This window comes from Ixodes scapularis, unplaced genomic scaffold (assembly GCF_016920785.2).
Source record: "Ixodes scapularis isolate PalLabHiFi unplaced genomic scaffold, ASM1692078v2 PGA_scaffold13__105_contigs__length_92229423, whole genome shotgun sequence".
NCBI lineage: Eukaryota > Metazoa > Arthropoda > Arachnida > Ixodida > Ixodidae > Ixodes > Ixodes scapularis.
Window position 1 is genome coordinate 34,295,041 of NW_024609839.1, and position 72,089 is coordinate 34,367,129.

General features: G+C 48.2%; 1 protein-coding gene and 3 pseudogenes across 1 annotated transcript; 1 reads left to right on the forward strand and 3 right to left on the reverse strand.

The window, feature by feature from the left end:
- Positions 1 to 8,290: 8,290 nt before the first annotated feature.
- On the reverse strand, positions 8,291 to 9,329 carry LOC115319414 (annotated as a pseudogene).
- A 133-nt stretch (positions 9,330 to 9,462) lies between these two features.
- On the reverse strand, positions 9,463 to 21,688 carry LOC115310754 (annotated as a pseudogene).
- Positions 21,689 to 26,783: 5,095 nt separating this feature from the next.
- LOC120849849 lies at positions 26,784 to 32,017 on the reverse strand (annotated as a pseudogene).
- A 17,974-nt stretch (positions 32,018 to 49,991) lies between these two features.
- On the forward strand, positions 49,992 to 54,021 carry LOC8050629 (serine/threonine-protein phosphatase 2A regulatory subunit B'' subunit beta-like). The gene is made up of 2 exons (XM_029979390.2): positions 49,992 to 50,084; positions 53,615 to 54,021. The coding sequence occupies exons 1-2, from the start codon at positions 49,993 to 49,995 to the stop codon at positions 53,961 to 53,963; spliced, it is 441 nt and encodes a 146-aa protein (XP_029835250.2). The 5' UTR covers position 49,992; the 3' UTR covers positions 53,964 to 54,021.
- The last annotated feature ends 18,068 nt before the right edge of the window (positions 54,022 to 72,089 follow it).

A 72,089-nucleotide genomic window follows, 5' to 3' on the forward strand; every position in this document is an offset into this window, starting at 1 on the left:
AAGTCACAAAGGTCTCCGCTTCCTGCTGGTACACGTTTTGCCCGGCAGGGGGTTGCCCGACACAATTGAAAATGGCGGAGCCGAGCACAAGTGGCATAGCTACAGTAGCATAGCGATCAGGACGCGTACATTTTATGGTCGTTCTTCTGAAACTGAAGGCAGCCGGCGGACACAGCGAGCGACTTCCGGTTAGCTATTTGAGCGCCATCTCTTATCCGTTGGTATCGTTGGTATTCTATTAAATTTTCCGGTTTACGCCAGAAAGTTTATTTAATAGGATGAGATACATATTATTGTTGCTGCTTACAAATTTCAAAACTTATCCTGGTAAGATGAAACAAAAATTTTGGTTAGCTAAAGTTTCGCCCTCATACTTCGCTCTCATTGGCCGGTTGTTTTTTGTATTTTGACCGTTGAGAACAGTTGCGCGTCGGCTGCCGCGCTCGTGGATGCGTCGGCTGCTCGACGGCGCCTGTGCCAGCGGTGCGGTGGTGGTTTTCGTTTGCGGCAGCGGGCAGTGGCGTTGACCTGTTGGCTATCGGTCTATTTCTTCTACCAGTACACGGAGCAAACAAAACCTTGTCTATTGCTCGACTCAGTGGTGCTCTAATTCCAGTGGTAACAGCTCTGCCAAGTTCTTTGGGTTCCCGATCGGGTGACGAAAGGTAAAGACGGGCTGCTATACTTTTGGTTATACAGTTTCGGATTGCCGAAAGCTTGCTGGTGCATGTTTCTTTATGGTAGAGTTATTGTAGAAGGTCACAAGGGACAGCGCATGTATCTTAAAATGAGCGGTGTGAGCGGTATCGGTGTTAGAGCACCGCAGCTCGTGCGTGCAGCAGCTCGCTGCAGAAGGAACCTGCGAGAGACCGTGGCGATCGAATCACTGTCTCTAACTACCGCAAAGTTAGATATGTGATTGCAGGTCTGTGAATACTTGAATAGTAGTTTCGTGTAGATTTTGTTACTTTGTTGTGCCGTGCAGTGAACTTTTTTTTTTCTCTGTATAAAGAACGTGCCTAATAAAAAGAGAACTTGCAAAAGAAGTTTGGACTTTTGCTCAGACTGGCGATGTGCGCCCATCTTAAGCCGCTAAACAGCGGCGGCTGGGCGTACTTTGCATTCATTGATTGACGATTTTATGAGAACTGGCTGTCACTGAACATGCACTGTTGCCAAGCTGATCTCAATCGAGCGACGCAAAGTCAAGTATAATCGTTTCGGAAGCGTCGGACATTCGCAAAAAAAAGGTAAACACACTTAAAAAAAAAAAAAAAAAAAAGATTACATTGTATTGTAGAAGAGCGAGACGGCGGCAATGGGAGCAGTTCCCTCTTTTCTCAACATCAGCGATAATTAGCCCCGAGAAGTTCGCGTGGCGCCCCCTTACGGCGAACCGGGGTGACGTCACGGCGAGGAGAGAATTTTTCCCCGACTCGCCCCGCTCGCCCTGTGGAGGCTGTGAAGACGCTAGCTGTCGGCGCGCTCGTTTCTATTTAATTTTTTAAACGTGTTTCCCGTAGGAAGTGTACATTTTTATATGAGCCTCTATTTAGGTATGGCCTGTAGCTACAGGCGAAACTTCGACCAACATTTTAAGCATGTTGACAGGGCAGGCAACGCATGAATCGCAGCTGGTATATGAAAATAAAGAAATATGGCCACAATTGCAGGAGCATCATTATAGATTTACATCTCGCACAATAAATACTGTTGATGGTCTGAATAAATTGGCAGGTGATGTATACTATTTTTCTTTTGTATCTCTGTTTTTAAACAAGATCGCCGAAGCAGAAAAGCTGCATGCTCCTCGAGCAACAGGCTAAATACAGTCTGGGCCATGGGTAGTGAATCACAAGTGAGACAGCCCAAGTGCAGGAGCAAAGTAAAAAAAAAACAAGGAACATTTATTATATACATTGCTCGCATTTAACCTTTGTTGGATTTGGATAGTATTTCAAAGGAATACACGGGTGGTATTTGTGGACTTGTTTATATCAACCCTCAAGTAATGTATAACAAACGTAAGCGAAGGTTCGTTATTAATACCTTAAGCCCTAAAATTGAGATTTTACTTAAATCTAAGTGTCCTGAAGCTAAAATACCAGAAGCTTTTCTCACGCAGACTTTCGCCCTTCACAGGTTCCACATTTTCTGCTATCAGTGCTGCATCTACCGCTGGACAGACGTTCGAATGCTTGCTTTTACTACTGTTTTTCTCTGTTATCAGAGAGTCCAGCTGTAGGGAGTTTGGAGGCTGAGGAAGCTTTTGGGGACCTGTAGCAGTCTGTTTTAATTGGAAATGACAATTCAGATAAAATGTACGGAAGTACGTCAATATCGGCCTAACTCAGCGTCTTGTACACCGGGTAAACGAAGTCCAGCTCCTCGAAGAGCTTGCGGCACACAACGCCAAACCGGGAAACCGGTGCTGGGAAGCGAGCCGATGCGAGATCGCGGAGCGAAGTACTCCCCCTGACGTCACGATACACCTCACCCAATCAGGGCGCGGCGACCGCAGCGACGCTTGTGTTCGCTCTCGGGGCTAATAGAATGCAAATTCGTTTGCATCCTCGCATCCTCTTGCCGCCGAGGGTGAGAGAGAGGGAGAGGAGGAACCACACTTCTCACACCCTCTCCCATAACCAAGCGGTTGCCATGACGACGGCGCGCGTATTGTTTTGTCTATTTCTTATGGCATTTGGAGAAACCCAACGCCCGTTAGGGGAGATTTGGCGCTGCCGTCTGCAATTGGAATCCTAATGGGAGGTATAGAAAGAGTCTGCCGGTTGCTGAAGGTGAGTGCATTGCTTTTTTGTGCTATTTGTAAGTGCCATACTTGGTGATACCGCTAGACAGCTTTGATTCGAAGTCTGCTTACGTCTCACCGCTCATAGACAAGCAAATTTCTAGCGTATCAAATATACTACAGTGGGCATTCCTTGTAGTTTGCGACATCTGTATCACATGTGCTACGTATCACATTTCCACGTAAATAGATGTTATTTTAATTCGTTTTTTGCAGCCCACAAGGGGCCCGGAATATTCTCGGCTATTTGCTTACGGGGGACGACAGTGACTTCGGTGACTTAAGCGATGAAGACGAGAATGAGTACATTCCGAACAGCGCAAGCAATCGTCTTGAGTCGGCTTCGAACAGCAGTGACGATTCATCCGAGGATGAAAGCGACGATGCCAGCCATTCTCCGTGTTGTACCGGCTCTGTTGACAGGGGCCACTGGAGAAAGCGGCTTCTGGACTCGTCCCTTCCTACGTTCAGTGATGAATTTACACCGCCGCTCGGCATTGCGTCCCCACTTTCGTATTTTCGGAAGTTCGTAAGCCCGGCTATGATCGAATCTCTGGCTGTTGAGACGAACCTCTACAGTGTGCAAACTACGGGAACTTCACTAAACGTGACGGAAAATGAAGTAGAACAGTACATCGGTATGTACCTGTTGATGGGCCTCGTACAAATGCCGAGTGTGCGCTCCTATTGGGAAAATGGCACTAGGTTTTCAGCGATTGCTGATGTGATGCCAAGAAATCGCTTCGAAAATATTATGAGGCTCCTGCACTTTACAAACAATAGTCAAGCCATGGACCAAACAAAAGCTGACAAGGCATGGAAGATACGCAGCCGGCTAAGTGCACTTCAAGAAAACTTGCTATCGATTGAGCCTGAAGAGCACAACAGTGTTGATGAAATGATGGTTTCGTTTACAGGGAGGTGCCCAATAACACAGTATATGCCAGCAAACCCAAACCCATGGGGTATTAAATTGGGGGGGGGGGGGGGGGGGCGTGCAGGATCTTCAGGCTTCCTCTACCATTTTGATGTTTATCAAGGCCAGGCCACAAGACAATAACAGTTTGGGCTGGGTGGTGACGTGGCAATGGAAATGTGTGAATATTTTCCGCAGCAGAAAGGCTATAAAGTAGCCGCCGACAATTTCTTCGCTTCCATAGCTTTGGCGGCGGAATTTCACAAGAGGGGACTTGGATTTGTAGGAACGCTGAGGAATAACAGGGTGAAAGACTGCCGCCTCAAGACTGAAAGGTATCTGAAGAATCAGGGTCGTGGCGCCTTTGACTATGCTGTGGACAATACGAGAAGTGTTGCGGTAATAAGGTGGTTCGACAACAGAGTAGTAACAATGGTTTCCAACTATGTATCCACGGAACCTGTCTGCACAGTTTGACGATGGGACAAAAAAGAAAAAAATGTTCACGCAAGTAAAACAACCACGAGCTGTCGCCACCCACAACTCCTTTATGGGAGAAGTAGACCTGCTGAACTACCTGACTGAACTTTATAAGTTTCCTATAAAATCCCGAAGATTGTATATCTACTTGTTTTACCACACACTCATGGTCTCCACTGTCAACGCATGGCTTCTGTACAGACGGCACTGCGCCCAACTGGATGAGAGACACATCAACCTGAGGCGATTCCAAGCTGACGTCGCGGAGTGCCTGATTGCAGTAGCAAAAAGACCTGTTGGGAAACCACCATCGCCCATTATCCCAGCTGCTAAACAGCGCAAGCTCTCTGCCAGCAAGCCTCAATATGATGTGCGGTGTGATGGAGTCAGCCACATGCGGATTTGGGGTGCAGCAGGCTCCGATGCAAATCCTGCCCACCAGGACGAACAATTTTTCATATACATGCTGCCATAAGTGCAATGCTCACCTTTGTTACAACAAAGATTGAAATTGTTTTATCGCATACCACAGCTGAAATTTTTGGCAGTAATGCCCAGTGTATCACATATGATACGATCTGTATTATATGCAAATAATTAAAAAAATAAATAAAACTTTGTTTTCTTCGAGTTCAGGAAGTGTCTTAAGCATGAAACCATCTTCCAGTAATTTTTTGCATGTTTAGTCTTGTTGTGGGGCATTACAGGGACAAGCAGACAGTCAGTGTCGCTCAGCCGCTTCCTCGTGCCAAGGACAATATGAACGACATAGTAGGTTGCTCGCTATTCGCCTGCCTTGACCTGAGGTTTGCCTACTGGCAAATAGGAGTGTGCCCGGAAGACTAGCTCAAGAGGTCTTTCATTACGCGTTGTGGCACGTTCCAGTGGACAAGAATGCCATATAGACTCAAAAAAGCCCCCGCCATATTTCAAAAAGCAATGCAAGCAGTCTTCAAGCAGCTTCGATTCCGACACCCCAAGTGTGAAGTTCGAGTGTATCTGGACGATGTCCTGCTCTTTGCTATCGATTTTCACGAGTTATCGACTTCCTTGAAGAAGTCCTCGCACTGCTACAGACGAGTGGTTTTACAATTTCGCTAACAAAGTGCCGGTTCGCTGTACCATCATTGAAGTTCCTAGGCTACGTCCTCTCCAAGGAAGGGAAACGGCACAACCCAGCAAAAGTAGAAGCCATTCTGAAGATACCCACACCGACAAGCACCAAGTCTCTCCTGTCCTGGTTGCAGACTGCAAACGTTTACCGACGTTTTATTCCCAAGTTTTTCAAAGATTCGGCTCTTCTCCAGACCATCCTCAGTAGTGGAGTCTTTAAGTGGACCCCTGCTTGCGAATCTTAATTTCAAGCTCTCCGCGCAGGGCTCACTTCTGCTCCTGTTCTTGAGCATTTTGGTCCATCAGCACTGACTACTGTGACCATGGATGCATCAGCTGTGGCACGTGTTGCTGTCCTTTCACAACTCCAAAATGGCAGTGAGGTGGTCATTGAGTATGCTAGCAGAGCTTCGTCAGCCCCCGAAAAGAACTTGCACAGCAACATTTGGGAATGCTTGGCTGCTCGTTGGGCTATCTCCCAGAAGTTTCGCCACTACCTCCTTAACCGGAAGTTTGGCTTCCTGACCGATAATTGGTCAGTCACCTGCCTGACGGCAAATTTCAGGCCGTCGCGTCGCTTTACGGGAATGCTCATGGACCTTGTGGAGTTTGATTTGACTGTGCATCAGAAAGCAGGCAAACAAAATGTTGGTGATTCATGGTAATAAAAAACCGAGACTCAGGAACACAGAAGGGGACATCTTCGTCCCCTTCTGTGTTCCTGAGTCTCGGGTTTTTGTTGCCATGAAACAAAATGTTGTTCCAGACATACTGTCACGTCTTGCCTGTGCCACCGTGGAGCCCATGGTGACCTTGCACCAACTTCAGCAAGAAGACGCCCTACACCAGAGTCTAATGACCGATGATGAAGCAAAGCAAAACTTCCTCGTCATAAATGACATCCTGTGCCGTCGCACGCATTTGAACGTGAACACATTTGGTGTGCCCCACAAGTTGCGTCAGTCTGTGCTTGAGCTGACTCACGATAACAGCGACCACAGGGATGCAAAGCGCACTCTGAAGAAACTGCAGGACCGCTTATGGTGGCCACGAATGTCCTCAACGGTGACCCAGTATAGACGCTTTACACACGCGCCAAATTACAGCCGCCATTGCTGACCTTCTTTTGTCTTTCCCAGATGCCGAGCCACTAAAGCGGTCGTTGACAAGCCTCCAGAAAGGTTAATGCTGTGGAGAAGGGCACAGTAGAACCTAAAGTGGCAATAACCTGCCCCGCTGTGGTAACGATGAAGCGAAGTAAATGTAATAGGAGGAAACAAGAACTGAAGGGCGGTAATGGCGGCGCCCATGCACAGCTGCTGTAAACCGTCTATATTGACGGATGTCGAACATTTCAGGTCAACAACCGCCAAACCACACGCAACGTTGGAAGGATGAGCTTTGTGCCGACAACCTAAGTCCCCTCCAACACTATTGCGCTGGACCACGTTACAATGCCTCTAAGCGACGGTGGCAAGTAGAACCCTATAGACTTCTCCACGCGTTTCATTGTGCCAGGTGCCGTGTCAAGAATTGCACCGAAGAAGTAATTCAACACTTGTACACCGTCTTTACCACTACGGTGTGCCCGAGGACGGCCTGTTTGACCAGGGTCATGCGTTTCAGTCCTGCAAATTCACACGATTTTTGGCTCTTCACGGTATTCGACAGCACTTCTCGGTAGCGTACCGCGCGACAAGCAATGGGCTCATCGAAAGAAATAACGCGACGCTTGCCTCGGTGCTGAGAAAAATGTGCAATGCTGAGCCATCACGTTGGGAAGAGAAACTAACCGCCGCAGCCTCCGCTGTGAACACATTCATTGATACAACTTTACAGTTCTCTCCCTTTGAGTTGATGCACGGATATGTGCCCAAGCTACCCATGAAGAAGTTCCGGCGCCTTGGAACCACCACCCTAGAAGCAAGCCTTCCAGACCTTTTAGAGCGCCGCAGCGAAGCGCATCATAATTCGGAACAAGCTCAGCGACAGCGGAAACGTCGCTATGACAAGAGCCATTGCCACGTCATATTTCAACCAGTCCAGCGCGTATGGCTTCGACGTCAGGAACCAATCACAGGTACCACTACAAAACTTGCTTTAACAAACAAGAGACCTTATCAAGTAATCACACAGAAGACCCCAGTCACCTATGAGATCCGCCATATAACTAATCCAACCGACGATTCATCAAGAGACGAGCGAGTTGCGCACTCCAGCCAGCTCAAAGTATTCCGTCCTCTATAAGTAGACCCTACCCTCCTTGCCCATCTGCGACCCGGACGGACAGCCAGTGCCGAAGCAGAACCTGTAACAATTGGACCGACAACAAGTGCCGAAGCAGAACCTGTAAGAACTGGAACAACACCCAGTGTCAACACAAAACTTACAACCCCCGGTCCAAGCTCGAGGCCCCAACGAGCGCGACGCCCACCCAAGTGCTTGACAGATTACGACCTTTCTGAATTAAAGCTTTGGTACCAAAGGGCCTTAGTCCTATTAAGGGGGAGTCGAATGTGAGCAGGCTCATCACTAGCATCACCTGCTGACGTCTTTTAGTTTACAAAGGTAAGCCAAGCTCAACGTGGGGACATGGGGCGACGTTCCCTTTAGCGCTGTTGCCACCATAACCGCCGTATGAGTTCGCCATCGTTCATTAGACCCCTTTAAATAACGTTTAGCTCCGTTTGTCATCCGTACCACAGAGTTATTAGTCTAGAGGCCGAACGTTTAGGCACTAAAAAATTTACTTTTAGGCGCCTATAAAAGACACTAAAAACTTCGTATTAGGCATTTATTGGCACAATCAGTTTTTATTCACAGGGTGTTCTTGGAGGCCTCTGCCCATTCAAAGAAATACAGAATAAAGTAGTACAATAGGCATTACAATTTAATTTGTCCAACGTTCGAGAAAAAAAAGCCGACTCAAGCCCGCACCGGTACTAAGCTGTCCCAGGCTGTACATAGTCCAGCTAGAAACAACGGGAAAAATTATGAAAACAATAGCAAACAAGCGCCATCTCAAGATTCTTGGGTTCAAACTTCTGCCTCTTGTCGCTTAAAACCAGTTTGTACGCTGAAAAAGAGCGTTCCACGTCAACTGATGTGAGCGGGGCGTACTTGTACTTAGGAATATTCAATGCTTCCACACCCTCTGGTACCTGGAGTGTTCCCCGGTGAGAACCTTCGAGACTTCTTTGAGTACAGTGTGGGAACCATTGGGTTCCCTCTATCCCTATCCAGGCCTAGCTTCAAGCAGGCCGTGGGAGTCGTCGTCACCAATGGCGTCGGCCTCCCGGATACAAGGAACCACGAGGCCGAATTCCCCGAAGGGGCCGGCTCTCCCTTGCCCATTTGGGTGAACGCGCCTTCGGCACACCCTTGAGAGCTATGATGGACGCGACTGCTAGTGGCCTCCCCGGGCGCGTCCATTCTCCGAGGCTACATAAGCTGGCCCCGAAGGTGGGCCAGGGGCTCTCGTCGGCAGAGGCCCTGGCTCTACGGAGCTCGGTTTTTCTTTGTGGGCCTCCGACTTCCCTTGAATCTGTCTAATGCGGCAGCGCGGGAAACCGACCCGGTGATACTGGCAATTGAGCCAGCGCCCAGACTTTTCATTGTCTAAGAGCGAAGCGTGCTGACATTGCAGTCAATAAACACGTCTTTATGCGGACCCAAGGAACTCTTTGTGTTTCTAAGTGGTAACCCCCAAAGGGGAAATCCCACAACAGAAAACCCAGTATTTTTGCTCAAGACGGACTGAAGCTTTGAACGAGCTTGTACAGCAGCGGGGCCTGCGGGGACGGCGTCGACTCGTTCTTGAACGTTCGAAATGAGCCCGATGTTCCGAGCCAGAGTTTCGCCAGCACTTTCGAGGCTCTTGATTGTGTCCGCCAGAAACGTGAAATTGGAGCACAAATACGCCAGGTCACCTTCGAGAGTGTCCTCGCGCAGGACATCTTGAGCCTTTTTGACTGAGACACTATCGTCTGCTGGAAACCCGTTAATGACCATCTTCACACCAGCAAAGTTAGTACTGTAATACTCTACAGCTTTAAGCCACGTTCCCCATCGTGTCAATATGGGTTCTAGTGGAAGAGGCACCCCTGGTAGCTGTTCCTTAAATACCCAAACACGAGACGGTGACCTAAGGAACACAGCCTTCACAGCAGAAACGTGATCGTTTACATGCTTGAAGTGTTTTCTTAGCTCTTCGCAAACGCGGTGAATGCCGTGGGCGAGGCAGGAGACGTGCAACATCCGCGGGTAGAAAGCCTTCAGGGGGAGGGCAGCTTTGTGCATATAAGCCGCCGCATCCGTGTAAAGTAGCAACAGCCTGCTGTCTTCCACTCCAGTATAGCACCTTCAAGGACGTGTTAACAAAGTACGCCACGGTCTCCCATTTGTTCTCTCTAGCATCTTGGAGCACACAAGAAAAGGCGTTGTTCTCTCGTCTGCTACGAGCTTCCCACCTACGAGGAGCGCGACAAAGCGTCCAGTTGCATCTGTCGTTTCGATACGGTGACCCGAATGCACGAGTCCCCAAGTTCATCTCTGATTATATTCAATGTTTCCTCGTACATGGGCCGCAGGTAGTTCTTGCGCAGAGTCGACGCCGACGGTACGCTGTGACTGGAGTGTTTTTGTAAGAATTTTTTGAAAACTGGGTTTTCTATTTTCGCCCACGGAATATTTGCGGCGACTAAGGCTTCGCACAAGTCTGCGTAGAATGCGTTCTTCTTTCCATCCGTGAGGTTTTCTCTCAAAAATGACTGCCTAGACGTTGAGGGCACGTTGCGTTTTGCGTTCGCTTGATGTCCCGCTGTTTTTTCGTGTTGTGCCAGGTGGCACTTCTCGCATGGAGTCTGTGAAAAAACAACATTACGATATGTTGAAAAGCGTAGTGCGCCGTCCTGAGCGGAGATGGCTTTAAGCAATATCTTCCTAACAAATCTAAATATACCAACACTGAAAATATATAAGTGTTTTACAATGGCGAAAAGGCCTACTCATTGTGTAAGGTTGTTTAGCATCAGAGCACACAGCTGCCATACGCTCCGCTGCTAAAGCTCACTCTTGCGAGACTATCTCCCGCTTAGGTAACAGGGCGCAGGGCTGTTGGGTGAACTACGACTCGTGCCCAGATTGGGTGTGTGCTGTTTATGGGGGAATCGTGAGATCCTGCACGATTCATCTCTCTAGAGTTGGTTTGCCGATTATGTCGCGCAAGATAAGGGGTATTTCAGTTGCCTCGCCCCAGCGCGAGTTTCAACAGTACACGTTTAACCAAAGCATGACGGGAGGCAACAAGCACGTACTGGAGATCAGTAATGCGATAGAAAGACACTGCGCTTTGTCTTGTTACTGAGTATAGTTAATTTATTAATTAAAACTTCAATTAGCGTCAAGAAGTTTGTGCGACTCCTTTTGGTGGTCGTTCTCCAGGACGTCACGGAGACAAATTTTTTCCCGAGTCACCTTGCGAACGGTCCGGTAATGGCAGATATAGTAACTTCGAATATTCTTTCTGCTTGGTTTTTGAATATCGTGCGTACAGTTTAATCCGTACGATCCTAATTTCACGGGAACAATGTCGCTTTTCTCACCCTGACGTCACGGAGACAACACAGCAACCAATCAGCACGCTGCAACTACCAGCAACGGTTGTACTCGTTCTTGGGGCCAATACACTTCGAAAATCATTGTGTCTGGTATCCGTGAAATAACAAATTACTTAAAGTGTTTTTGGAGGGTCATTCCGCCAGGATTCAGGAAACTCCTGTATTACAAATGTATGTGCCTGTATCGGCCGCGGGGAGAGAGACAGTTTTGCAGAGGCTTGTGGTCTTTGCGCAGGAAATCCTTCACCAACTCACAGACGAGTATACATTTCATTAAATAAATACATCTACATCATCTCTTCAATAAAAATGCGGGTGTTTTTCTTGGTCCATATTATATGAGCGAATGACGTCTTCGCGATTTGAAAATATTTGAGCGGAGAACGTTTTTGCGGATGCCTTTTTAGCGAATAGGCTCTTTTTCGGCGGTGGCGAGCTAGGCTTTTAAACTGGCGCAGTTACCCCACGCTGTCGATCAGGGGAAACGAAGCTACCATTCGCTACAGCGTCATTCGATGAAACGTCGTGGTTTCGATTTCATTCGCTAAATCGTCGTTCGATAAAGTTTTGGTTTTCTTCGAAACAAGGTACCTAAGGGTGTCTTCTAACCTGCTTTCCGCACGGTTGACAAATACCATATCCCCGACGCTCGAGTAGCAAAGGGAATGTTGGGTCCATGGCCGAATCAGCATACTCTTTGACACCTTTTCTTTTTTTACATTGCTGAGGAGCTTTAGGCAGCGAAAACGAAGAGCAGCAAAACGCAAATCACCAGACACACGTCAGAGACCGACGCGCACGCGAAAGGAGCAAAGCGCGGCTGCCGCGGCTTCCTACTTCACCTCACATGTAGGCTGACACGCAGGCACGCGCACATTCACACGCATAAAGACGCACGCGCTCGCTCACTTAAAAAAAAAACAAAAAAAAAACGAAGCTTTTCGGTGGGCATCACGCTCCGTTTCCCGATCTTCCGATGAACGGCAGCGATTAGGACGAGCTATCCCAGCCAATCCAGTACTACGAGGATGTCAGTGGAGCTTCGATTTGGGCGGAGCGACACGCGGAGACTCCAGGTCACATGCAACTCTCCCAGCGCTGGACTGGCTGGGAGGATCCCAGCATCCACTTTGGTGCATTTAGGGTGAAACGGAGTACATCAGCCAGATCCAGACTTCCAGCCTCCAGGCAGCTCGCGGGCTCCGCACTCTCCAGACATGTTAAGACAACAAAACCGCTTCTCTCGGGGGAAGCGAGATGGGGAAAAGCAAAGGCGCTGCAAAAAACAGAAAGAAGGACGATGCGTGGGGAAGGGCGGGAAAGGCCTTCTACTAGAAAGAAGGCACAGTTTGCGCCTTGGCTTACAGGCGTGAAGAAAAAAACAACGATGTTTGTGCTGGATCTCGGGACAGAGATAGGAGCAGCCTGTTGCCATGCGTTGTAGCAGGATGTAAGATAGTTCGCTTGAAATGAAAACTAAACAGAACAAGTCATTTTGGGGTAGCGAAGCAAAAAAAATATCAGAAATAGGCATTTATAGGCGGGGAACGGTAATTTAGGCTGAAGCGCCGAAATAGGCATTTATAGGCACGATACAACTACCCTTAAAACGCTTCTTCACTCATGATTCGTGCTCATGTATAGAAAAGTCACGATAGGGACCAAACGAACAAAATAGGCATTCGCCTACAGATCTGGCCTCTAGTTATTACAATTAACGCTACAGGCTCAGCTGGCGCTAGTGTGCTGTTGCATTTTGAAGCAGACAGTAAGCAGTCAGAAATTGACTTCCGGTAATACATCTCTATGGGAAAAAGCGAGTGCATTTTCTCTCTGCGCTCGATTATAAGAGCAAATACCACTAATAATTTGTATGTACTAGGCACATTGTGACATTTCTCAGACACGCAGACGAAATAATTGGTCATTTACAGCATTTTTATTTGAAATTCGTGGTATGAAAAACGGTGTTAAAACCGCTTCGTACGTATATTTATGTGCACTCTCTGACACTGTTAGCGCGAGCACGGCGTCGACGCTTTCCAGCATGGGTGATATGCGTGCCAAACGATCGAAGGACATGTGGAAAACCAATACAGACGGCAAGAACTACGCAGAAATACTGGTTAAGTAACTCCTTGTGCACGCAGACGATCAAAATAAATTGAAAGGCACGTAATATAGTGAGATTCGCAATAAATAAGCTTTATTCTTTCTGCTCATGAATATCTGCGAAGATGCTTGTTCTGGGTTCCAATCATCACCCGCACGCTCAAACTCTTTGCAAATAAGGGGAGCCAGAGAGCAGGTACCCGATAAAAACTGCCCTACATAGGAAATAATAGTAAAACACACCTTTCGTAGCTCACTTGCTTTATTTTTTGCATTCGAATGTTTCTTTAACCGATCGTAAATATGCGCGACGGAGTTATTTTCGTAGAATGACAGGACGAGCATATTAGCAATATATAACCACTACCGAAATGCTAGTAAACCTTGAACACATTCTACATTCCTTTCGATCGTTATTTTGCTTAGAATCGTCGCTCGTTTTCACATACCTTCCTTGAAACAGAGGTCTGGCCTGAAATAGAGCGAAGTTTAACATCGTCCAGTGGTAAAGAAAAATGCTGTAACTAAAGCAATTACACATTCACAATGCCAATAAAGGTAGATACTATCCGGTACAACCGAAATGACAAAAGTTATTCATGATATATTTCGGCGAAGAGACAAAATTCACGCGCGTTTTCCCATAGGAATACACAGGGAGGCTGAAGATGAAGACTGCATGCTGTCTGCTTCAATTTGCAACCGGAAGTCCCGTATACACTAGCACCAGCTGAGCCTCTAGCGTTTCTTGTAATTACTCTATGATCCGTACCCTCACAAAACGAAGGAGTACGGGCCACCAAAAGCCAGATCGTGGAACGGAATATCGCATGATTTAGAACCTCAGAGTAACAAACGACGCTAAAACACTTAGATTCATCGGGATTCGAAGCTGTCAGCGAAAGAGAACCTGTTTTATAACCCCCTGTCTCCTCTATCGGTCATAACCTGCTCTGAAACCATAGCCTGTAGAGAAGGCTATAATTGGCCACCTTAGGCTTTCAAAATATATCGCTTCTCGGCTTTTTGGCCAAGATAAAAGTGTCGTGGCAGTTTCAGAAGTCTCATTCTTAAGTTCTCGCTACTACGGCCTCAACCTCCTTTGTGGCTTGTTTGAAACATCAAGACTGCTCCTGCTGTAAAACGGTTAGTAAACACTTTTTCTGAGAGTACTCTGAACATCGAGGCTCGACAGCCCTAACGTTGACGCACAATGAACCTTTTTCTAAAGCACATGACTCTGCTAGCGTTTGTCTTGAAAGTAGCGTCAAAGGTGCCAGTGCACCAGGTCCGTGTTTTGAGGGGCCCTTGGAAGCAATTGGCAGGGCGGCACTGAATTGAGAGGACCTTCGAAGCGAATGGTGGTGGAGCACCCGCTAGTGGCACGTGTCGCGCTTTTCCAAAACAATAAATGGCAGTAGTTGAAAGCGTGAATTTTATCTAGGGTCTTTACCTTTTTCTAAAGCTCTTCCTTTTTTCTAAAGAGCCTTGACAAGATTCAAGTTTATAAGTACCACCAATCATCGTTGTGGAAACGCGCAAGCCACGTGACACCAGCGGGTGGTTTGTCGCCATTCCCTTCCATGGGCCTCTCGTTTCTGTGCTGCGCCAACATTTGCTTTCTTGGGCCGCTTGACCCTATTGCAAAATCTCATTTGAACGAGCAATTTTTGTGCTTAATAAACACTTATGAATAATACAAGATATATAAGAGCATATAAAACCATATAAGAACAATATAAGATATATAAGAACGTATAAGAACCATATAAGACACTTGAGAAGTTTCTTATATGTTTCATATGGTTCTTACATTAAGGTGGCGATGCAAGCGAGTTGGTTCATGACTTAGGAAATTGGAAACAGCGCACAAAAAGACGAAGACAACGAGAGAAGAGCACAGGACAAGCGCTGACTATCAGCTGAAGTTGTATTAAAAACGGCTCAAACAAGAAAACACCACACAGCCAACCAACGCCGAGACAACCAATGGCGTGTCGCTTACCGTGCGTCTATAAAATCGATCTCTATTTTGTGTAGATAAACCGAAGGCTGGCTGACGCAGTGCCCCGCGCCAGCTTTTTCGATAGCATGCGCCTCCAGCACCTCTCTTTGGACTTTCGTGCGCCCCCTGCCAATGATTAAGGTATCCTGGAAGACGGGGTGACACTGGCAGTTTCTGCACTGTACGTACAACTGACCTCCTGTCATTGACCGCTGGGAATTTGCATGCTCACGCATTCTCTTGTTGACGCAGCGTCCCGATTGTCCTATATAAACCCGTCCGCATGAAAATGGAAATTTGTAGATGACACCCACAACGCAATCCTCGAACTTGTTTACATGCTTAACCAAACATGACATCTTGTTGCTGGTTGCATGGTTTACGCGCGGGCAAAGTTGTGCTAATTTTTGAGGCGCCGAAAAAACCATTGGCACATTGAACCGATTAGCCACTTTTTTTTTTAAATTATGTGAAGCCTTATGTATATATGGGACAACCTGAGGCTTTTGTTTAGGCTTTACTTTTGGTTCCTGAGGACCGCGCTTGACTTTTTTCAAGAGTGTCTGAGAGACACCAAGCAAAACGGACAGAAGAAATCCTGCTCCTAAAAGTCGCTTGACCTGAGCTTCATAGCTGTCAAGCATGGCATGGTGACAGGACCTGTACAGTAAAGCTTGGAGGCATGACTTGGCAATGTTTCGTTTCACAAGTTTAGAGTGGGCGGAATCATATGGCAGGATTTCCTTCTTGGTTCGCGGGTTGTAGCGCCAACGCACATGTTGACGTCGGGGTGTACAGCCGTACCCCCGACGTCTCGACGATCGACCTCAGTACGTCCGGCGAGAACAACGGGCGCCTAGGAAGACCGACGTGTGTCGAGCTGCCAATCGACGCCCGCTGTGCTACCACAGCAGTGAAGCAGACCACATCTACCGCCCCATTTGCCGGCACGAGCTACTGGCAAATAGGGCTGCGCGGCTTCCACCCAAACGACTCACGCCCACGCTATGGTGAGCGACCACAGAGATAGAAGAGTACCTTCGACGACCTCACTCTCACCCGCCGGCACCTCGCCGTGGGTCCCGGTCGCCGTCACCACGACGTCCAGCTTCGCCGATGCACCGACCCCGTCGTGAGAGCCCGCCGGGAAAACTAAGAGCGGCAACTCCCGGAGGTGAAGTTGCCGTGGACGGACGACGTATAGAGCCTCCACGAACGCCGGAGCGCTCTAACTCTTCCGACGCCACGCCTCGCAACGACGCTCCGCCAACGGTGCCCAACAATTTAAACGTTGTTATCGACGGCCACGACGCATCGGCACTCGTTGACACCGGAACAGACTACTCCGTCTTGAGTGGGATGGTCTCTCACCGCCTTCGAAAAGCCACGACGCCGTGGGTGGACCGCAGATACGAACCGCTGGAGGACACCTAATCACGCCTGTCGGAAGGTGCACTGCTTGCGTCGAAATTCACGGCGAGACATGTGCTCTGAAATTCTTCGTTCTACAAGCCTGTTCCTGAGACGTCATTCTCAGCATGGACTTTCTGTGTGAATACGGCGCCGTCATCGATCTTGTGGAAGCCAGATTGACGCTGCGAACACCTGTTCCGCTTTCAGAGAAACCCCAAACTGTGTCAACCGCCGTTGGAGTCGCTGCCGACCCCGTTAATCTGCCGCCGCGATCAAGTGTTCTCGTACCCGTCGTGACCGATGCACCTACCCGCGGCAAAGTTGTTCTATAAGGTAACCTTCAATTGCTCTTGGGAGGAGGAATAGGCATTGCAAGAGGAGTTAGTGAATTTCAGGATGGGCGCACTGTGGTCCTCGTGACAAATTTCCGACAAGTAACGCAACACCTCACTAAAGGTGCAGCTGTGGGCCATGTCGAGGGACTCCGAAACTTCGCCGAAGTCGCATCGACTGATAAAGAATCATCGCCGCCTCAGCAAGACTTTACATCGCCAGCGAAGCTCGACATTGACCCCAAGCTTCTGGGCCCAAACCGACAGCAGCTGAGTGACCTTCTCGCCGAACACAGTGACTGCTTTGCGACGTCATGGAAGGTGCGCCAGACCACCGCTGCGAAGTATCACATTGTTACCGAGGACGACGCGCTCCCTGGGCATCGATCGCCATACCGAGCCTCCGTAAAAGAAAGGGAGGTCATCCAGGAGCAAGTGCAAGAAATGCTGAACAACGACATGATTCAGCCTTCCAGCAGTCCATGCGCCTTTCCGGCCGTGATGGTTAAGAAGAAGGACGGAACGCTTAAATTTTGCGTGGATGACCGACAGCTGAACGCGGTGACGAAGAAAAACGTCTATCCACTCCCCCGCATAGACGACACGCTAGACCGGCTGCGTCACTCTCAATATTTTTTATCAATGGACCTGAAGAGCGGCTACTGGCAGATCGAAGTCGACGAACGGGACCGAGAAATGACAGATTTCGTCACGCCAAATGAGCTGTACGAGTTCAAGGTGATGCCGCTTGGATTATGCACGGCGCCAGCAACTTTCCAGCGTGTAGTGGACACCGTACTGGCTGGGCTGAAATAGCTGATTTGTCTCGTTTACTTTGATGACGTCGTAGTGTTTTCAAGCGACTTCGACGAGCACTTGCGACGACTCCGAGCTTCTCTCCAGGCCATACAGACCGCCGGTCTCACTCTGAAGCCATCGAAGTGTTGGTTCGCCTATGACAAACTGAAGTTCCTAGGCCACGTGGTTAGCAATGATGGCGTTCACCCAGTCCCAGAAAAGACTCGCGCCGTCGCGGCATTTCCAGCGCCGACAGACAAGAAGGGAGTGCGGAGAATCCTTGGACTATGTGCGTACTATCGGCGCTTCGTTCGCGATTTCCCAAGGATTTCTGCACCGCTCAGAAACCCCACAAAGGACGTCCAAAAGTTCGAATGGGCCGATCAGCAACAGCAGGCATTCGACGAGCTGAAACGACAACTCCAGACTCCTCCGGTTCTTGGACACTTCGATCAAGATTCGGAAACCGAGATTCATACGGACGCAAGTAACGCAGGAATTGGCGGGGTACTGGTTCAAGTGCAAGAAGGCACCTACCGAGTTATCGCCTACGCATGTTGGGCACTGTCCAAAGCGGAGATAAATTACTCTATGACAGAAAATGAATGTCTTGTGGTCGGCTGGGCAATCACGAAGTTTCGCCCGTACTTGTACGGGAGCCCGTCCCGCGTTGTCACGGACTACCACTCGGTCTGCTGGCTTGCGAACCTAAAGGACACTTCAGGACACCTCTCTCGATAAAGTCTCCGACTGCAAAAGTTCAACATGCCTGTGGTCTACAAGTCAGGCCGCAAGCACAGCGACGCCGACTGCCTGTCCAAAGCACCTGTCGAGACATCTCCCGATATCAACGACGATGATGACGACGAGTGCTATCTAGGCGCAGTGAACACCGACGACATGGCACGACGTCAAAGGGGAGATCCTGAGTTTCGCGCGGTAATCGAGCACCTCGAAAGAGGAGGGGTACTATCCCCCGTGTCTTCTCGAGAGCCCTGCCGACCTTCGCCCTCCGACAAGGTATACTTTATAAGGAGAACTTTGGAGACAGCAGCTCGACATGGCTGATGGTAATCCCTACCGACCTTAGAGAGGAGATCTTCCAAGCCTGCCACGACAACCCGACGTCTAAATACCTTGGTTACAGCCGTACGCTGGCCCGAATTCGTGAAAGAAATTACTGGCCTAACTTACCGAAGACCGTGCATCTCTACACAGGATTGTGCCACTAGTGCAAGCGACGCGACGCGAGAAACCGCCGACGAAGGCGGCAGGTCTCCTGCAGCCGATTGCTCCCCCGACCGCACTGTTCCAGCAGATTGAAACGGATCTACTTGGTCCATTCACACCATCGGCGCAAGGAAACAGATGAATAATCGTCGCCACAGATTATCTCACGTGGTACGCCGAAACGAAAGCCCTTCTTTCAGGGACTGTTGTGGAAGTCAAGAAGTTTTTCATCGAGTCCATCGTACTCCTGGCACGGCGCTCCCGAAGCCCTGATCTCTGACCGTGGATCATCGTTAATGGCCCAGCTGACGCAAAAAATCCTTCGTCTCAGCCACACCACCCATCGTCACACCACAGCGTACCACCCGCAGACCAACGGGCTGACGGGGATACTCAACAAGACCATTGCCAACATGATCTCTATGTACGTCGACGTGGAGCACAAGACATGAGACGAGGTGTTGCCGTACGCCACATTAGCCTACAACACGTCCGTACAAGAAAACACCGGGGTGACGCCCTTTCAACTGGTGCATGGTTACAAGGTAACGACAATGCTGGTCGCGATGTTACCCCAGGAATCGGCTGTCGACAGAAGCGACGACACCCAGGTGGTTGCCGAACCGACAGAAGAAGCCCGTCAGCTCGCTAGACTTCGAATTAAAGCCCAACAACGTGTCGACACTGGCCGCCACAATCTTCGTCGTCGGGACGTCCACTTCCAGCCCGGAGGCAGGGTGTGGGTGTGGACACCAATTTTCCGCCGTGGTATCAACGAGAAACTCCTGAAGCGCTACTTTGGGCCCTACAAAGTGCTTCGTCGACTCGGGGATCTGAACTACGGGTGATGCCCGACGGAACACGCAGTTCATCACGCCGGCCTTTACGACCGGAAGTCGTCCATGTTCTGCGCCTCAAGCCGTGCTACGATCAATCGGACTGTAAATTGTGTTTTAGAATACGCTTGATAGGATTCTGTTGCACAAGTCTACGTAGTTTGGCTTTTTTTTTTTTTGCTGTTTTTGGATTTTTGGCACGTCGCATCGAGTCGATGCGCTTTTAGAGGGGGGAGTAATGCCACGCGCGTCGGCGAGCGAGCGCGTGCGTGGCCGAGTGGTTACCGCGCTTGACTGTCGCGCGGAAGGTGTAGGTTTGATTCCAGTCAGCGGACTGCCTGTTTATTTATTCTTTCAACCTGACGTTCTCGTAAGTTCGAGAACATTCGCCTCTGGTCGAGTTCCGAATGTTCTATGTGCGGAATGTTCCAGGCTGAATGTTCTAGAGACACACGTGGGTGAAAAAGGTGCTCCGCGTGGCGAGCCGTGGTCACTCTCGCCCAAACGCTCGATCTTTGTGTTACGCCGCTATCGACGCCCAAGCCGCTCTATTGTTATCTTCTGATTCCTTTTTTTTATTTTTGGGCACAAGGCCGCGCCATTAAACGTTTAGTTTATTCACTTTTCGTCGCCTCATCACTTGTCATTCGAGACAATATCGCCGGCGTAGACCAATCCCGGGAATTTCCCCAGCTTCCAAGTGTTCCGGAGAATTTAAAAAAAAAACTAGTGATGACGGTTTAATTGGAGCTTCTGTACGAGTGGGAAGGATAGATGTTGCTGTTGATGAGGGTGTAGAGAGTCATACTTGCAGGTGTTTTCGCGACGGTGGTCTTCGTGGGGCCACCATGAGCTGCTGACTTGTAGCAGGCCGGTCTCCAGAGCCTGGCAAGTGCTCCCTGCATACCCGGCTTGCAGACCAACCGCCTGAATTTTCGGCGACGCAGGAAGTCCAGCACCCTAATACTGGGGCTACAGGGCTTGGTTCCGGTGTTGAACGGGTGGCGGTATTTGCGAATGCGGCCCCTGAAGCCTCCCAGTTTGCGGTCAAGCAGGTAACCGAGCAGCGTGACCACACTGTCGATTGAAGACATGATGTGTGGCACTGGCCCGGCTGGCTGTCTGACGATGGTAAAAACACGTCTCAACCCCAGCTGGCCACCTCTTCTTCCGATCTTGCATTCTGAGGTATCATGCATCGAAACAAAGCAATGACCGGCAGAGCGAATAAAACTTACGAATCAACCGAGATCGACTTACCTTTCTCTATTCTAATGATGAGAACAACGAATATGCAAGTTTCATGCAGCGGGATCCTACTTGACAGTGTGCTTTAAGGCGACTTTGTATTCGTTTCTAGTTTGGTTCTCAGCGCAGCATGAGGAAATCTAGACAACTGGCTCGGTTCGATTTTTCTTTTGGGGAGTCGTGCGTTTGGACAGGCCGAATCAGAGCGCGCGAAAAATCTCAGAGGCAATGCTGAGGGCCATGTCCTCCGACATTGTGGGGATAGGTGGCTGAGTGGGCTAGCGCACACCAACCCGGAGCACGTGGGGCGAAAGCTCGCGCTGCAGAACCTAGGATACTGGGCTCAATCCCCACCCCTGCCCGTTTCGATCTGGATGAGCGTCGTATCGGCGTGCGGTCGTGTATCACTACTGCGTGGTGCATGTCAAAGACCCTAGGCTATCGGTGTTACTTCACTGGCTAAATTGCTCTTCTACAGCTGGGAGACTCATTGCCCGTTGATTCAGACCAAGTTATAGACTGTATAAAGACACACAAAATCCAATTTTTTTTCCTGCGACGTTTTTCGAGCGCTCTGCTTCGGTGTGTCCAAATGCGCTGCTGTCCAGCAGAAAACGCGAGTCATGGCCTCCGAGATTTTGTGAAACGTCAAGCAACACTTACGTGTCGCCTTCCTGCACAAGAGAAATTTTCAAGTTCACATAGGCAACACCAAAGGACCGCTCACTCGAACCAAGGTGGGCATACCGCAGAGGGCGGTGGCTGCGCCTATCCTCATGGCAAATCTCGCATGCAAGCTTGAAAACATAGAAGTCAAATTTACTATATATGCAGACGATGTGACCCGCTAGTTGCAGAAGAAACCACGAAAGACCAGGAAACACGTTTGCCAAATGCCCTTGACTTTACTATGAAGTTCATGCAGGAGACCAGAATTAACACATCCCTTGAAAAGAATAATAATTGGGTTGTGTGTGTTTATACAGCCTAGAACTTGGTCTGCCTCACAGGGGCGACGAGTCTCCCAGCTGTAGATGAGAAATTTGGCCAGTGCGGTACAACCCGTTGAAAAGAACCACGTACGCGGTGTTAGCAAATAGGAACACAAGGACACTCGGGATAGGGATACCATAAACTTGTACGTGGATAACGCCTCAATAGAAAAAACAATTCATACTGAGTCTCAATAATGAAGAAAGATAGAGGGGCCTCAAGCTGGCTAAAGAAAGTCACAATAGAAGCCATTTAGGCTTCAACCTCATCAAGTGGGCATCTCCCAAAATTTAGCTGTTTCTCCGACCTACAGAAAGTATCCCAGATCAACTCTATAAAATACCTGACCGAAGAAACCCTTGTGCGTCAGTGACTCCGAATCTAAAAGGCACACCCAGAAAGAATAATATTCAACATCCTGGGTGAAAGAAGCTTCACCATCCCCTCCCCCGCCAGAAGAATAAATGGTGGTGGTCGTCGAACCGACGCCACAAAGCCATGGCAAGGGAAACATCAAAAGAAGAGAGCCCGTGACGAAAAGCCACAAACGCGACATAAATGTGATCCTCATGCGGGAGAATACCGAGGTCATTTATACGGACGCCGCACGAAACGAAGACGGGACTGCCGCACTGGCGTGGCACTCAGCAAGACCCGGTACTGTTCTAAGTACGTCCCCGGGTGTAGGAGCGTGAAAGCAGCAGAACTTCATGCCTGGGCACTCGATAGCCAAAGCTTGCAGGACAGACCGCAATACATATACATTTTCACCGATTCCCAGAAAAAAAGTCAAAGAATGCGAAACAATAGACAGAAGAAACAATGTTGCAAATAAAATCAAGAAGGCAGCAAAGATTCTCGAAGTCCACGGGAGTAACGTCGAAATTGCGTGGACGTCCGGAACATTAAGGCATCCTGGGCAACGAAGAATCCCACGAGACTGCGCGGAACAAGCTAGGAACATACAGCTCCAGACAATGCCTTATGATTCTCTCGACCCAAATCTCACCAACAGGACTAGACCCAGATAAAATCAATGAAGCTAAAAGAATCGAAAGAAAACCATGGTTGGCGGCTCCTCTCCCTGCGGAGGACAACCCACTCCCACTGCGGTATTCCAGATGGGGAAAGGTATCACTTTGTCGCATAGCAACGAACACGTCAATCACACCAGTGCCACTTAAAATATTCCATAAACCGGCATCCGAAAACGATCCAGGGGCCCTTCGTTACACTTTTTGGACTCCCACAACGACTAAGGAGAAGGGAGTTACGTAGGTGTGAATGAACGTATCTTAGAAACACCACGCATCGCGGAAACTCACCTTCTGACGCCGTGACAATATCGCAGAAATTTGTCGTCAGCGACTCCACCAATCAACATTCAAAGAGCGTTGTTGATGTCACATCCCTCTCTCTGGTCGCCCTGGAATCCCGAAAAGCGCAACATAGCGCCCCTGGTCTTTACCCCGACGATGATGACAGGAAGCCGTGTCGGGTGACCGAGGCGCTACGTTCTGGCCTGTACCTCAATGCATGGGGCTGGTAGCCGTCTACCTCGACTGGGCGACCCCTGGAGCCGCTGCCTTCATCGAAGTGAGTGACCGCACCGTGAGCCGCCAGGGCTTTGCTATTAAGAACGTGCATCGGACAGCCCGACGAGGTTTGGCTCGTTGGCCTGCTCACCTCGACCGTCAACGGGCCTTAAGGACTCGCGCGGTGGCTTGGAGGAGAGGGTCGCCCTCATTATGCATGTCGTCTTCATCACCACCGGGCCTCCAGGGCTTTCCCAGCACCACGCATGGTGGAGCCTGCGGACGCCACCCTGGAGAGCTTGAGAGGACACTTCTGCCAAACGGACAGAGGACGAACCCAGCGAGCAGCCCACTGGGAAGCATTGGACCCTCATCACCCTCAACATCGGGTGATAAGGCGGACTCTATTTGAACATCGTCAGCCCCTCTCTGTCATCTATACGTCGTAATCCTCCCCTTGTACATATCTTCTCATGCTCATTACCCCTTGACGTGGCACCGTGGGCCTCCATCCTACGAGCTGTCACCTTTCCGTGAAGCCACGGCTCTCCTGAGGCAATCATAAAGATAATAATAATAATAATAATAATAATAATTATTATTATTATTATTAACTGTAAAACATCTAGATTCTCCATCACCTGCAGACATCTCATCTGGGAATGCACCGCTAAAAAAGAAAAAAAAAGCTATCCCCGAACTTGCACAATATTTACGACTTCTACGGAATGAACACTGGGTAACCCTCAGGCACGTACTGCAACAAACAAAACAAATCATACACTCGCTGCTTGAATATGCCATGTCAGCGAACTTGACGCAGTACATTTAATCTCACACCACCCTCACGTCTCCCATCCCCGCCACGTAAGATAACACTAGTCAAGCTATCTTGGTTTTCCTTTCCTATTAGTAAACGTATGTGTTTACTACTACCCTCGGTGGACACCAGCGCTGAGTCAGTGTCCTCCATTCTGTCCGATGTCCTGTTGCGCTTTTTTGGGGCTAAGCTCCTTAGGGGCTAGCAATGTCTGTATGTCCGTCCGATATCCGGCGTCGGGTGCTCGAGCTCGTGCTCGTGAGCTTACGCGCTCATGTGCTCACGAGCACCTGAGCACGTGCTCCCGTGCTCGTGTAGGGCAAAAAAAAAACAAAAAAAACAACAACCGCATCTCCACGTGGTGAATGATGTTGATTGGGGCGAAGCTCTGGTGGTGCTGATACTCTGAGGCTATGTTCCAAATCTTACCCGAGTAACCTGCCTCCTACGTCAGCGGGTAATACCACGTGACATCGCGAGTAAACGATCCGCGACTCGATTTTGGAACGGCCAGGATAATCACCTGGATACTACGCGGATTGGCTTCGTCTTGGGCGACGGCAAGAAGAAAACACAGCAGCGATGACAGAAAATAGCAGACGATCCTTTTGATCATGGAGAAAGCACCCGAAGAACGGTAATGTTAATGACGACGCGGTGTATTTTGAGGTGGATCCACCAGCTCCTTTTACTCACCTTCGTTTTGAGCTGTATATTGAGATCAAAATTACTTACTCCTTGCAGCTAGACATAAAAAAAATGTTTTTATTAATCAGCGCGATCGCTGCAATTCTAGTCACGGTGCCCTAAACGCATATATTCCACGCATTGTAATTTGCACCGATTATGTTTTGCAGAAATATATTCCACACGGTGTAGCGGTCCAGCGCGAGGGTGCTTTCTCCAGAATATGAAACTCACGTTCGCTTTGACGCGAATGTGATTACAGTGAAATTTTCGAAGCCTTCACTGCTTTACAAACGTTATCCTCTCATTACACACACTCTGGAGGAAACAAAAATATTACATTATCATATACCGAGTTCAAACATTTTCGGCCTTGAACGTGAGATTACGGCATTCCCCCAACGCCGAGGACGAGGATGCGGAGAAGCTCCTGTTTACGCTCGCACTCAGATAATAACAAGCACACGTTCCCGGGGAAGGTGGACGGTCTGGATGTAATGCAGTCAATTCCTGCGTTGACAACAGCAAATCGCAATAACCACACATGCTGCACCTAATTCTTTGTCATTTCGAACGTCCGCCACCAAAACCAACGGAGCAAGCGAGCTTTGACGGCTGTCGGCGCAGAAAGCAGACGACGAACAGATCACGTGACGTATTTACTCGATTTGATCCGACTTTACCCCCCGATCGAGGAGGGTAGCGCGAGTAATTACTCCGGAGTAAACAACCCGCTTCTGGAACGCGAGTTCTGACGTCATCGAGTAAGCTCGAGTAAGTTTTGGAACGCCACGGTACGAAACTTTTACTCCAGAGTCGGATCGAGTAAATTTTGGAACACAGCCTGAGCCGCAGCATGCCGAGCTTTTCGTTCGTTTTCATCCATGTCAGAAAGAGAATGTGTGGTAGCGTGACATGGATGAAAACGAACGAAAGACTCGGCATGCTGCGGCTCAGCGTCTACGCAGACAAGCATCACAAGAGCTTCGCCCCAATCAACATCATTCACCACGTGGAGATACGGTTGTTTCAATCCAACTCGCCCGACACTCCAACGTCTCCAGCGGTCCCGATTTCAAGGGTGCGAACCATTGCATTTGCTGCGTTACTGGCGTATTAAGAAGAGATTCAGAGGAATACACCTGGTAACATTAACAGGTCCTTCGGAGCCTTGTCATCTATATATGTCCAGGCCCCGCGTCACCTTAACCAAACATCAACCCTGTAGAAGAGGAAGAAGAGGTCGGAGCACTCGCTTTCCCTTTTCAGTTAGTGACTCCCTGAAATACTCAAGTCGACCCCGAAACGTTGGCAACTGAGTGTCTCTGAGCTTTTGTTTGGTTTCGGATTTCTTTGTTTCTTAATGCGAAGCATGCGGTGCTGCAGTCAATGCTTTAGTGGCGCCCCCCCCCCCCCCCCCGTGCCGTTGACAGAAGTGCGGCCGCCGTGAGCGCTCGCAGATCTCACTTTACTCTGGTTCACTTTACCATTGCAGCGCCAGCGGTGACTTTTCGGTAGAGCGCGTACTTTCTGCACCATATATTTCCCAGCACCGAATTGGTTTTCCTCGAGGAGGAGGAATAAGCTTTATTATAACTTGAGCAGACGAAAGCTTGTGTGTCGTCCCCAGGTGGGTGGCTGCCTCAGTCCAGGATGCCATGGTCCCGCGCTGCCAGTCTGGCCCTGTTCACCAGTCGGGACTGGTTCTCAGGTTTTGAGCTGCTCAGCTGGTCCTCCCACTGCTCCGCGGTTGGTCGGGAAATGGGGGGTATGGAGGTGTTGTGCTTGCACCCCCATACCATATGGTAGAGAGTGTTAGGCACTCGACAGTTTTTACAGTCGTAGTCATATTGAGTTGGGTACATTGCGTGAAATAATGTGCCGTGCGGGAAAGTGTTAGTTTGTAGCTGTCTAAAGGCCGGTTCTCACATGCAGCGAAGCGCTGATGTAGCGCTCCTCACGTGCCGTCAGCTACTTATCGTCTGCCATAAGCAACAGTTTTGACGGTGTGATACAAAGCTGGTGAACGCTCCCATCAGCACGCGCTTAGCGCGAGGTAAGCGCTATGCTTGTAGCGCTCCGCTGCATGTGGGAACAGGCCTTAAGTGTCACGGCGTCCTCTCTGGATATTGTAGGGTGTGGGGGAGGGTAGGTTCTCCTCCCTAGTCTGTAATGCGCTAGAATGTCGGTGTATCTTTTTGGAACGCCCTCGTCTGTATCCGCTGGAGCACGGTCGCCCAGCGAGGTAGCCCGGAGAGAGTGTTCTCGGGCAGCGGCATGCGCCGCTAGATTACCCGCTAGGGTTTCATGTCCTGGGGTCCAGACTATGACTATTTCGGGGGGATCTTTGATTTTTTTTAACGTTTCGAGGGCCAATCGTGATATTCGGCCTAGTTGGTAATTTCTGCAGGCGGCTTGTGAGTCTGTTATTACCGTGAGGAGTTCCTTGCCTGTCGTCGCCGCAAGAGCGATTGCTGTCTCCTCTGCTGAGTCCGTGTCTGGGGTCCTCACGGAGGCCGCCGCGATTTCTTCTCCCTTGTTGTTTACCACGCTAATCGCGTGTGCTTTCTTTCCCTTGTATTTCGCTGCGTCTGTGTACCGCACGCGGTCATCGTCTCTCTCGTAGGTCTTTCTCAGTGCTGTCACTCTTGCCATCCGTCGTTCTTTGTTGTGTTCTGGATGCATGTTGCGAGGAATGGATGCAACTGTGATATTGTCTCTTAGTTGTAATGGAATCCTTTGCTTACTTCTTGACTCGTCTTCGATTGCGTAGCCCAGTCTTCTTAAGGTGTCCCTGCCCGTCCTGGTGAGCTTAAGTCTTTCAACCTGGCTCACCTTGTGTGCTTCTGCCAGCTCTTCCCATGTGTTATGTATACCAAATCGGAGTAGTTTCTCTGTGGAGGTTGTTAGGGAAAGCCCCAAGGCCAGTTTGTATGTCTTGCGAATGAGTGTGTTAATCTTCTCGCGCTCGCTGTTTTTGAGCCCCAGATACGGGGTCCCGTACGTTATTCTGCTGATGACGAGTGCTTGAATGATTCTCAAAGTGTCTTGCTCCTTGAGGCCGTGGTTTCTGTTTGTTACCCGTTTTACTAGGTGCGTAACTTGTGTGACTGTTTCTTGGAGTTTTTGCACTGTGGCGATCCCTGCACCATCCTTCTGAAATACTACTCCCAGGACACGGAGCACGTCGACTTGTGGGATGTTACCTTCATGTAGAGTTAGTGCGGGGTCTGGTGTTTCCGGTGGAGGACGACCTCTCGCCCTCTTTTTTAGCACCAAAAGTTGCGATTTATCCGGAGCGCACGAGAGACCACAATCTTTCAAATATCTCTCGGTCCTGTTCACCGCTTTTGCAGAGCGTCTTGCTGCATTCCTGCCGACCCCGACGTCGTCCATATGGTAAGGTCGTCCGCGTAGATTGCATGGCTGAGACCTTTAATGTCTTTTAGAAGGAGCGGTAGACCCCTCATTGCAATATTGAAAAGCAACGGCGAGATCACCGATCCCTGAGGGGTTCCCTTTTGTGGAGCCTTGATCTGTTCGGTCCTTAGGTTTCCCAGGCCTATGGTCGCTGTCGGGTCTGTGAGAAAGTCACGGACGAAATTGTAAGTCTTTTGGCCGCAGTTTGTCCTTTGTAAGCTGTCTAGCACCGCACTGTGGGAGATGTTGTCAAACGCCCCTTTGACGTCCAATGCAAGAATTGCGCTCTTGTGCTGCGTGCTGAGGTTGTCTATTACATCCTCTTTGAGTTGAAGAAGGATGTCTTGGGTCGATAGGAGAGGTCTGAATCCAAACATCGTGTTAGGGAGGAATTCGTTCTCCTCGAGATACGGGGATAGTCTGTTGTGTACCATGTGCTCGAATAGCTTTCCCACACACGATGTGAGGGATATTGGTCTCAGGTTCTGCACAGTGATCGGTTTGCCCGGTTTTGGGATCATTGTCACATCCGAGTGTTTCCAGCATGCCGGTATCTTCCCGGTCTCCCAGCTCTCATTGATGTGCTTAAGGAGACACACCGTGGCTCCGTCGTCCAGGTTACGGAGCGTCTTGTTGTTAACTCTGTCCCTTCCTGGGGTCGTGTTTCTCGTCAAGTTCCTGAGCGCCGCCACTATCTCTGCCCTGCTGAAGGGTTGATCCAACTCTGGGTTGGATTTTCCCTCGTAGTCCAGGTGAGTGATCGTCGTCGTCTGTTGTTGTTGGTTGCCAATGTATTTTTCAGTGATGGCTTCGAGCACGTCTTCTTCTGAACCCTGATAGTTGTGGAGGAGGCGTTGAATATGTTGGCACGTGACCTTCTTTGACTCGGTCTTTGCCAGCAGCAACCTAAGTATTGCCCATGTTTTGCGATTGCTCAGGGTACCCTGTAGCCGGTCGCATAGCTGATTCCAGTTTTGTATTCCGAGTTTCTCTGCGTACTCCTCAGCTTCCCTGGTCAACAGGGCAATGCGGACCTTGAGCTTGCGGTTTCTCTTTTGTTTCTTCCATCTTTTTAGGAGGCCCTGTCGGGCCTCCCAGAGGTGGAGTAAGTGCGGGTCAACTTCGGGGTTGTCCGAAGTGAGTTGTATCGTCTTGGTGTGCTTGGTTACCTCTTCCATCACTTGCCTGGTCCATTCTTCAATATCGTCCATGTCCGCTGGGTGTTCCACCTTTCGGAACGCGGTCCAGTCCGTGATCTTCGCTTGTCCCGTTCTCAATGGAGTCTTGTTGTGTCGGAGTTCGGTTTGAATTATATACGGGGCTTGTGTCCCTGGAGATGCTGTTTCCAATCCTGGTTGGACACTGAGGGTCGTTCCACAGCGTCAGTTGGTGGTGCTGAGCCGCGTTGTGCACATCCGTGCCCTTCTTGTTGGTTTTGTGGTATCCCCACGCTACATGCGGTGCGTTGAAGTCCCCAACTACAAGTATCTTCTGCCCTTTGGTAACTTTCTTTACCTCCCTCGGGAACTTGTCCAAGTCCCTTAGGTTGTCCGAGGGCGGGCTGTAAACATTCAGGATAAATAGACTCTGTAATGTCTTCTTTTGTGGTATCATCTCTATCAAAGTGTGCTCAATTCTGTGGCTGATTTGGTGTTGTTGTGTTGTGTGGTGTTTCTTGGTGAGGATGGCTGTCCGGTTTCTTCCTTCGGCTATGTGTGTCTCGTAGCCCCGTATCTTTATGGTGTCTGTTTCTGTTTCTTGTAGCGCGATGATATCCGGTTGATGAAGGCTGATAAATTGTAGTAGATTTTGTCTTTTTCGGTTAATCGATCGGCAATTCCACTGCCAGATTTTGAGGATTTGGGCCGCGTCTTTCTTTCCCGTCTCTTTACTCTCCATTGTGGGTTCTGATCGTTTCTTCTGTCAGTGCATCCCCTCCTGGCGACGTTTTCGGCTTCTTTCGGGCTTGTTCCCTTTCCTTCTCAAGGTCGGAAATACGTTGGTTGAGCTCATCATTCATCTTGCCCATCTGGGCATTGAGGGTCTCCCCCATTCGATCAATCTTGGCGTTGAGGGTCGTACTCAATTGGATGATGGTTGGATTAACGTTTTCAAAGACCTTATTCACGGTTTCCATCATTTTGCTCATTTTATGTTCAACTGCTTTTGTCATCTGGCTCATTGTCTGATCAATCTTCTGATCGATCCTCTCATTTAATTTGTTCATCTGATATTCCATTTTTTGTTCGAGGTCCTCCGGCAGAGGTGTCGGAGCTCGCGGCGGTATTTGCGGCAGTTGTTGCTGCTGTTTCTGCATCTGCTCTATCAACTGTTGCAGTTTCTGCTCTAGGGCCTGTTCCCTAGCCTTCGCTTTTTTTTCGTTGTTTTCTAAGCGCCAGATAAGCTCCGCGTTCTGTTTCTTACGTGTGTCTATGGTCTGCTCGAAATCTGCGTTACTTGAATCCTGCTGCGTGACCGGCAGTGGGGGAAATGGGTCCGGAGCATTGGGAGAGTGGGACCCCAGCTGGGGCCAGCTCACCACTCTGTCCTGCGGCAATGACGTCCGTTGCTGCTGCTCGAAAGGGCGGTCGTTTGCACCTCCCGTCCAAGCGGCTTGTTTACTTAGCGATTTGCTTCTTTCCCTTACGTGTAACGGTGGGGGACTTGGTTTGAGTCGTTTCTGGCATTCCTTGCTTGCTGTTTCGTGGGGTTGGTAGCACAGCTTGCACTTAGGCTGACACTCGTGATTGTCTTGAGGATTTTCCGCTCCGCATCGGTTGCACCTGTTTGTGTCCGGGTTGGGGCAGACGTCCTGTCTGTGGCCGACATTCCCGCAGGCTCTGCAGTACTGCACGGATCTGCGGTGGGGCCGGCATCGGGTGAACACGCTACCCGCTTTCACGTAGAATGGCACGTGCGGTCCCTCAAACGTGAGTAGCGCCGAGCTGGATTTTCCGAGCTTTCTTGCGTGCAGAATGCTGTAGCCGTTGACTGAGATAAGTTCTTTAAGTTCCTCTTCTGTTGTTCCTGCTTCTATTCCGTGCACCACTCCTCGTACGGTGCCCGGGAGCGGTTTTAGGTAAGGCATGAGTTCGTACAAGGCCGCGCCTAGCTGTATCTGGGTGATCATGCTCAGCTTCATGGCGTAGTCCTCGTCCGCAGTACTTGCGATGATCAAGTTCTGAGCCCATTGCGTCTGGATCGTCACATTCGAGTAGAAGTCTTTGAATGGAAAACCGCCTGCTGTGGCGATGCCTTGCGTGAGGCTTTTATCAGACCACGAAGAAAGCTTGAGGCCCGTTCTTGGTCTGTATACTACCTTGTATTCATCCTCTGGTAGTGGTGGCAACATGCGTTTCCTTGGTGGCGTGTTGTTGCCTCCGCGGGTTCTTCCGTCCCCGCGTCGCTGTTGCTGCAGTTGGTTGTTGGTCGGTTGCATCTTTGGGTTGGTCAGCCCACTCGTATCTTCTTTTAGATTCTGGGCGCTGTTCGCCTTGCTGCTTCCTTTTATGCGGTTCTCATCCGCTGTTTTCTGGCTTTTTCTTTCTTTGAGAACGTCGTACCACGGGCCAGGCTGGCTCAGCGTCCTGCCGCTGTTTTCATCGAACTCCATGTGCGTGCCGCTCGTTCTGGTACTCGCGCTGTTCTCCATGTCTATCTCGTTGTTCATTCCCTGCTTTGTTACTTGCGTATGTATCATGCTTGCGGGGCCCGAAGGCCCGCGCGCAAAGCAGGTTTCGGCGTTGGGTCTCGCTTATTTCTTTCTCTCGGCGGGTGCCCCGTGTTCGAGTATAGCCAAGATGGCGACCGCTTGTATTCCTGGTGAGGCTTAGCTCTCCGCATACGAGGTAGATCTTTCCAAGGTGGAAATTTGGCCAAAAAATTCACTCACTTGTACAGCTGTGGTATCCCTCGGTGCCGCTTTTCTTGATGAATTGAATGACACTGAAGATTATAAGGATATTTTGGTACTTTCGCGTTAACTGCCTAAAAAGGGCAGGAGCCCATGTGGAGCAATTCTGCTTCGCTCGGCCCCCTGGTGTCTTTTCCCCTCCTCGAGAAAAAATTATTAAGGATGACCACCGTCGTAGTGGGATGACGCACTACCAGGTAGAAGACAAGGCCTGCGCATGACGTCATCGTTAGAGGATCCCCGACCCGCCCCAAGCGGTAAATACGCCGAAGCTCGACGATGGATTCTTCAAAGCGGCAGACGCGTGCGTCTTGGCACGACCGCGTGCTAGCGTCGCGCTCGTAGTGAGACGGTGCGAGGGAAGCTGCCGGTTTCGATGACGCGAGCTGGGCGGCGTCTTGATGATCACCTAGTGATGACGTTTGGGGGGGGGGGGGAGGGAGGGGGGAAGAGGCCTTGTCTTCTAACTGGTATGGAATGACGTCCTGACCGGTTTCATATTCATTGTTCGTGCGTATGGCGCGTGATGTGCTCGCTTTCTGAAACGACGAACATGCGCGTGCATGGCTGAGTGGATCCTACGCTGGGCTGAGGATTTTCTAAATATTAGAATGGAGTATATAGGTCACACTAATCCGGCCGGCTTCTCCGCATGCACCGTGTCCGCATGAGGTGTACAAGATCGATGCTCCACCTTACAACATGCGCGAGCTAAAGACCCTCGATAAATGCATTTTTTTACAAGTACCGCCAACCATTGTTGTCGAAACGCGCAAAACACGAGTAACACGAGCCATGAGCGGGTGCTCGGCCGCCATTCACTTCGAAGGGCCGCTGTAGTTGTGGTAGCTATAAACGATTGCACGCAAGGCGACTGGCCGCCACCATGTGTTTGCTCGTGCGGACAACCCCGTACAATTGAAAGCCTCCCAAAGCTATATTCACGCGCAAGCTGCATGCATGAGGGATCAGTCGGGGCGCCATGCTTTTAATTGTGTATAGGGCAGTATAGGGGTAGCTGCCTTGGGTATCTCTACCCAGAGCCACTGTATATGGCAGCGTAGCTGCCAGAGTAGCGACACGACGCAGAAATATCTAGATGCACGACGTCAGAAGCGCCGGTAGTGATCTTCATTTTGGGCCTGGGAGGTTCCCAGGGCCACCGTGCTGCTAGCGATGCCGGGCGGCAATTTATTACTAGTTGATATCTCCATTCGTTTATTGAAAGTGGTAAAAGACGCTTGGCATGGCGGTACAGCACGGGCCTCTGTAGGGACGGTGTCTGTTTCTTCTGTGAATTGAGACGACTTGCAGCCCGGGGCCTGTCGGGCTACGAGAGCTGCTAAGTATCGTAGGTGCACGGACAGGGCGAGTAGTTTTTCGTGCCGCCGAGATGGCGGCCGCTTCGTGGGACGTACGTACCGTCCTTGTACTTTGGGACTTCGCTCCTATGAAACAAAATCTAAAAACGCCGGCCACGACAGAACGATCGCCTCGGGACATGAGTGTTGCTCGACTGCCCCATAGTAAGCGAATGTATGCTTAGCATCATACTTTTTCAAGACCCAATCATTAATTAAAGATGAGATTATCTCACCGACTGGCAAGGAGCGACGTAAAGGACGGTCTCCCGGCATTTGGGCGATGAGCAGTCGACAAAATTAAACCAAGAAGGAAAGCATGATGGTCTCCAGAAAATTGTTAACGCCATCAAAAGATACCGACGCCAGATAGGAGGTGTTCTTGCCGACAGGCCAAGTGGTCGTCCGGAAGTTTACCGGCATCCAAAATGTCAATATTTTTATCTGGTGTAGCACGCATATTCGTGTTAAGGGGACCATGAAATGATTTTTAAACTTCTGCATTCTTAGCTGTAATCCCCACATCAAAAGCGAACTGTGAAATCACGCGGTCTTAACATGTTAGGGCACCGGTGCAATGACCTCAAGCTTCCACCGTGCTTTTTAAGCACACCATAGAACTTGGCATTTGCCAGTGATGATAAGTTCCGTCAGTGCACTGATTGGCCACGAACGCGAATTCAAATATTCGTTGACCAATTGATTGTTCACGTACGTCCGAGTGACTTTTCGTGTCCAATGCGTGAGCTGGGATCGGCTGACGTCATTTTGGCCTTTGGTTCTAAATATCCTCTTTGCAATGCCTACATACACCCATTATGATAACATCATAGCACACTGGCATTAATAAGCACAAAACGGGCCCAGCTACAGAAAATAAAATTACACGTAAAAAAATAATTATGTCTGTAACTTGTTAATTACAAAGACGAACATATCTCTCAGTATCTAAGTTTAATAGTATGTATTGATGCAATTTTATATAACAGGTAATTTCATAAATGTCATTTAAGCAAACGCCAGCTTGTCACTTAAAAAAAAAAAAGCACTGCGATTATATCCAATCCATTGCAACGAAAGCACGTTATATCAGTCTTCAAAATTGCGAATTCGTGAAATCGTCGATTAGTACAAATAGGTTATAGATCGGAGGCCATTCCTCGCTAAAGGTTGCTGTGGCCATTCGGTGATCCAGGCTGAAACATTTTCCCCTAGGCCCTACACGCGAGGTATACCTTTTGTTTTGATTCTCAGAAATTCAAACTTTCAAAGGAAGCTGGAAAAAATGCGAAGATTATATCCTAAAAGCTATATCGTAAAATCATTGATTAGTACAAAACGTAAAGATGGCAGGAGCTTCCTCGCTAAACGTTTCTGTGATTATGCGGTTACCTGGTGCCGAAACAACTTCCCCATGGCCCAACTTGCGACTCCTACATTTCGCATCGGTTCTCAGACACTCCAACGTTGAAAAAACGTCAAGTGTATGCGAAAAGTGCATGCTAAAAGCCTTATCGATCCTCGAACACATCGGGGAATCCGAGCACCACTACGGCGATATGACTGATTCTGTCGCACAGGTTGTAATATCCAGAGTGATCTTCCACAAGAAAAGGTAAAAAGTCTCATTTTTTTAAATCTTCACGTTATACCTGCATCAGAGAGCACGAAGAAATCTGAAATCGCCTGCAAGCAGCTGCACATCACGACTCAGCACACCGAAGAAACTCGCATCTACCAGCTCTTGGTGCTGCCATCTTACCAGTGACATCACGGCTCTTTCAAGGTCAGGTGACCAATAGACACTCGGTTGCTATCGGCACGGTGCCAGCGTGTTGTGCCAGCTCGGCTCGTTGCTATGGTACCGTGGGTGACCAATCGCGGTGAGAGGCGGCACAGGGAAAAGCGTGGCGCTACTTGCTGTACCTAAAGCCCCTTGATGTTTCAAAAGTAGAGCATTGTGCGTCGATGCACGAGGCACGTACAACGTGCAGGCCTTGGGGACATCATGTCGGCACAGCGCCGCACTGAGCTATACTCTGTTTCATACTTAACGTGCAATGCTGTCAAAGCTACTGGCGCGAGCGTGTGGCTTCATGTATGGTTTTGTTTGCGCGAGAACGCGTGCTAATGATCAGCGAGATCAAGCCCCACGCTCGCGCCAGTAGCTTTGATACAGTTGCACGCTAAGTATGAAACATAGTATAGATTTCAGATGCCCTGTTCTTCCCAGAAGTGGCGCGCGGCACGTGTCTCCAGCATTTTCACAATAACGAATTGCACCACTTTTCCTGGGATACAGGGACTTTAGGTGTATGGAGCGCTCCGTATTCCTGGGTAACTCCTCGTGTCGCCGCTTCATGGCGAAAAAGTGACGCTGTAGCCAGGCTACCGGTTAAGGTACCGGTGCATTTCTGCTCGAAGGGGCGTGGCGTGAAGCGTTTGAACATACCTCCTTTATACTCACAAAGCCTGGCTGTTGGGCGACGGAGCCGTGGAGTGCCGGTCGAAGATTTGGAGCGGGAGGATCCGGTAGCAAAGAGCGCCAAAGAGCCATTTCTCGGAGAACCTGGACGACAGAGCACAGCCTTTGAAGCAGTGATGACCAGAAACACACTTTCGGGTCCTTGCGTCTTGCCGCAGTGTCTCGCGGCAGCGGTGAGACGCTGCGTTTCTGCGTCTAGCCGCAGAGAGGCGCCAGTCACGTTGCCCTTCTCTCATCCGTTGTCGGCCGCTTCACCTTTTCCATTTCGGCGGCCACTTCTCGCGGCGATCTGCAAGGCTTTGTCAATATTATTCAATTCAATTCAATTCAATTTTTATTTCAAATCAAGTCATACAAAACAAAGAGCTGGCCCACAAAAGCAGCATTCTGCTTGTATGTGGCGCAATGCGACCAAATGAAATGCCTGTTGTTAACAAAAAACGCTCCGCGGCACGAAAAAAATTTATAAATAAATAAAGTAATACTGCGTAACAATAGAATGCACCAAATTATTAAAAAAATTATATGAGCACATTAGGGCATGAAACATAGGCACTCATAACCAGGTCTACTCATGTCACATTAAAACAAAAGTACAAAATGTTTACAACGGTCAGGCTACGATATCTCCAACTCAGATGTTTGACCCAGATTTTTTTTCTTTGATTTTAATACCCTAGTGGATGTTACATTCATAAGGGACTCTGGCAGTTCGTTAAGGGAAGAAGGAATGTAATGATTTCAATGTTTCTTTTCATACACTGTGTATATTTTCGGAATGGCGTACCTTTAAGTTCGTCTCAAATCTCTAATTTCATTTACAAGAGTTTTGTAGGAGCCCCGATCAAAGAAAAAGCTGCTTCCATATGACTCGGCCCATTCGAAGCTAGTAAAGAAGGAAATCGCCTCCAGCTGTCTGACTTCCTTCTTGAAAAAATCTTGCCCTCACAAGATGAGTTTTAGTTTTCAGTTGCAGCTAGCCAGATCGCAGGATGTGGGGTTCCCTTCCCGGGTCTTATGTTATGTTGCTGACGGGTTGGTAAAGAAGCTGCAGAGGCTTGTTGGGGTAGAGGAGGCTGAGAGGGCAAGGCCTGAAGTTAGACCTGTTTTCCTGCCACATGTACACAAGGTCTCAAAACCTCTAAAAGGTGGCGAATAAGTTTCGCATTCCTGTAGTTTTTTCTGCCCCAAACAAGCTTTCTAAGCTTTGCCAAAGAATGAATAATGCAGTTGTGCGGGGTGATGTGGAGGGGGTCTGCGGCAAGCGTCATGCCATCAAGTTTCGGCAATGTGCCTTAGGGGTCACTTACGGGGTCCCCCTGTCTTGCGGCAGGGTTTATGTTGGCCACACGGGGAGGTGCATTAATGATATAATCAGAGAACATTCCGCCGCCACCAGGCTATCCCCGTGTGGCCACTTGGTTGTACATTGTGATAGGTGTGAGTGTCAGGCCAAGTTTAATAGTACCAAGATCATGGGAAAATTCAAAACGAAATTGGGACGCGAGATACATGAGGCATTCTTGAGAAGGGCCCATGGCACGAAAGTGTTCGTCAGTGCTGATTCTGCTGCCTTATCCGATAAGGAGCAGGCTTTTATCGATCACTCAACAGTGACGACAGGCTTTCCATTGTGGTTAGTGAAAGTCCATCATCTTTGGGCATGTGGGGTTTTATTCTTCTTTTTATGCGTTTCCTTGAGTAAAGTTCAGTTGCATGTTACGCCTCGTCCAGCGTGCTTCTTTCTTTGTCCATGTTTTTAGGTGCATGTACCAGCATGCACCTTGCTGTCGGTGCTGTCTATTCATGATCATGGAGGCTCCTGCTGAGGCGATGGTTTGCTTCACTACACGACATTTTTTGCCCTAAGCGCCTACGCGGTTTCTCCACACGGAAGCTCCGCGCACTTCTTGCCTTCTGCCTCCCAACTGCCACCCTATCATTGCCACTGCTCGAACGCGACAAAAGCAAATTGTTTTGTGTATGTTTATACAACCGGAAGTTAGTCTGCCTTGGTGGGCGTCTAGTGTCTCAGCTGTAGATCAGGAATCTAGACATTGCGGTAACCACCGCTAGCCTGGGGTCTTAAAGTTAATAATAATTGGGGGTGTATAGATATTTATACAGCGTGTAGTTGGTCCGCCATTTCAAATTTCCGACGGGTCACTCGCTGTATATGAGCAATTTAGCCAGTGCAGTATAACCGCTAGCCTGGGGTCTTTAACGTTCACTACGCAGTAGTGATGCACGACCGCACGCCGTAACAATGCTCATTCAGTTCAAAACGGGCAGGGGTGGGGAATAAACTCTCGAAGCGGACAGGCATTGTGCAACTATATAGGAGGTGTTGTCCCGTGCAAGCCATCGAGCAACCGGCACGTGGACTTCGAAACGTGTAGCGGATTGGCTTGGATCGACTCGCCCTGTCGGCGGAATACGCGAGAACGTGCACGTTGACCCATGTCTTAGGTAAAAGAAACAAAAAAAGAAGAAAAAAAAAAAAACTAGCCCTAGTTGTGGACATTGCGGACAAGGCTCTCGGCTACACTGGTAAGCCTAACAACGCCATTGACCGCCTTGCTTCCTCCGTGATCGGATGTGTTCTCTCCAGCGGTACGGCTCTTGGCCTTTTACAGAGCCGCACCGTTGCTTAGACGTTCTCTGCTTTTAGTCACGGGTATGCCGAACACGGTCTAGGAGAAAACCCTATAGCGCCGCGGGTAGCGTGCATTCAATGTTCAGGCATAGCTTTTGGAGCGTCGTTGGCCGTTGAAGATTGCTTGAATCGATGTGATTATTTCTCTCACGCTGGTGATTAATCTGCCATTGTTTATTCTTCTGCCGTGCTCATCTTACATGATGAAAGTGGTACACCAAAGCAGAGATAAGTTGAAATATTCGACACCACAGAATGATATCGCGAGCAAAAGTGGACAAGGTTATCTTGTTCACATACAGTTTCTATTGTGGATATTTATGCGGTCATAGTCGAGTTCGTGGAAGATGAGCTCGAGCTGATGGCAAGCATTCGCAGCTTTTTTGCATATTGCTTTCCACACCCTCAAAACTGCTCTTTGTGAAATCAATATGTGTAAGACTGAGCTCGTTCTCGGCATGCGCTGTAAACGATGCACTCAAAAAGTGGAGTCCAATGAATAACCGACAATAGGGAGTAATGCAGATGAATGAACCGTACTTGGTTGAATGAATCGAAGTCCACGAAGCCGCCGGAAGACAAAAAGCTTTGGCGAGCCGAGTTTTGAACACCTGGCCTCCCATTTTCCAGTCGCGTACCTAATCTCTGCACCGCGTACGATGATGAAAGTCCGTTATAGGGAGTATTCAATGGCGGCCATATTTTTGTGCGCGGCTGCTAAGCGCGTACTGGCGGCGAGCTCCCACGGTTTTACAACCTACTATCCACACGATAAAGGTTACCGGTCTTAGAAGTCTAATAATTTGAGCTCCATCTGAGCATGCGCTCTGAACAGCCATTTAAATATGAAAAATGCATCAATTGTCTCTTTTTTTACCACCTATATCTGAGGACCATGGCTGCAGTGTCCCATTTTCGCCCGGAAATTCGGAAGTCCTTGTGTCACTCCAGATATCTCAGGGCGGTACCCGTTCTACAGCTTAGCCACAACCGCCACGCGGCGTCTATTGTGCCTCTGCAAATTCTTGTTTTCACGAGGCACATGGAAGACGTTCAGAAGCTGAACGAATATCCAGCAATGCCGAAGGACTGCTTAAGGCTGTTTCAAGCAATTGCGTTTGACTGTGACCTATTGCGAGGAGTTCTCGCGTTGCACCACGACGCATTGCGCAAACAACTGTTTTCATAATAACTACCCCGTTGCAACACTGTCGGTCAGACTCAATTAAGTGTCTCAACCAGCATTCAAGCCGATTCACACACTGAAGACCATTTACAACCGAGTGCCTTAAAGCCTCTTAAAATCTCTTTTGAAGAAAACACTCGCGCGCCACCTTTCGGTTAGCTGCAGAAGCCTTAGAATTTCCGTAAAAGTTCAATTTTTTCGTGCACATGTTTTCCCTTTGGGTTTGGAAAACGCTTGACAACGTTCATACACGACACTTTCTCATATATAGTAACTAATCATCTCGAAAATACTGCAAAACCTTCGCTTTAGTAAAATGAAGTTGCAGGGTCACCTCACAGATGGCGCCATCGTGCCAATGTGTTCCATCGTAGTAAGAGATCACTAGAACTCTGCCGTAAGAAAACGCAAGTGTGTGAACGGGCCTCCTACAACCCTCTATACTCTTTAAACGTAAGGGCATTGTGAACCTCAGATGATACTCGATCAAATAAAGCCCTCCCGCAACAGCTGAGCTGTTGGCAAAAGTAGCATACTGGCGACCCTGCATGTCGGGACCCGTCCCTGACTTGCTCGCGCATGCACTCAGAAAGACGACCGGCCGGAGCTGTCCCGGGCGCCATGAGCGTGAGCGATGTCCGCGAGTAAGGCGGCCTCGCGCAGTCCGAACCCCGCCCTGCTGTCCAGTGACGGCGCCGTCATACCGCTCTTCTACTTCCCGTACGGACGGCCGCTGTCCCCGCTCGAGGTGGAGATGGCGTGCAGAGACCTCCGCGCCGCCCTCAACGACATCGGAGGGGACGTCCTCGGGGTCGAGGACTTCGCACAGCTGGCCCGCGCCTGCTCACTGCCGGGCTACTTCAAGGAGAGCCTCTTCCGGGCCGCCGGCGGAGACAAGGACCGGCCGGTCACCAAAGAGCGCTTCTGCAGGTGGGACCAGCGTCGCTATTTCGTGGGAAGGACATATAAGAACAAACAATGCGCTAAGGAGAAGTACAAGTAGACGCCAACAAGACAAAAATGCAAGAGCTTCTTATACTTGTCCTTGGGCGCTATTTGCGTTCTCGATATGCTTACCCAACTAGCCTAACAGTTTATGTTGAAGTTATTCCGCAACTGTAAAACAAAACAATTTTGTCCTGCCTTTCCCAGGTCTGACGTTTGGGGCATGAAGGGATGAAAACTTTCTTGAACAAGGCAGAAGCGAATTAGCGGCGAGATGTTTTGGTGGCGCCCTCCTATAGTTCCTCCTTGTGACGTCACTACCTTGCAAACAAGTTCGATGGTGTTTGTAAATAGCATAGTGGAAGCTTGAAATCATCGCGCCCTCAAAGGAACACTGCCAAAACCGTCAAAATTAAAGTTCTTTCATTTCTCTTATTTCCGTCGATGATAAATCCTTTTCTGACGTCATAGTCAGCGTTCGGCCAATCGTGGAAGGCCGACCACAGAGACGCTTTCGGTCGCGCACATCGCCAATAGGGTGTTGTGGCTATTCGTAGAGCGAAATGTTGATTTGGTTTATAAAATTTGATAACACTGTTTTTTGCAGTGGAGGCACAATTAACCCGTTTTTTTTTAGGACAAGTATTGTAAAGTTACCAGTCTGGTGATGAATGGATTCCGGAATCCTTCTGTTTTTTTGCGTCCCAAGGAATGGAATGGGAATGGAATGGCGGCAGGGCTGGGAGAAATAAAATATGGGAATTGAATTATTTGCCTTCTGCCAGGAAGGAAGTAGGAATTGAATTGGGCACGATTTTAATGGAAGCTTTTTCAATATTCAACTAGGAACTGATGGCGAAACACTAGCACATGGTCAAAGTGTTTTGCTGTTACGCCGGCTGGCTCATGGTCCTTCGAGGAGGAATGCGGTCGGCACCCATTGAAGCAGACGAGATGCCGCAGACTTTAGCCCCAGAGATATTCATCTCTCCCGGTGATAAACAAATACAAAATTAAATGGAAATAAATGTAAGGGCGCAAATGAGCTGGTGTACCTTAAACATCATTCAAAAACCCCAAGACTGCAGGTAACGACACACCACTCAAAAGTGTGGTGTCGTTACCTGCAGTCTCGGGGTTTTTGAATAATGTTAAATTTAACATGGTAAAACATCGCGACCATCCTACAGCGCACGTAAAAGTACACTTTTTGAAGTGTATTCTATAATATAGCCTTTTAGTGTCCCTTGTGCTGGCATCGTATAAATTGTACTTTGTCAATGGTTTTGTGTGCATGACAAAGAGCATGAAGATTTGGCGCATGTATATACGCAGCGTCACTTAGGACAGCTCACTAGCTTGCTGATTTACAGGTATTCGAAGCAAAGAGCAAGACCGCTACTTTTCCGCTTCGCACAAATCAGGCACTTTTAAGGCCACGGTCCCACCGAATGTGGCAATTTAGGTACTTTTTGACAGGTCATTACTCATCTCCTTTTAAATACTGTTTTGTGGGATTGATGTCATTCGAAAGGCAATGCAATCCTCTTTCATTTGATATTATGTGTGTGTTGGTTTTTACTGTTTATGCGCATTTGTAGCGTTGCGAATATGATGTCGCGGACCCTCACTTGCTCCGCTAGTTCATGTTTTATGAACAATCCATTAAAGATAACAAGGTTCCAATATAGCCGTTTTGTTAAGATGATGTCGGAGCAGAATGTAACGATACACTTTTTTGGTATTTGCACTACTTTGTTTTTTTTACCCCTCCAAATATTGCCCTAAAATTGACATTTTTCAGCACAAATATGTTTTTAATGACAAGCACTAGGACAATGAAATTAGCTACAGATGTAGTGCTTATTATTGGTAATATGCCGAAAAAAATTTAATTTTGTGTAAAATTTTTTTGTTTAAATATTTTATATCAAACGTAGCACTTTTTGGTGCTCCGAGTCATGGTACTTCAAATGCCGCTGAGGAAATAATTAAACTAGGATAAAATCTTTTATAACATTTAGAGCTACAATGGTTGCCCAAGAGGTGGACGATGGCTTTTTTTCATTTTCTAAGTCATAACGCTCTAGGAGCCCTTCAAACTTACCTGTTTTTGACGCATATTTTTTTTGGACATAACACAGATTTATTGGCATTTAATAGCATTTATTGTTTGGAATAGATATACATTGCAATGTATTAAATTTTCTCAATGATATTGCTTTGGTTTTTTAATAGGTGTAGAGCTTAGATAATTTTAAAAACAATTAAAAACTGTTCGGGTGTTTTGTTGCACTACCTGGCGGATGACAGACAAACTGCTGATTTTTAATGTTCAAAAAATTTCCGAGGGCGGCGTTGGCGTCTGTATCATCATCAATCTCCGTGTCTTTTTACCCTCACATTAAAAAATACATTGGAAGATTTACTATCGATAAATGAATGGTTCAAGTACTGAGTCAGGTTAATAAATCCAAGACAAATAATTACACAAGCGTAGCGTGTTATAATGCGTTCATTATTCGATATGATTGAAATCAGTAAATAAAAAAGACAAAGAGGAAAATAATACACCCGAGTTCACTTTATGCCTAGAGTCACTACATGAGCTTTAAGGTACCGGCACTCAGTTCCCCAAAATTGGTTTGGACGCCGCCATTTTGGGTCTTGCTCAGAGCAAACGCAACTGCCGATCATCATGATCTAAAAGTACGACGTCCTCAGCATTAGATGCGGTGCTAGGAAGCTGATGCAATATTGAAATGCTCTGTCGCGGGTTGTTTAAACATTTGTGAGGGACGGAAAAGCGTTTCCTGTGATTTTAGATAAAGCTCCCTATAACTGGCAACCATCATTTTAAGCCACAATATGGCCAAGTGTCGCTACTCTGAACCGTAGCTAATTTACTGGCACAAGCGGGAACAATGAAGAAGAGGCAGGTGTCAAAACGTAGCGGCTTGTGGAATCCACGGGGCTTACGTCATGGCCCCTTCAGGTATTACTATAGGGTGCCTTCATGTGCGCTTTGCTTAGGGTGGAGCACGACATCTGGCCGTTTTGTCCCACACTTTTATTTTTCTTTTTTGTTCAGAGGCACGTGAAAGAACGTGTCCCTGCACGCGCTCGTGGTGCTGATTGTGCTATGGCGACATTTTGTTTTCGTCGATTTCTTTGTATTTTCCCCGTGAGCGCGTGCTGTCGGCATCGGGTACCACAAAGGGTGGCATCACCCTAAACAAAAGGACATTGAGGCACCCTTGGTATTACAAGCCTCTTGAACAAGAGCATGAATAATGTCATTAAATAAGCTACGCTTTAGAGTAGCGACACTTGGCCATATTGTGGCTTAAAATCATGGTTGCCAGTTATTTGGAGCTTTATCTGAAATCACAAGAAACGCTTTTCCGTCCTCCACTTTAAACAGTTTGCGACAAAGCAAAGCAACATTACATGAGCTTCATAACACCGAATCTAATGCTGAGGATGTCGCACTTTTGAATCATGACGATCGGCAGTTGCGACTGCTTTGCACAAGCACCAAAATGGCGGCGTTCACAACACTGTCGGGGAAGAGAGTGCCGATACTCTAAGCGCCGCTCATTTATTCGCTCTATAGTTCCCGCGAAACTCCTTTTCCCTGACTGAAACTGAAACTAAATACGAATAATACACCATTATTATAGCTTATTTAGTTATAACCAACTACTCATAATGAGAAGAGGAAGCGGCCGGCTAGGAGAAACGCGGGTTTTATGTGCGACCGTTCTAACCGTCTCAAAAAAGAGAACGCGCGAGCTTTCGCTGGTTTAAAAAAAAAGGCATCCAAAGAAAAGAGGCGGCACGCTGCGTTCTTTGATATTAGGCGTCTAATTTCAAATTGTTGTGTGTATGTTTATACCGCCGGAAGTTAGTCTGCCTTAGTGGGCGTCTGGTGTCTCAGCTGTAGATGAGCAATTTAGCCAGTGCGGTACAACCGCAAACCTGGGGTCTGTAACGTGCACCACGCAGTAGGGATACACGACCGCACGCCGGTACGATGCTCATCCAGATCGAAACGGGCATGGGGCGGGGTGGGTTCTGCAGCGCGAGCTTTCGGCTCCAAGCGCTCCAAGCTGGTGTCCGCTAGACCATGCCTTTAGCCACCGACTCCCCCCCCCCCCCCTCCTCCCCCCCCTTTTGTGCGTCTAATTTATATACAGCTATAAGTATTTGAAGATGGACGATGGACGTCGAAGGTCTCGAGGTAATGTAACGCAATAACATTATATAAATAATAAATTTGTTGAAGGACTGAACGATCGACTGAATTTTTCAATTCATGGATTGTAACATGGCGGCAGCCTATTGTACTTACTGTTGATGAAGAGCAATATGAGGTGACGAGGTAATGATTAAATGATGAGGCTCTATAAGGACGACGATTTTAGTGGGTGTCGAACCGCAATGTACAGTGCCAGACTTGTTTCAAGTGTAGTGTACCCAAAGACTTTCTTCACCCACAACAGAATATGGTAGAATCAATAAGGATGCTGCTTTACAACTGTACGTGGAACAGGAAAACTGCACTGTGCAGAAGTGCGGTTTATTCGTTAATATGAGGAACGGATTTCTAGCAGCGTTCCCTGATTGACTACTTGGAACAAATGGCCTCGTTGACGTAAAGTGTCCCCGTTCCAAAAGATTCTTGAAGCATACTTAAACCTCAAAGGAGTATGAGGCGAAAAATAAGAAATAGGAGCCTGTTGTAAAAGGTCCAAATCACCACCATAGCTTCTACTATCAAATACAAAAGCAGTTACACAATACACAAAGAGAGTTTTGTGATTTTGTTATATTTAGACTCAAGGGCATTGATATCTAACGTATTCAGAGGGATGACACCTTCTGGTCAACCAACATAGAGCCTTTTCTACTCAAGTTTTACATGGAAGGCCCGACTTCCGCTGAAATTCCTCACGTAGACGAGTTCTCCGACCGAATAAACTGCCATTACTCCCGATCTGGGAATCTCTCGATCTTCGTTCGTAGGCCATAGTATCACGAAATCGAGGGGAGTCGCTCTTTGTCCGCGGAATATTGCTTCGGCGGGTGTTTTTACCGTGTAATATGAGACCGTCGCGTGCTGCTGGAACAAGAACCTGGCGATTCTTCACTGAACTGCTTCTTCCGTAAGCTTCAAAAAGGCATTTTTCAGTTTCGCACACCATCTGTTCTGCATGCCCGTTAGTTGCAGGATGGTATGGTGCACTAATGTAATGCCTGATGCCGGTTTTTCTTTTTTTTTTTCTTCAAAAACTTGTTTATTTTATTTGAAGCAAGATTTGGCACGTTATCAGAGAAAAGTATTTCCGGTAGGGCAAAAGTAGGTAAAAGAGACCGTAGAACGTCAATGACATGTTTGGACGTCGTGGCAGGCATCGTGTAAACTTCCAGCCACTTAGAGTACGCATCGACCATGACTCCGCAGATGCGGATACGTTTCGCCACCCACCGACTGAATAGTGGATCGTTTTCAGTTTCTGTTCATGATGGCGTTGGACTCAAGGAAGACTTCGAGTCTTTCCAGAAAGTTTCTGGGAACCCTATAATGTAACAACCTTAACAACATCTTCCGGACCCCGTGAAACACAATATTTCGTGACGTTATTTTAGTCGTCATCAAAATGGTAAGTTAAGTACCGTAAATCGCGTTAACGTCCGTTTCCATTGGTGTCTTGGAAGATTGAGTCTACTGAGCGTGCATTCCTGCAGAGGAAATTTTCATTGATAGAATATTGACACGTCAATTAACATTTGATTCCTTCTTGGTAAGATTTATCGCGAAAGGCCGTTACAACCGCCGAACCGCATGTCCCTATATCAGAGAACAATTTATACCCAGCCTGACATTCTCGCATACATCCGTTTGCTGGGCCACGCTACTTGAGTTAGCTGAGCAGAGCCAGCACAGCTGGCAGCGGCGCGAGCAAGGCCACGAGGGGAACGTGATGGTGCTCGAGCCATCCCACTGTGAACCAATGTTTCGGCCACCCCACGGGTGCGTGTCGCCATCTATTGGTTGAACTAACGCCTTGTTCAAGATGGCTGCCGTGGGACCGCAGCCTTAAGTCCTTGTCAAATAAACAACACACTACTCATGTATCTCCTAGAAGCAGAGGTCATATGGTTCATTTATGCAGAAAATGGGGGGTTTCGATTTTTGACCTGTGTTGCGAGCCTTTTACGCTATATCCCACCGTCGATGTCTACGGTACCTCCAAGTCCTCGAAGTACTCCGTGCGACCACCACTCGGCTTAGTAGAATGAGTGCTCTAGGCAGCGTTAGCGACTCATTTTGCATATCTTTGGAGTTGTCTCTGCGTTTGAAAAAATCAACTTTATGCAGATTTTTTTCGGTAAAACATTGTTGCTTTAAAGAGTTAATTTTTCAAGTTAAGGAATTAGAGGATTAGAATGGTAGGGGGGGGGGGGGGAAAGGGGGACCGTCGGTATCCATTCCTAGGATTTGCAACAAATACAATTGCCAGAAACTCTAATTGCCCGAAATGCAGAGTGAATGAAATAAAGAGCCCATTCCGCAACACTGATTAGGACTGCCCATCTTTTGTCTTCGACGTGCATCATACAGTGAGTGGTGAAGCGCACGCCGATACTATATCCGTTCTCATAAAAACCGACCGCGGAGCGGAGGGAGGGGGGTGTTGGCCCAGCATCCTTGGAGTATTCAGGACGAGCTTCCGCTCAACGCATGCCTCCAACAGAGAAATTCTTATCCACAACCTCCTATGACTCTCTTTTCTGTAGCGAAGCATAAGCGGCTCTTTTTCCCGCCGTTATCGGGTTTGTTTGCACGAATCTACGTGCAAACAAAAGTAAGGTGTTGAACCTGCGTGCTTACAGAGGCCATATGAACACAGAGTTCTAAACAAATACTTTATAAAAGAATACATTTTACTCCGCGAAAGTATAAAGGCCTTGTCTCCGACAGCTCTTGCGTAGTAGGAACGCTGGACGCGCATATCCACGAGGTTTTCTGCATCGAATTGGGAGAAAACGCAGTCTATCCACGACGATAGATGACTGCCGCCATCTATCGTCGTGGATAGCCTCCGAAAAAAGTATAAACAGCCGTCTCTGCTGCCTTGGCGAATCCGGTATCTCGGTGCGTCAGCGGTGCAGCCCTCTTACTTGGCGCAGAACAAAAGCTTGACAGCGTGGAGAGCGCTGTGCATATGATTTCTCTCGGAAGCGAGCTGTCCCCACCTAATGAAAATTATCACGCCTCTTGCTTCGTGATTCGTTCTTAAACTAATAATGGAACCTAATTGGCTGCTGAGTGATAATAAGATGCTTGGGGCGTTTCTTAAGCGGTCAGTAACCATAGTAACGTATTTGTTCTCAATGTGGAGCATCGGAAGCATTTCTCTCTTGCAGGTATTACAGTCACCTCGTGGCCAACTTTCCGGAGGAGAGCTCCCGCGCCGTGCACGTCCTAGCACGGGACCGGGACTACCTGACCCTCGAAGACCTGCGTCCGCTCTTCGAGGACTTCTTTCAAATGCACCCAGACATGATGTTCCTAAAGCAAACGCCCCAGTTCCTGGAGCCCTTCGTCAGTACCGCGCTCACGAAGTACTTCTTCATGGCTTCGCATTCGTGGAAGAACATGCTGAGCATCAGAGACTTCAGGTTGGCTTGTCCAATTTCTTCCTTTGGAAAATATCGTCACTTCACCCAAGTGACGATATTTGAATGCGGTTCACAGATTGGACCCGATCCCTACGTGGGCACTCGATTTGGGCTCGTGATAATTACTAGCTCGAGAAGCGTTCGGGTAGTCGCCCGCGTCCAATCGCTGCAACGACGACAATAGCCGAGCTATAACAATGTCTGGAACTCAGCGCGTGTCCTGGGCTTTGCCAACCCCAGCGCGTGGCTATGATCAACATTGGCGGCATATAATCGGCTCCAGATCGCGTGGCCGCTTGTTCTGGCTGCGAGTTCAGGGGGTGAACGCTGCTCGTTTTTATTTAATTTTTTTCTGGGACTTCTATTACGTGAAGTAAAAACAAACGCGTGTTTCATAGGTCATTAACGCCAGGGATCTGTTCTAAGCGGTATTTGCGGAAAGTAAAAAAATTGTTGCTTCGCCCCTTTAAGTTGAGATTGCAGCCAATGCCACAAGCACGAGAGCTCGAGGTCGCTGCATGGGAAAGTTCTTCCGCAGAAAAGCACTCTTGCTAGAAGTGCACGTCTCAAAGCCAGGGGCGTAGGTTAGATCGCGCTTGTAGCTTTGGCTGCAGTCTCAGCTTAAGGGTGAACAGGGTATAGCATTCAATACCAAAAATATGGTGACCTCATTATATGATCGCTATCACTGTCACGTGCTGGCCTTTACCGAATTTTATTAGACAAATTCATAGTGCGGTTCTTCGACTGATCCGTCGAGCATGTTAGAATAAAAAGCACATGCATCGATCGAGGTCTCGGAACGTTCTGAGAGCGCAAGAAAAATAAGATAAGCGAGCGAAAGTGTTGCTTTTGTCGCAGCGTTCCAGCGATGTCTGCTTCGCTTTCACAATTTTCTGGCTGCAGAAAGAACTGCAACAGAAAAGCAAATTTGCGAACCTCCCTTTATGCCACCGCCAAGATCACAGCAGATAACGACATGACGCTTCTATAATGTCGTCAAGCAGAAGTCGAAGAAGCACAAATGAGAATGTGATAACACCAGTCGAAAACGCTTCGCAGCAACCATATAGTTACACGCAGCGTTCCTGGTAGTCATCATTTGTAGACCAGGACCCGTTGCGTCATTGAGTGGCAATCAGTGCTCCCCGAACACCACAAGTGTTTGGTTCAAAAAAATATTGAGTTCATATCTCAAAAACCAAACAGTAGCAGAACTATCAGTCCATTCCTTGTGTTTGCTCTTGTACCCGCAGGAACAGCCACCTGCTGAGTTCCCTTCGTTGGATGGAAGAGTCTTCGGAGCTGGACACGAGCATGGACGCTTTCAGCTTCGGCTCCTTCTATATGACGTACGCCATGTTCGAGGGCCTGGACCGCGACCGGGATGGCATGCTGAGCGCCGAAGAGCTCAGAAACTTCCAAGGTGGAGCTTTCACCAACCGCGGTCTCGAGCGGATCCTCTGCTCGGCGGTCGTCAAGAGGTCAGTTGACGCCTGGGCAAGCTTCGAAGCACGTCGCCTCGCTGAACGCGGTGGTTATATGTTCAGACGCGTACGGTTCAGGTCACCAGCTCGACCCTTGGAGGTCACGCCACTGTCGTGGTGGCGCTGCTGTTGGCGAAGCAGGCTTTTTCTAAACAACGTGTTCCACTTGGGCGAGAATAAAGTGGAGATTCGACGTTTGAACAGTTCCAACGGTGCAGCCCACCGGAGCTGCCTAAACGTTGAGAACGGCAGGTTTGCCTTTGGTATCGAGATCGGGCGACGCCCTTTCCCTCTTTTATGCCACCGAATCCGCCGAAATGCATGGATCTACGTAGATGGTGTTGTAGTTGAACATAACAAAGTTGCCCCGAGAACCCTTTGTGGATTGATCCACAAGGACGGTTCAAAGTGGACAAATACTTTTGTTCTAATGCAAAAAAAAAAGAGAAAAAAAACGACAATCACGTTATTATTACGCATTTGTTTTTGTTCTCCTTTTTTTTAATCTTTCCGCGCGTGTCCTGGTACCGCTGCCACCAGCTGTTTTGACAGCTCCATAATCCCCGTGGCATAGAAGAAGGAAAAAGAACTGGGCTGCATGCCTGCAGTCGGGCGAATGCGTCTGTGAGTTTTATTTGTCACCGGCTGTCGTCTTTCGCCAAACCCTTGACACCACACATGCAATCTTGTCCGTGACACTCTCTGTTCCCTATCCTGCGTTTACGACCTTCTCAACATTCAGCCAGTCTGACTTTCTCCTTCATTAACACTTTGATTCAAGACCGCTGCACCACAACTACAGACGTACTGCTAGCCGCCATGATAGCTCGAACTGCTGCGAATGCGTCAAATACGTCGTTTCTGGAGTGGGAAATCAAAGGAGGACTACATTAACGTAATCCGCAAGTTTCAACATGCTACATTTGTTAAGCGAGTCATTAGAGTCAAAAGATCCTTGTCAACCTTCAAAGACCCTCGCAAGTGAATAATTCTATCGGGGGTCTTGTTCCGGTGCTGGGCAAGATACATTTTGAAAGGTGGATTCCTCAATATTGGTTAACATATCCTGAATGTTTTCATTGGTCGTTTCTATCTATTCAAGAATGATTACGTCAACTTCCTTCGGAAGTTTCATCATGGTACACTAATTCCTAGAATATCTCGATTCGTCTTCCATAACAATGAAGCGAGACATTAGAAACAATTAACGACGCACAATGGGTTGCTCAAGGTTGACCATACTAATAAGACAGCTGGATAGACGTAACATAACGAACGTTATGAATCCAGTTGAAGAGGCGGTGCAACCATTGTTTTGTATTTCGTGCAAATAACGCTTACGATGAAGGACTGGTATTTATAAGTATTTGCCTATAAAAAACTGCTTCAGTTGTTCTCCCCACACAGTAATAGTAAAATAAAAGTAAAAAAAAAAACGAGGAGGTTTACCCTTTTAACTCGTAGCCAGAACATGCGTCCCCGTGAGCAGGAGCCTTGGGGTAGTTGGTCACGTTTATCACAGCCAGTGTTCATCCAATGCTCGGGTTCAATCTATTCACCGCATTCAAATATTGTCACTCTGGGGACTATGCCAAACACTGCGACCACCGAGCTAGGTCATCATGTTTTCCGAAGAAGCAAGCGATTAAAAACAAAAAGGACGTTCTCTTTTACTTATGAAATGACACCGCAACAAAAATGTTTCCTGCTCAACGGCGTCGCCTGCAAGTGTAGACCAACACACTGCTTCCAAACACCCGTCGGCCATTTTCCCACACAAGATGTGGGCAACTGCGCGTGCGTAAAAAAATAAATTCAAGTGAGGTGAAGTATCTGGGGACGCACCGCACGGACAGCAGCGCCACCGTAGCGACCTGACATAAGAGCAGCGCGTTGATCCTGGTACCGGTAAGCTCGAGTGATTAAAACCAAAAAAACAAAAAAAAAAACATTTCAACTAAATATCGTTGCGCCACCGCTTTGATGTAATCCTTTTTCGAATGTCCCGTGTCGAAAATGTCGTACTTACGCATGCCCATCAAATACGCCATTATGGTGACAAGCGATATGTCCGAAGCTGTGGAGCAGCGGTGCGTCCTAAACTCCTGGTCTAGGAAAAGGTAAACCAGCCGAAATTTTGGGAGGATTGTAAGCATACTATACGGATTAAAGGGACCCGAATGTACGAACGTTTTCAATAGTTTGGCGAAGGGCGACAGGAAATAAACAGTGCGCGTACCGACCGCAGTAACGGAACCCGATTTTTTTTTACGCGATTTAGGAAGTCGCCAAAACGACGGAAGCGGTGCCTGGGCACGCACATGGAATACTTGAAAACCTCGACATAGCTTTGCTCCTGTCGGAGTTTTTACTTCCCGAATAAAAGCACTGGCCAACCTTGAATGGCATTCGCATACGATATGTTTTATTTTGCTTGCCTCTCACTGCCGAAATCTTGATCTAGTGCACTCTCTTAAGGCCGGTTCAGACACTTCTGTTTGAGTGCGTTTGACTGCGTTGCGTCAAGAACCGAAACCGAATCACCGACACATATGTGCTTCGCATGAAGCGTGGAATCCAATTCAAGGAATCATCTTGGCACGCGATATCAGCAGCAGGTATGTCCTGGTTCCTCGCAGCATCAAGGCAGTCAAACGCAGTCAAACCCAACTATATGCACTAGGCTTTACGGTTTCATTATTTTATTGTTCATCATAACTTCGAGACCGCGAGACAGTTACTGATGAAATTATTTGTATTTTTGTAAACGCGACATCATTGTTCTCGTTTTTTTATGAGAACAGATGGCGATGATGATATTTGTGCTGGCTTGCATACATGTTTTTTTTTTCCTCTGAAGAACCGTACCATGTTATAGACATTTTAGGAATGTATCAATGGTGTGAGAAAGAGTCTTCTAAGAGTGTTAGGCTTACTTGTCACTTCCTATACTCCATTCACCCTTAATCTGACGCGGCGGTAGAAGTTACACGATCGTTAGGCAATGAAGTCATGCCACTTTCACCACGTGAAAACTCTCCCGCCCATATCCACGCGCAGAGAGCACAGTTACATACTGAAGGGAAACTGATTAGTCTGGCGAGCTCGTGCCTCCCACCGTACTTCTAGCTTGTTTGTTTATCGATGATGGCCACCAACAGCTACATGCGTCTCACGTGGCACGTCACAAAAGAAACGAAGAATCGCATCAAACGTTGAAACACTTGTGGTGAACGTTGTCAGTTATACGCCCCCCCCCCCCCCACCAAGGTTGGGTCTAATCACCCCCTTCTCCTATCATTTTCTACACAAATTACACAAGCCTGTGATATTAAACCCCCCGGACACCTCTCACAAATTTGTAACCTCCCGCCCCCAGATTGGTAACACTGGATAAGCGCCTGCATAAACGGATAGCAGCTCTCGCCGGTGGCCATTGCGCCGCCCCCCCTCCCCCCCCCCACCCCCCAAAAAAAAAAAAAAAACGATTTGCGCGAAGATTAACAGGAATGCCTTCCTTCCTGCAGGTTCAATGGGCGTCCGATGATGACGCTGCAGGACTTCGTCATCTTCCACGCCGTCGAGTCCAACAAGGGCCTACCCAAGAGCGTCGAGTTCTGGTTCCACTGCTTGGACTTTGACGGGGACGGCTTCGTCACCGTTTACGACATGCAATACCTCTACGAGGACAAGCGGCGCATCGTCGAGGTCCACTTCCCCTGCTGCGAGTTCGCCGAGGTAGCGCACGAGATATTCGAGCGCGTCAAGCCCCGCAAGCCGGAGTTCATCGCACTCTCGGACCTGAAGCGCTGCGAGCCCAGCGTTGTCTGCATGATCGTCAACACGTTTATGCTCGTACCCATGACCGTCCGGTAGATTTGAAAACAATGAACGCAAGGAGTTGTAAACGTTGATGGCGCCCAGCTGGCAACCACCGTCCTTCGCTCTATCAACTCTGATAAAATGCTTGTAAATCTACTGGCGCGTGAGCAGGTCAATTACTGAGACATCAAGCGAGTCTGTACTGCCGTGACCAGTTATAACAAAGTCAACGGGAATCGGAAATCACTTCGCTATATCCGCATTTGTTATAACCGACTTTGGTAATAACGAAGTGCAAAAATGATGGGAAATTGTTATCGCTTCGCTGTAGCCGCTATTTCGGTATAACCAGTCTCGCCAGTACTCCCTTTCACCTTAAAGGCCGACGTGCAACCTCGCCTTTCTACAGTGAAGATAATCCACTTTGCGCTCCCTTCTCTTAAGCTGCTAGCGGAGCCAAGTCGGGGCAACGCAAAAAGGGGAGAAGATATAGAAAATGGGGGAGGAGCGGTCAAAAGTGGAAAGCGCGAAGTGTACGTCGGCCTTTAAGTCCACCCGCAGTGGGGCAATACAAGCCATCCCAGCCAATTCAAATATGAGGACGTAATACGTGACTACGCCTCGTCTCGAAGGTCACGGGAAGGTCACATGGCCTGGTACTGGCTTCGATGTCTCCTAGCGTCCGCTGCGGCAGACGTGTGCAAGAGAGGCTCGAGGGGGCTTCCATTTTGGACAACATTTTGGGCAACAATATTGTGACGGACAAAATTTTGGGCAACAATATTGTCACCAGTCGCCAAGAGAAACCCTACCCGAGTGCTGCCCATGACATGGAATTTATTTTGCAGCGACGGTTGTTTGTGTCCCTTTCCCCAGTGTTTCGACGGCGTGAGCATGAACGCCGGCAGGTTTCCCCGTTAAATTTGGAGAGAAAATTGATGTCACATAATCTATGCATCAATTCAATTTCCCCGCTATATTTGGCAAGAAAATTGATCTCCCGTGATTTGACGTCACGGGAACCACATGAACATTTTAGTTTTCCGCAAAATTTAGCGGAACAAACTACGTCACGTGACCTAAGTACCGATTTGGTTTCCCCGCTATATTTAACGAAATATTTCACGTGACCTATGCAGCAATTTAGATCCCCTGTTAAGTCTGACGCAAAAATGCATCACGTCCTTAAAATCATTGATTCATCAACAACGTATCGACCCTAAATCAACGCGTAGAGGCCGTCTCCTCTAGATAGTTGTTTTAATTTACCATATTTACAGGAGCTTAAACGCGCGATGCAACGACTTTTGTACTTTGCTCGAAAATCGCTTTGAACGAATCCCAGACGTTTATGGCCGATGAAACACGCGTTCGTTCCTCTCCTCACGCTTCGCGTCGCAGAAGAAAGTCAAAGAAAAACGAGCAGCGTTCACCCCCTCCCCCCCCCCCCCCCTTACCTGCAGCCAGAATAAGCAGCAACGTAATCTAAAACCGTTGTTGATCACTCTTACGCCATGAGGTTGGCCTAAGGGTTGACTTATGGCCACTAAATAAGCTACGCTTCAGAGTAACGACACTCGAAAATATTGTGTCGTAAAATTATCGTTGCCAGTTATCTGAAGCTTTATCTGAAATCACAGGAAACGCTTTTTGCCTTCCACAAATGTTTAAACAGTTAGCGACAGAGAAAAGCAACATTACATGAGCTTCCTAACACCGATTCTAATACTGAGGAAGTCGCACATTTGAATCATGACGACTGGCTGTTGTGTCTGCTCTGCATACCAGCCAAAATGGCGGCGTCCGCACAAATGTGAGGGAACGGAGTGCCGATACTCTAAGCGCAGCTTAGTGCCACTAAATAAGCTACGCTTCAGAGTAACGACACTTGGCCATATTGTGTCTTAATATCATGGTTGCCAGTTATCTGAAGCTTTTTGAAATTACAGGAAAAGCTTTTCTGCCTTGCACAAATGTTTAAACACTTCGCGAACGAGCAACGCAATATTACATGACCTTCCTAACACTGAATATTATGCTGAGGAAGTCGCACTTTTGAATCATGACGGTCGGCAGTTGCGTCTGCTCTGCATACGAGCCAAAATGGCGGCGCCCACAACAATGTCGGGGAACAAAGTGCCGATACTCTATGCGCAGCTCATTTAGTGGGTCTAGCGCAGCTCATTTACTGGCTCTGGGTTGGCTATTGTCGTCATTGCAGCGTTTGGGCACTGGACACTACCCAAATGCTTGTCGAGCTATTGATTATCACTAGCCCAAATCGAGTGCTGACGCAATGCTCGGGTCCAATCTCTGAGCCGGATTCAGATATCGTCACGGGGGATACTGCGACCCCCACGCTACGTCATTAAGTATTGAAAGGGAGAGATTGAGCGAAAACGCTCAATCTCTCCTTTTGCTAGTACGAAAACGCTCGCTTTTGTCCTTAAAACTACACCGGAACAAAGAGGTTTACTGGTCAGCTTCGTTGCGTGCGAGTATAATTGGGTCCCACTAGAGCCACTCGATATGGCAGCGTAGCTGCCAGAGTAGCGCCACGCTTTTCCCTGTGCCGCCTCTCACCGCGATTGGTCACACGCGGTACCATAGCAACGAGCTAAGCTGGCTCGGTTTCCGTAGAAACCGAGTGACGAGTCGTCACGTGACCTCTCAAGAGCCGTGATGTTATCGGTAAGATGGCAGCGCCCAGAGCTGGTGGATGCGAGTTTGTTCGGTGCGCGGAGTCGTGATGTGCCGCAGCTTGCCGACGATTTAGGGCTTCTTCGTGCTTTCTGACGTAGGCATAACGTGAAGATCTGAAAGAATGATACTTCATACCTTTTCTGTGCAAAATCGCTCTAGATATTAGCACCTGTGCGACAGCATCATTAATATCGCCTTAGCGGTGCTCGGGTTTCCGGATGTGTTTGAGGATCGATAAGACATTTAGCATGCAATTTTCGAATTCTCTTAGCTTTATTTGAACGTTGGAGTGTCTGAGAATCGATCCGAAATCTATGCGTCGCATGTTGGGACTTGGAGAATTTGTTTTTGCCCCAGGTAACCGCATGATCACAAACTTTTAGCGAGGAAGCTCTTGCAATGTTTACGTGTTGTACTAATCACCAAGGGAACCTGGGTTCAATTCCCACCCCTGCCCGTTTCGATCTGGATGAGCATCGTACCGGCCTGCGGTTGTGTATCACTACCGCGTGATGCACGTTAAAGACCTATGGAGCTAGCGGTTATACTGCATTGGCTAAATTGCTCATCTACAGCGATTGACTCGTCGCAACTTTGAAATGGCTGACCAAGTACACGCTGTATAAATATTCACACAACTCCCAAGTATACTAATCAACGATTTTACGCAGAGCAAGTTCGTCTGCTTCTTTTAGTAGGGGTTGTGGGGACATCAGAATGCCGAGCTCTGATTGGTTCTGAATAAAGAATAGTGGGTAGACGTCAAGGCAGCTTGCTTTTAGGTCTACCCACTATCCTTCAATCGGAACCACTCAGATCTCGGCGTTCTGACGTCACCACAACCCCTGCAAAAAGAAGCAGACGAACTTGCGCTCCACATGGCTTTTAGGATAAAATTTTCGCATTTTTCTGGCTTCCTGTGAAAGTCTGAATTTCTGAGAATCACAACGAAAGGTATACAGCGCGTGTGGGGCCTTGGGGAAATTGTTTCAGCCCTGGGTCACCGAATAATCGCAGCATTTTTTAGCGAGGAAGCTCCTGCGATCTTTAACCTTTTTTTACTAATCGCCAATTCTACGAATTGGCAGTTCTGAAGATTTCGATATAACTTGCTTTCGTTGCAATAGCTTGCATTTGATCGCAGTGTTTTTTCGTTTGTTTCTCAAGTGAAAAGCTGGCGTTTGCTCAAGTGACGTATAAAAAATGTCCTGCTATATGACAATGCATCAACACATACTATTAAACTTACATGCTCAGAGGTGTGTTCGTCTTTGTAATTAACAAGTTACAGACGTATTTATTTCTTACGAGTGTAATATTTATTTTCTGTAGCTGGGCCCGTTTTGTGCTCCTTAATGTCAGTGGGCTATGGCGTTATCACCATGTGTGTATGGTTCTAAATATCCTCTTTACAATGCCTACAAAGGCCAAAATGACGTCAGCCGACCCCAACTCACGCATTGGACACGAACACTGCGTCGCTCGGATGTATGCGCTCGTCAGCAATCAATTCGTCCATGGATATTTGAATTCGCGTTTCTGGCGAATGAGTGGCCGGGCGAAACTTATCATTACTTGCGAATGCCAAGTTCTACGGTGTGCTTAAAAAGCACGGTGAAAGCTTGGGGTCATCGCACCGGTGCCCTAGCATGTCACGACTGCGTGATTTCACAGTTCTCTTCTGAGTTGAGGATTACAGGTAAGGAAGAAGTTTAAAAATAATTTCGTGGCCCCTTTAACACGGATATGTGTGCTACACCAGATAAAAATATTGACTTTTTGAATGCCTTTAAACGTCCGAACGACCATTTGGCCTGTCGGCAAGAACACCTCATATCCGGCGTCCGTCTCTTTTGATGGCGTCAACAATTCCCTAGAGACCACCATGCCGCCCTTCTTGGTTGAACCCCGTCGACGTCGCTCCTCACCAGTCGGTGAGAAAATCTCAGCTTGAAGGGATGATCGGGACTTGAAGAAGTATGATGCTAAACATATACTCCCTCACTATGGGGCAGTCGAGCAGCAGCCATGTTCCGAGCCAATCGTCCTGTCGCGGCCGGCGTAATCGGGTTTTGTTCCATCGGAGCGAAGTCCGAAAGTACTAGGACGGTACGTTCGTCCCACGAAGCCGCCGCCATCCCGGCGGCGCCGAAAACCACTCGCCTTGTCCGTGCACGTACGATACCATAGCAGCTCTCGTCGCCTGACAGTTCCTGGGGGCAAATCGTCTCACTTTTCAGAAAAAAAACAGGCACCGTTCCTCCAGAGGTTCTTGCCGTACCGCGACGCCAAGCGTCTTATACCACTTTTCAGTGAACGAATGGAGATATCAACTAGACTACAAAGGTTGCCGTCCGGCGTCGCTAGAAGCACGGTTACCATGGCAACCTCCCAGGCCCAAAATGAAGATCACTATCAGCGCTCCTGGCGTCGTGCATCTAGATAATTTTGCGTCGTGTCGCTACTCTGGCAGCTACGCTGCCATATAGAGTGGCTCTAGGTCCCACTAGTGCCAGTAAACTCCTGTAGAGTGAAAAAATATTTCATTTAAATATCGTTGCACAACCCCGTGGTCCGAAAGCACGTTGAGTCGATGCCAGGGCCTCAAGCTCTTTCCCAGTTGTATCGGTTATGACATCAGATGACGTCACTGCTGGCTGGACCTGCCACCTGGGTTCGGCTATAGACGCTTTTCAGCAGCTGTTCATGGGCGCCGCCATAAGTGACCTTCAGTTTTTGATCCTTTTATTTTGATCACTTCCCTCCATCATTGCCCCAGCAGGACAGGTTATTGCCATTTTAGATCCGACTGTGTCCTCCCCAGCAATGGCCTTTGTGGAGGCTCCTCATAGCGCGCTTCAGTGGCTTGGTATCTCGGTAAGACAAGAGAAGGTCAGTAATGGCGGCTGCAATATAGCTCGTGTGCAAAGCGTCTATAAACGGGCCTGCACGATGGCAGATTAAACCAACGATTAAACAGAATGTATCTTGTGACTGATGTGATCGCTGCTTGAGTTCGAGCCATGGCGCAGTCGACAGGACAACAAGTAGCCTTGGCTGGTCCGACGACCGAAATAGATACGCTGAAACCTCCTGAGACACTGCAACTCTCCAGCAACCTCGAGCAGAACTGAATAAAGTTCAAGCAAAGGTTGGAATGGTACTTGAAAGCCACGGGACTTACGGAGAAGAAAGAAGAAAAGGCGGCCTTCCTACACCATGTCGCCGGAGAAGAAGCGATCGAGGTCTACAACAACTTCGTATTTCTCGACGGAGAGGACAAAGAATCGTACACGACCCTGGTGCAAAAGTTTGAAGCCTTCTGCATTCCACGGAAGAATTAAACCTACGAGCGGTATGTCTTTAGAGTCACGCAGCAACAAGAAGGTGAGCGTTTTGAACAGTTCCTTCGAGGCTTAAGAACCGATTCCAGTCGTGCAATTTCGGAAGCATTACAGATTTGATGCTGCGGGACCGAATCGCGTTTGGAATTTCTGAAAAATACTGCGAACAAAGCTCCTACGGGAAGCTGACCTCACGCTTGATAAAGCGTTACGAATATGCCAAGCTGCAGAAGTTTCAGAAAAACAGAAACAAGCAAGGGAGACAAACGAGAAGCAGACCGATAAAGTCAGAAAAACAAATGCGGGACAGATGCGTAACAAGTCAAGAAACCGCTGTGGTCGTTGCGATTTCGTTCACGACCTTCAAAGGGGCGTCCCGTTTCAGGGAAAACCCGCCACAACTGCGGAAAAAAACAACCATTTTTCTGCATGCTGTCTGGCGGGTCTGCAAGTGGCAGATACGCAGAACTGCTGTATAAGCAAGAACAGCAACGGTGGATACAGCAGACAGCTTTCTGAGAAAGATTGACTTTTATCATTTGAATGAAGTTCACGAAGTCAGGCGGATTGGATCGTACACGCTTTAATTGCGGGAGGAGGGCGAATAATGCTCAAAGTGCATACGGGGTTTCAGCCAAACTTCCTGCCTTATTCACTGTACACTAAGCAGCACAAAGCACCAGAGTTAAAACCCAATCAAGCTGAACTTCGTAGTTACAATGGCGGGCTGATAAAACACTTCGGCGTTACGAGGCTCAAGATCAACGGAAAAGAAGATTACGTTGATTTCTTCGCTGTGAAGAATGGTCGCCAGCCACTTCTAGGACTAGAGGCAAGTGAGGTGTTTGAAATGGTGTCACGCGCATGTACCGTGCACGCAAGACCTTCTATTGCAGACGAGTTTCCCAGAGCTTTTGTGGGAACCGGATGCGTGAATCGCCACTACCATATGGTTCTTCGGGAAGGTGCCCAGCCATCCGTGCAGCCTGCTCGACGAGTACCCCTGGCGCTACGGGAGCGCCTCCGCACTGAACTCTGACGGGTGAAAAAAAAACAGGAATCCTCCAACAAGTCGGCGAAACAACTGACTGGGTGAGTCCTCTCGTAATTGTTAAAAAAAAAAGATGGAAGTCTACGTGTATGCATGGACTCCAGAAGGGTAAATGAAAGCATTAAACAGAGCACTATCAGCTGCCTCGCAGAGAAGACATAGAGGCAGTACTAGCAGGAGTGAAGTTCTTTACAACATTAGATGCCAACGCAGGTTTTTATCAGATCCCTCTGGACGAAAAAACAACGAAAATGTGCACGTTCACTACACCATTTCGCAGATACCGCTATTGCACCTTCCTTTGGGTATCTCATCGGCACTCGAAGTATTTAAAAAAAAACACTAAGCGAAAATGTCGAGGAACTCCGACGAGTGCATGTGTATATTGGTTATCATTTGATTTGGGGCAGCACCCAATAGAACCACGACATTCGATTAAGGACGACATTGGAAGTAGCCCAGCTTGCCGGGCTAACGTTCAACGCAGAAAAATGCTAAATTTTCCAAACAGAAGTCACTTATCTGGGCGGCGTGAACAGCTCCGAGGGCATCAAGCCCAGCCCTGCGTTAATCAGCAGTTCGTTGAACATGCCGATGCCTGAAGACAAGAAAGCGGTCCAGCGTCTCTTAGGCATGATTAATTACTTCAGCAAATACTTACCACGCTTATAAGAAAATACAAAATTACTCAGAGAGCTGACAAGACAGGACGTTATATTTGAATGGTTTCCAAGTCACCAAAAACAGTTTGAAGAACTAAAAGAATCCTTATCACAACATCCCCAATTGGCAATTTTTGACCCAATAAAGCTCATCAAGGTGTCTTCGGATGCATCCAGATTTGGAATAGCTCGGTGCTGCTTCAGTCACAAATTGAAAAAGAGACCCTTCCGCTAACCTTTGGCTGCGAGAAATTTCAGCTTTCTTTTTATGGCATCAAGTTTACAGCCAAAACTGATCATAAGCCGCTCATTCAAACCGCCAGAAAGCGTTGGGGGAGATGCCACCCAAACTTCAAACTTTTCTTTCTTCGCCTGCTAAAATACGACTTCAATCTTCAGTTTGTTCCAGGAAAGGAGCTGATATTGGCCGATAAGCTGTCCAGAGCTCCAAGGGCAACAAGCAACGAGGATGCTACGGACGATGTGGAGATCCATGCCACCAATATATTCTTCGACAGGGTGTCGCTAACGACCGTCAAGAGGCTGCAGGAAGCGACTGCACAAGATCCGGTACTGCAGAAGGTAGTTAAAGCAATCACTAACAACAAAACGCTCGATGGCGTGTTTCGACATATGACACCACAGTTTTCTGTTTTTAAAGGAATTGTGTTTAAAAGAGAACGAGTAGTCGTTCCCCGGTCGATGCAATTTGAAATGTTAAAGCGCATTCATGATGGTCAACAGGGAGTTTCTAAACGCAAAGCCAAAGCTCGTCGCCTTGTTTTTTGGCCCGGCCTAAAAGGGGACACAAAGTCTATGGTCGGTAGGTGTAGCATCTGTCAGCGACATGCTTATTATCAACCTAATGAGCCACTACTAATGCGTGAGACCCCTTCTAATCTCTGGATGCGGGTTGGCGTAGACCTATTTTAATATGTAGACAAGCCATATTTGGTTACGTATGACGCACACTCAAACTTCCTCGAAGTTGAGCCACTTGTTGACACTACAGCGCGAACTGTAGCACAAATTAAGTGACACATTTGCGAGGCACGGTCTACCCATCGAAGTGTACTCAGATAATGGTCCACACTTCTCGTCCAAAAAATTTAAAATGTTTTCTTCTCTCTATGATATCCAGCATACAACATCAAGTCCTCGATTCCCACGTTCAAACAGGCTGACCGAAAAAGGCGTCCAGGTAGCAAAGCGTACTCGGAAGAAAACCACCGAAGGGGAAGAAGACTTCTGGCTGGGTGTCCTTAATTATCGGACAACTCCGCTAGAAGATGGCTGGACTCCGGGTGAGCTGCTCGTGGGTCGAAGGCTGCGATCTTGCATGCCAGATTTCTCGCGGATGCCAGGAGCGCAAGTGAGGAATCACAGATAAAATGATAGTGGGCATTGTGTGCATGCTCTCCGGCCAGGTGATATTGTCAGAGTAACATCTCCGACTGGCTGGATCGTTAAAGCGAAAGTACTCCGTCAAGTTGCGCCGAGGGCCTATGACGTTATTCAGGAGACATCCGCGTATTTTGTAGAAACAGGCAGCATCTGAAACAAACTCAAGAATCCTTCTGCCCACATGGCCAAAGTGACGACGACGAAGATTACCGACACCCTTTGTACCAGACACTCGAGTCAACAACACTTACATCACCGCCACTGCCACCCCCAACCAGCCAGACAACTGCTTTGAGCTATCCCAACCCACACCATGGACAAGTCCATGGACAACAATTCCACAGGTCAGCTAGACTGCGTCACCCCCCGAGAAGGCTGAAATACGACGAAAGCTTCCATCAAGAACTCGTGAACTCCGTCTCAAGAGGGAAGATGTATCGGTTACGACATCACATGACGTCACTGCTGGCTGGACCTGCCACCTGGGTTCGACTTATGGCGAATTCCACTCGGCGTTTCGGAGCGCGCCGGGATCAGTTGACCAGATCCGGATTGGAGCACAAGATCCGAACGGGGTCGCGCCGCCTACGGATCCTCAGTGGAACATGACCACTGCTCCGGGATCGGCGGATGCCTTCCCGTCATTCAACTGCCCGGGAATCCCCTTTTCGCGGCCACCGCGGTCGTTTCGAAGACGTTTTCGCTACGCGGCGCTAACATATGTTCGACGCACAAGTGGCAGGAATGGCTCAGGCGCTTCTAGCAACGATTGCCGGAATACCCGTAGCGCGGCAAATACCTTCTGTTCTCCTTCCTGTAAAACGAACCGGCTGTCGAGCCAATGGGTAAGCAAGCGGCCATTACGAATTCTTCTGATGTCGAGACAATCTAGGAGCCCAGCCCGCGACGTGCATCTTCTTCTTCTTCTGAGGCAAGATGGGCGAGATCAGGGTGTTGGATCAGGCGAGATGCCCCACGAGAAAGGAAGTCACGTGTGTGCGCCGAGGGCTCCGAAATCGTGGGAGCGACTTTTCTCGTGGCGAATTCCACGGGTCGTTTTGGAGCGCGCCGGGATCGATTTTTCCGGAGCGAGCCTATTTCACTGGGCGATCGGGATCGAGACGAACTTGTTCCACTGGTCGTTTGGATTAGCTCCCGCTCCAGATATCAATCTGAATCCGAGAAAAGTCGCTCCCCCGATTTCGGCGGATTCAACCGGAAGCCAGCCGGGTCAGTCCTCGGCGCACACACGTGACTTCCTTTCTCGCGGGCATCTCGCCTGATCTCGCCTCAGACGAAATGGTAATGGCCGCTTGCTTACCCCTTGGCTCGACAGCCGGTTCGTTTTCCAGGAAGGAGAGGAGAAGGTTTTGGCCGCGCTACGGGCATTCCGGCAATTTTTGCTAGACGCTCTTGGGCCATTCCTGCCGCTCGTGTATCGAACACGTGTTAGCGCTGCGATCTCGAAAACGTTGATGCTTGGAACTTGGAACCAGCCGCTACCAGACACCTGATTTGTTTCAAAAATACCCAGGACGTTTTGGGGGAATGAATCGATCACATAGCAGGCGGTAGACAAGTAGACAGCGTTGCAAAATATTTATTCAACTGATTGTTATGAAGGCCAATGGTGTCGGTGTTGCAGTTTTGAAGCACTGTCAGTTCAGCTCAACACCGCGTTAAAAAAGACGGTTTGGGGTACTGCCGGTGCTAACGCAATTTCACAGTAGAGATAGGAATTGCATGAAAGAACCGGACAGAAACACTTCATTCGGTGGCGTAAATGCCGAACATATATCAGCGGTGTCACTTTCCTCGGTTAGGGCTATCTGCTTTGTCAGCCAATGAAGAACATCTCGATAGAATAAAGAGCGGAAAATACTCCCCGTGTCAAGTTTTCTAATTACAGCCGCTGGTTTATGTCGTACCGTAGTAATTTCCGGCCCTTCGAACGCACTTGCACTTTGTAGAGTCACATTTCCAGCGATTCCGCGCCGCACACGAACGAAGGTAAACAATCAAGATGGCGGAGTGTTCCCCGTGTTGTCCTCGCCGTCAGCGCGGTGTGACAGGGTTGTTGGACAACAAATCGGGCAACACTGTTGCCGGGCGGCAGCAACATGTTGCCCGACTGTTGTTGTTGCCGCGATGTGACAGGGTCGCCGGCAACACGACTTCCCCGTGTTGCCGGATAGAGTTGTCCAACTGTCCCCTCAGTGTGACAGGGCCTTTACCTCTTGGCTCGACAGCCGGTTCGTTTTCCAGGAAGGACAAGAGAAGGTTTTGCCGCGCTACGGGCATTCCGGCAATCTTTGCTAGAAGCTCCTGAGCCATTCCTGCCGCTCGTGCGTCTAACACGTGTTAGCACCGCGATTGCGAAAACGTCTTCGAAACGACCGCGGCGGCCGCGGAAAAGGGATTCCCCGGCAGTCGAATGACATGAAGGCAAATGCCGATCCCGGAGCAGTGGTCACGTTCCACATGGGGATCCATCGCCGGCGCGACCCCGTTCGGATTGTGAGCTCCATTCCGGATCTGGTCAACTGATCCCGGCGCGCTCCAAAACGCCCAGTGGAATTCGCCATCGGATCCAGATCAAGATCTGGAGCGGGAGCTAATCCAAAACGACCAGTGAAACATGTCGGTCTCAATCCCGATCGCCCAGTGAAATAGGCTCGCTCCAGAAAAGTCGATCTCGGCGCGCTCCGAAACGACCAGTGGAATTCGCCATTAAAAGGGTCTGCATGATGGCAGATGGAACAAAATGTATCTCGTGACTGATGTGATCACTGCTTACGCTCGAGGCACCAGTGGCCTTCATCTTCTTTCTATCCGATTGATCACTAGAGTAATCCCCTCCATGGGAGGAGGTGGAGGTGACGAACGTCTCTGTACTTGAGATATCCGGTGTGGTGAAGAGTCGTGATGTCTGCCGCGACACATGTTCTGAGGGTTGTCGGAACGAATACAAACTTGACGAGTTCCTTGGACTAGTGTTTCTGCTCATACGCAAAAGTCGGTGTCGAGATGAGCGGGCTTCACTCGGTCTAACGAAATGACCATGCCCCTACCGTTTACTAGCAGCATCATAGTCTTTTGGGACTTGAAACGGTCCGTCGTACGGAGGCTGTAGCGGCTTCTTGACGCCGTCGTGTCTCAAGAAGACGTGCGCACAGCATAAAATATAACCCGAGATAGAAGTGTGTTGTGTGGAAGGCACCTTAGTGTTAGTAGGTCGGACGTCTTGCAGCCAGGACGCGCTGTCGCTGAATATAATAGTTTTCTGCAATCTCTAGCCCAGTGCCAGTTGATAGGTGAATAAATGCCGTGGTTCGAAAGCACCTTGAGTCAATACGAGGGCCTCAAGATCGCGTCCCCGTGACCATCCTCTTTTTCTTTTCCGGCTGGTCACTACGAATGCAACATCATTTCAATATGAGATCACCGCATGACGCACGATCGGAGTAATGTCAATCGATAGTCACCGTCATATTGTGAAATCAGCAACACAGCTCTCGCTGTCTAAACGCATCACGCCGTGTGATCGTCGCGCAATTTTTTGTTGTTACTACCAGCATTGTTTTTCGCCTTTGGCCGGTTTTATGTTGCCGCTGAAGGCACGTTCCCACACTTGGGACTTTTTAGAGCTGGAGGCGCTAGAAACCTGTTTTCAAGCCATTTGTAACTGCTTACAATCGGCTTCGCAGCATGTTGATGTTCATCGTAGTCAAGCGCAGATGTGTGAACGGCCCTTAACTTTAATTTCAAGGTTTTTCAAATTGTTGCGGCCAAAGTAAATTATTAGATACTTTTAATTATCCTTGTTGTTCATAGCAAGTGAACAAGCACTGGCGTCTTCTCTTGCTCAGGTCGTTGAATGGAACTCTTAGGCCCGCTTCAGACGGGAAATGTTCACAGCCATTCCGGTGCTGCTGGCGAGTTGTTCCATATTTCTCTTGGTTCTGGCGCTGCAACATTAATTGCTGGGATCGTGTCCCGCTTGAAACAGACGAGCAACTCGGGAACGTTTGAAGTGGCAGCAACCAATTAGAGACGCGATATTCTATCGCGCCCTTTACGTTTGTGGCGCGTAACTGTGTCTTTGAATCGTACAATAGGAGGAGGAATAAACTTTATTATTACTTCAGCAGACGAAAGTTTGAAAGTCCTGCCCAGACGGGTGGCTACCGCAGTCCAGGCGGCCATGGTCCCGCGCTGCCAGTCTGGTCCTGTTCACCAGTCGGGACTGGTCCTCAGGTTTTGAGCTGGTCAGCTGGTCCTCCCACTGCTCCGCGGTTGGTCGGAAAAAGGGGGTTATGGAGGTGTTGTGCTTGCACTCCCATACCATATGGTAGAGAGTGTTAGGCACTGGACAGTTTTTACAGTCTTAGTCATATTGAGTTGGGTACATTGCGTGAAATAATGTGCCGTGCGGGAAAGTGTTAGTTTGTAGCTGTCCAAGTGTCACAGCGTCCTCTCTGGATATTGTGGAGTGTGGGGGAGGGTACGTTCTCCTCCCTAGTCTGTAATGCGCTAGAATGCGCTAGAGTCACTCGGCAGCGGCAGCGGCAAACAGTACAGTGTGTTTGATCACTTGCCTGTGACTTCCTGCAGATCTGACGCCGCAAATTGCCCCGACCACCGGCGAACGCTATATACACCAAGTGGAAGTCCGAATCTGGAACCGTCATCCTTACGTGGTCACCACGTGCCGGCGTCGGAGCGGCACCTACCTCGACGACTCGACTACAAAAACCGCCAGCAAGATCTGCTTTCTTCACTCGGCAGCGGCAGCGGCAAACAGTACAGTGTGTTTGATCACTTGCCTGTGACTTCCTGCAGATCTGACGCCGCAAATTGCCCCGACCACCGGCGAACGCTATCTACACCAAGTGGAAGTCCGAATCTGGAACCGTCATCCTTACGTGGTCACCACGTGCCGGCGTCGGAGCGACACCTACCTCGACGACTCGACTACAAAAACCGCCAGCAAGATCTGCTTTCTTCACTCGGCAGCGGCAGCGGCAAACAGTACAGTGTGTTTGATCACTTGCCTGTGACTTCCTGCAGGTTAGTGCCCTTGTTATTGAAAGCCTTTCTAATAACTCCCGTGCTGCTGCTGCCGCTGCTGCCTTTGCCCTTTTCCTGTATTGTGTTCACGTCACGATGAGTGATGAAGATGACGATGTTTGTCCAAAGTGCCATGAAGTGTTATCAGATGACAAACCTAATATAACGTGTCCAGAATGTCAATTCACATATCACTTTGGAACTTGCTGTTTTATCGCGGAATCAACCTTTAAAGCGAGAAATGCGAAGTCTCAGAAAAGACCTGTAGTGTCGCGAAAAGAAGTCAAACCGGGAAGGCTAAGAAAGATGCCGAAATCTATGTGAACAGCTTGCTTACAAGCATGAACCTGAAACTGAACAGTTTGTTGAGTATGAAGGAAACGGTATCCGCCATTGAAACTTCTGTTCAAAACATGTCAGACCAGTGTGATGAATTACTGAAGAGTGTTGGCCAGCATGACAAAGACATAAAAAATTTAACAAAAAGTGTGGAAAAAAATCGAGAACGCCGGGACGGAAGGACAACTTACAGAGTTGAAACGGGAACTGAATCGACTGGAATGGCACAATAGAAAACAAAACCTAGAAATCCACGGGGTCCCACAAACCGCAAATGAAAACTTGCTGTCCCTGGTTAATGAGGTAGCTGCTAAGTTAGATGTTCCGACTCTCGTCCCATGCGAAATTGTTTCAATGCACAGGCTCCCTTCTAAACCAGAAAAGATCCCTGGTATAATTCTGCACTTCACGCAACAACAGACTCGCGATCGCTGGCTGGACAAAAGACGCAACCTTAAACGCCCCAATGATAACGAGTATATTCTGGAAAATATGACTCGTCAAGATAAAGCGCTCTTGTGGTCTACGAAACAATGGGCAAGAGAGCACAATTTTCAGTATGTTTGGCACCGAAATGGTAACATCTTTGTCAGGAGGAAAACCGGTGACCCTGCCAAAACAGTAAAGAGTGAACATGATTTGCCAAACATGAGCTAGGCAACTGATGTGTGCACCCTTTCTCTGCATTTTTTTTCTGTTTATACTTTCTTTTGAAATGGCAGTCTCAGATTATGTATTGCCTTCTGAGTTTGAAGCTTTTATCGTAGAAGAGTTTTCCTTATCAACTCACTGTTTACATATTAATATTCGATCAGCGAAAAATAAACGTGTTGATCTTGAGTGTTTTTTTGCTGAGCTTTCCGATTTCGAGATTATTATGCTTTCTGAAACGTGGTACACGGAACATACCGATGTTTTCAGATTGCCTTTGTATCAATGTTTTTTTATCAATCGCAGCGAAACCCGAGGGGGCGGTGTGTCAATTTTGATTAAAGAAAGCGTTGATTGCGAGTTAGTGCCTTCGTTTACCGTTATCACTAAAGATTACGAAGCTTTATCATTGCGAACAAAAAACGACTTTGTTTCGGTCATTTACCGCCCCCCTGGATCCGCTTTGTCCCCTTTCTTGAATTTTCTGAGCTCCCTTTTTGATTTCGCAAATGAAAACAAGCTGAACATTATATGCGGCGGCGATTTCAATGTGAATATGTTAAGTAATACTGTTTCAAAAAGGGAGTTGGAAAATTTAATACTTATAAATGGTTGTCGTACTGTAATAAACTCTCCGACCAGAGTTAATGTTACCTCAAAAACCTTGATTGATTGATTTATGACAAATTACAAGGAAAGTCGTATAAGATCTGGCATAATTACTTATGACCTCAGTGATCATCTTCCTTTTAGAGCGCAGCTCTTAGGGGCCCGTTTCCAGCCTGAGCGGCGTCGCCGTTGGCGTCGGCGTCGCCGTTGGCGTCGGCGTCGCCGTCGCCGTCGGCGTCGGCGTCGGCGTTACCGCGCCCCTCCCCCTCCTCCCCCTCCCCCTCCTCCCCTCCTCCTCCCCCTCCTCCTCCCCCTCCTCCTCCCCCCTCCTCCTCTCCCTCCTCCTCCCCCTCCTCCTCCTCCCCCTCCTCCTCCCCCTCCTCCCCCTCCCCCTCCCCCTCCTCCTACGAAAGCAGTACGAAGGTGGAGGACGGGGGGAGGAGAGACGAGGAGGCGGAGGCGAGGGGAGGGGAGGAGCTTAAGGACGAGGAGGTGGTAAAGGAGAGGGAGGGGGAGCAGGAGGGGAGGAGGACTAGCAGGCATGATCACGAGGGAGGAGGAGGAATATACCCTCCACTCCTCCTCCTCAAGAGCTGCGCTCCAATTCGGCGTTACAGGAAGTTGTAAACGGCTTTCACTTTTTTTTTGTGTGTCAAAATGAATAACGCAAAAAAGAAAGATCCAACACCTTCTGCGCAAGTCCAGTGTGTTACGCCGGATGGTTTGGAGACGTTCGCGGAATGTGTGGCAAATGCAAATTGGGATGATATCTTTTCAAAGAACGATCCCGATGAGGCGTACAATTTTTTTCTTGAGCGTTTTAAAAGTCTTTATCAGAGCAATTTTCCTTACAAACTAATTAAAGTGAAGAAACGCATTCGGAAACCATGGATAACTGTAGATCTACTTGAAAACATAAAGGTTAAAAATGTGCTATACAGAAAGTTCACAAAAACTAGAGATCCCAATGACCTTCGGACTTTTAAATCGTACCGTAATCAACTGACAAACGCCCTAAGAAAAGCAAGGGAGCGCTATCACCATGATTCCTTTAGAAACTCTGTGGGCCGTTCTGACCTTATGTGGAAGAACTTAAATTCAGTTATAGAAGGCAAAACGTCCCATTCTGTAGAAGACATTATTTCTGCAGGGAAGAAATTAACTGGCGCGTCGTTGGCAAGCACATTTAATGACAGGTTTGTTGATTTGCCTAAAATTAACTGTAGAGATGCTGCATGTGATAATATAACCTTTAAGACTAGGGATTCTATTTTTCTATTGCCAGTTACTGATACAGAGGTGTCTACTGTCTTTATGGAATTAAAAAATAGCAAAAGCTGTGATGCCGATGGTATGCAGATTCGGCCGGTAAAATATGTCTTACCACTGATCACTCCCTTCCTTACTTACATTTTTAATTTATGTTTTTCAACTGGGGTGTTTCCACAGCTTATGCAAAAAGCTAGAGTGTATGTGCTTTATAAAAAGAGAGACAAGAACGACATAAATAATTATAGACCTATCTCTATCTTACCGGTTTTTTCTAAGGGCTTACAAAAACTTATTCACATTCGTCTGTCAAATTTTTTTAATAAGTATCGCGTAATTACTAATGATCAATTTGGGTTCATGAAGCATCGTTCGACAGATCTAGCATTACTAAAACAAAAAGAATTTATTTTAGAGAGTTTTGAGGCAAACCAGATAGCTTTAGCCGTATTTATTGATTTTACGAAAGCATTTGATTATCTAAACCATAATTTATTGCTAAAAAAACTTTATCTTTATGGAATTCGGGGCCAAGCACTTATGTTGCTTCAGTCATATTTGAGTAATCGTAAGCAGTTTGTCTATTTAAATGGGTTTTCATCTAATACAAAGTCTGTTTGTTCCGGTGTAGTACAGGGGAGTATCTTGGGACCTTTGCTATTTAACATTTATATTAATGATATTGTTAACATAGATTCTCTTGCTAAATTTGTTATATATGCAGACGATACAACCCTTTTATTTTCGGCTAAGACTAGTGATGAACTTATCAACTGCGCAAATGATACTTTAACAGGTTTGCAAAACTGGACATCCGACAACGGGCTTAAAATTAATAGTAGTAAAACCAAAGCAATTTTATTTCGAACCAAAAATAAAAGCGTTTTTATAACGAAAAGTCTCGTAATAATTTCAAAGGTTATAGAGATAGTGGAAAATTTCAAAAGTCTTGGCGTTATTTTTAACCAGTATTTGTCTTGGGACGACCATGTAAGCTATATACTTCCTCGATTGTCCAGGGTCATCGGATTAGTCTCACGAAACCGTTTTATTTTACCAAACAACGTTAAACTACTTA

Bases quoted from the DNA above. Each gene is read 5' to 3' on its own strand.
- LOC8050629 (XM_029979390.2), top strand. From the start codon at position 49,993: ATGCTGAGCGCCGAAGAGCTCAGAAACTTCCAAGGTGGAGCTTTCACC. The intron at 50,085-53,614 runs GTCAGTTGACGC...TCCTTCCTGCAG, and splicing joins TGCTCGGCGGTCGTCAAGAG to GTTCAATGGGCGTCCGATGA.